This window comes from Schistocerca americana, chromosome 4 (assembly GCF_021461395.2).
Source record: "Schistocerca americana isolate TAMUIC-IGC-003095 chromosome 4, iqSchAmer2.1, whole genome shotgun sequence".
Lineage (NCBI taxonomy): Eukaryota > Metazoa > Arthropoda > Insecta > Orthoptera > Acrididae > Schistocerca > Schistocerca americana.
In genome coordinates this window covers 595,311,857-595,383,945 of record NC_060122.1, presented here as the reverse complement: position 1 = coordinate 595,383,945, position 72,089 = coordinate 595,311,857, and the positions used below count along the sequence as shown (strand labels likewise).

The following is a 72,089-nucleotide window of genomic DNA, read 5'->3' as shown; positions in this document are numbered from 1 at the left end:
TTGGTGCATGTGATGAGGCATGACCCCCCCCCCCCCCCTTAGAATTAAGTTGTAGTCTAGGTGTCAGGTCAATGAACTAATTTTGTAATGGATTTGTATTTCTATGTAAAGTCTATGGAATCATAATTTAACTGTCGAGTTTTAACCCTCATGTAAGTCATTTTGTTTTCTCTTTAAATTTTTGTCATTTTGTAATGTTCTCATTCACCCACTTGGGCAATTACGATTGAAATCCTAGATTTAAGAACTCAAAGTAATATTACGGGGAAAAACCCCCTTGTGACTGTTAGGCCTGGGAGCACTCTCTCACCCCCACGAGGGTGGAGTGTTTCAGTGTGCTGTGCTCCGGTGCCCCTCATCATCACCTGGGTACCCACCACCACTGATACCGCCGACACATACTCACAGCATGGTGCCGCCCCCACTGCCGTCGCACCAACTTCACAAGTTTGTTATTCAAGAGCCTTCCTTCAGGCCCTTCAGGCCACTTTGTAACTTTTGCACATATTGATATCACTATGTTATTTCTGAGACCCTTCATAATGATCATATATTTTTTAAATGGAATAATCAATTAGAATAAGCTCATTCATTTTCATCCAGAGAGCCTTCTTTGGAAGGGGAAAGGATGTGCAGGGAGGAGACCCCCCAAGAGGGATCATTGCCGACAAAATTTTATTAAATTAAATTTTTCCACGCATAATGTTCGGCCGTAGCCGGCTTGGGCATACTGTGGTGGAAGGTCCTGGCCAGAAGACCATGGTCAGCACATTCCTGCCACGTGCTCCTCGGTCAGACTCAAGTCCCACGGGTTGGTTGCGCTGACGGGGGTACGCTACTAGCAAGGCGCATTGGCGGAATCAATCCTCCAATCAGAGACTAATCGTGTGATCACGTGGGGACGCGGCCGGGAGCGGCAAGGGCGGCTTGGAAACAGCTCCGCGCTCTCTTAGCTTCTGACCTCGGCCCCGAGTAGTCGCTCCTCTAGCCTCTGCCTCTCTGATGAGCAGACGGCAACCCCTCTTGGGGCTGCTCGGCCCTACGTAGGCACCACTGTACCATCATTACAAGAATAAACTGGGTCCATTCCACTCAATTTTCTTTTTACAACGCCCTCCGCTCCTGACTTCTATCCTGACGAACAAAAGGGAAGCAGTGGTTGGGAAGGGAGTGAGACAGGGTCGTAACCTCTCCCTGATGTTAGTCAATCTGTATATTGAGCAAGCAGTAAAGGTAAAAAAAGAAAAGTTCGGAGTAGGTATTAAAATCCAGGGAGAAGAAATAAGAACTTTGATGTTCGCCGATGACATTGTAATTCTGTCAGTGACAGCAAAGGACTTGGAAGAGTTGTTGAACAGAATGGACAGTGTCTTGAAAGGAGGATATAAGATGAACATCAACAAAAGCAAAACGAGGATAATGGAATGTAGTCGAATTAAGTCGGGTGATGCTAAGGGAATTAGATTAGGAAATCAGACACTTAAAGTAGTAAAGTAGTTTTGCTATTTGGGGAGCAAAATAACTGATGATGGTCGAAGTAGAGAGGATATCAAATGTAGACTGGCAATGGCAAGGAAAGCGTTTCTGAAGAAGAGAAATTTTTTATCATCGAGTATTGATTTAAGTGTCAGGAAGTCGTTTCTGAATGTATTTGTATGGAGTGTAGCCATGTATGGAAGTGAAACATGGACGATAAATAGTTTGGACAAGAAGAGAATAGAAGCTTTCGAAATGTGGTGCTACAGAAGAATGCTGAAGATTAGATGGGTAGATCACATAACTAGTGAGGAGGTATTGAATAGAATTGGGGAGGAGTTCGTGGCACAACTTGACTAGAAGAAGGGATCGGTTGGTAGGACATGTTCTGAGGCATCAAGGGATCACCAATTTAGTACTGGAGGGCAGCATGGAGGGTAAAAATCGTAGAGGGAGACCAAGACATCAATACACTAAGCAGATTCAGAAGGATGTAGGCTGCAGTAGGTACTGGGAGATGAAGAAGCTTGCACAGGATAGATTAGCATGGAGAGCTGCATCAAACCAGTCTCAGGACTGAAGACCACCACAACAACAACAACAACAACAACAACAACATATAAAACTTACAGTATTGTATTACAATACTACACAGGGAATGCCAAAAGATGGATTGCTACCATTTTCCTACATCAGAATGACACCAGGATGTTTCCTAATGTAGTTACTTGTCACGACAGCTGTCCATCTAAATTTTGATACAGGCTGTCAATATTGTATATGTGCAACAATTAGTTATTGCTTTGCCTATGTTATTTTACTGAGACACAGTTAAATTCTAGCAGTTTCTTATTCCACTCACATTTTATTTATTTATTTATTTCGTGTTCCAGTGGTCCATGTGGTGGCAATACTGCAGGATACTTGTTAGAAATCTATGGTAGCCCATAAAAACAAACAAAATGATTTCATAATACAATAACCAGTAACTTAGGTTCTACTACAGAAAATCAGTTTTGAGAGATAAATACATATTATAAAAAAATAGTGTTACAGAAAATAAATATTGTGAAGCATGTGTTTACAATAAAGAATAGTCAAGATTGCAAATGTAGAGTTGGGCATATATTTTCAGTTAACAATACAAAAAATGCTAAACAGTGTAGTTCAGGTACTCTCCTATTGTATAAAATCATCCTTGTAGTAGGAACTGCCTTAAGGTTGTTTTTTTTTAACAAGACCTCATCTTCTATCAAACTGTTAATTCTTGAAGGAAGGGTGTTAAAAATCTTATATCCAGTGAAATGTACTCCTTTCTGTACCATACTTAGATTTGCCTGTTCATAATGGATATCATGATTTCTTCTCATCTTATTACTTTGATACTATTCAGCTTAAAAATGGATTTTTTTCCCTTCTCTTTGGAAAATATATATTACACAGTGGATGTAAGGATTCCAAGTTTCTTAAAAAGATTCCTGCATGTGGCTCTAGCATGGACTTCGCACATGCTCCTTATGGCTCTTTCTTGAGCGCACACTACTTTTTCAGCCAGTGACTGATTTCCCCAAAATATAATTCCATATGCCATAATGGCATGAAAAAAACAATAGTACGCTGACTTCATGATTTCGATACCTCTATAAGGAGAAACAGTGCATAATACGTACGTTGTTGAACTCAGTCTTTCGCATAGGTCCAGGATGTGGTTTGAACAGTTCATTTTGCTGTCAATATGCTCACGTATTTTTACTGCTGTAAATGTTGTGAGAACTGAAAATAGTTTTTTTAGGGTAATTTAAAGACAGGCCATTAATGTTATACTAGTTCACTGTTTCACTTAAAACTGTATTTGCTGTTTCTTCGAGTTTATCTACTGAATTATCAATAAGTAGTGTAGTGTCGTCAGCAAACATGGTGAATCTACATTATTCTGTACAGAGAGGCAGATCATTTATAAAGAGAATAAAAAATAGGAGGCGCAGAACTGAGCCTTGAGGCACTCCACATGTGGTGGTACCCCTTTCAGAAGATAATGGGACCCCATTTTGACTATTCACTAGAACTTTTTTCCTGTTTCACAGGTACAAGTCAAGCCATTTCCCTGATGAAACACTTATACCGAGATGTACAGCTTTTTGTAAAAGAACCTGGTGACTGACGCGAACACTTTTGTTGGCTCACAAAAAGTCACAACCACCTTCAGCTTTTTATTGATAGATTCCAAGATTTTGTAAGCAAATACAAATACTGCATCTTCTGCTGACAAACCTTTCTGAAATCCAAACTGACTTTCACTGGGGATATTTTGATCCATGAGATACTTAATGCAGTAGCCACCAGAAAAATCACGGGAGGCACAACATTGGCACGGCATGGCGTGTCACGGACAGTAGTTGCCGCAAGTAAAGTCTCGTCCACCAGAGAGCATGCGAGAATTTGGCCGCGCCCTCTGCCGGCGGAACAACAACAACAACTCAGGCAGCACGGGCCGTGCCCAGTCAGTTTTACATCGGGCATGCCTAGCAGACAGTTCCCGGTCTACACTATGTGAAGTGCGACGGACAACGTGAATTGTGTTAATACACAATTGGCGACGAGTAGGATCGTTCTTTCGCATGTTGCGTCGTCGCTCCGGTTTAGCAGCTTATTCACGGCGTGGAGGATTTAGTGCGGGTTTTGGTTGAGCAGCAGACGGAGCTCATGGCAACAATGAAACAAACGCTTCTGGAGTTCCTCTCCACGCGGTCTGCTCCAGCGCCATTCCCTCCTCCCTTTCCCCTGTATGACAAGACAGCGGAGGGTTGGGATGCATATGAACATAGCCTTCGGCTGGGATGCATACGAACATAGCCTTCGGCAGCATTTCCAGGCTTTTCATGCTGCCGATGCGGAGGTATGTCGTGCTCTTTTCTTGTCTTGGATATCTCCCTCGCTGTATCAAGTTTTGCGGCAGCTAGCGCTGTTGTAGGAACCCTCGTTCTTGTCTTTTGACGCATTGTGTTCATCGCTGTCTTCATATTATCGCTGCCGCACGCATGTTGTGGCGGCTAGGGTGGAGTTCAATCAATGGAAGAAACAGCCCCATCAGTCTTACCGGGCAAGGGCCGCTACCCTGCGTGGTCTTTAGTCGCAAGTGTCATTTTGTCACGGAGCAGTCACGAGAGTCGTATGCCCACGTTATGGTGCGAGACGTCATTGTTCATTCGGCCCCCGATAGGGAGGTCCAGACCCTTCCCTTGAGGAAGTCCTGTCCATTGCTCAATCGTATGAAGTCTCTCACGCCGCAGGTCAACAGTTGGAAGCGTCGTGCGATGTCGCAGCGGTTCAGGATAGTGCGGCCGCAACCACTGCGTCCGGGGTGGACAATGTGCGAGCGGTACAATCCGGCCATTACGGCCGCTCCCGCACGGCGTGTAAACAGAGTTCCGGCTGCCGGTCCCCGTTACCGTCCTGTGCCTCAGCATTGGGCCGTTTGCCGCAAATGTAATAATAAAGGACACATTGCTAAAGTTTGCCACTCAGCCTCAAAAGAATCGAAGGAAGCAGGTACAGAGGACGTGAACATTGACATTCAAGAAGATTAATCGGGCCAGGCTCCCGATGCATCAGCACATAAACTCTTTATCAAGGTGTTGGTTCGGTCATGCTGATTACAACTGCAAGTAGATATGGGTGCAGCAGTTTCCTTGGTGAATGCACAAACTTACTCCGACCTTCGCTCGCCCCCGTTGGACCCGTTTACTGGTGTCTCCGCGGTTATCGTACACAGTTCATTCCCCTACTGGGTCAATTCACTACCAACGTTACTTACAAATCAGTCACTCGGCCTCTTACTTTTATCGTTGTCAGTGATGCGAGCTCCGCTAACCTTTTGGGATTGGATGCCTTTCAAGCTTTCGGTTTTTCTACCGCAGACACCATAGAGTTGGTCTCCGAAGACGTTCCCTATCAATCATCGGAATCTTTGAGCCCTGACTCTAAGGATATCTTTGAGGAGGGCCTGTGGCGTGTTTCAGACATTGAAGCTCACTTAACGTTGAAGGCGTCGGCTTGCCCGCGTTTTCTACGCACAAGGCAGATCCCCTTGGCTCTCCGCCCTCAGGTAAAAGCAGAGCTAGACTGGCTGACAGCCCTCACGGTCGTTCTTCCCATTTCTTCTAGTGAGTGGGCTTCACCCCTCGTTATTGTCAAGAAACCCTCAGGAAAATTACGTCTTTGTGGCGATTTCAAGGCTACCATTAATTCCCAATTGGTGGTGGACACCTATCCCTCGCCTCGTTCTGATGAATTGTTCTCCGATGTGGCGGGAGGCCAATATTTTTCGAAAATCGATCTTTCGGAGGCTTATCATCAGATACCACTTGATTACGACTCCAAACGGCTGGCGGTTGTCAACACCCCGTTTGGCCTTTACCAATACCAGCGGTTGGCCTTCGGAATATCCAGTGCCCCGGCGATATTTCAGCATTATCTTGAGCATGTCACGTCGACAATCCCTCATTGTATTAATTACCTGGACGACGTAATTGTCACAGGCCACAGTACGGAGGAACACTTGCACAACCTTCAAACCCTCTTTCTCAAATTCAGGTCTGTGGGCCTCTGTAAGTCAAACTTCTTCCAACCGTCCATTGAGTATGTGGGCTCACCATCTCTCGGCACGGCGTCCAGCCACTAGGAAGTTTGGTCCAAGGTATCGTCGACCTTCCGCGGCCCGCTTCACTGAAGGAGTTACAAGCTTTTTTAGGTAAGATTGCCTATTACCACCAGTTCATTCCCAGGGCTTCCGCCATAGCCCGCCCCCTGTACTGCCTTCTGCGCAAGGGTGTTCCTTTTGATTGGTCGCCTGCATGTGAGCGAGCGTTCACCTCGTTGAAGGGCCTCCTCACGTCAGCGCCTTGTTTGGCTACTTTTGACCCCAATAAGCCGTTGGTCCTGGCTACAGATGCTTCACAGTATGGAGTGGTGGTGGTCCTGGCCCATCGCAACGCGGATGGCTCCGAGCAGCCACTGGCATTTGCGTCTAAAACTCTTAGTCCTGCGCACACCCATTACTCCCAGGTGGAAAAAGAGGCTTTGCCCATTGTCTACGCTGTTACCAAGTTTCGCCCTTTCGTGTACGGCACGAAGTTTCAGTTAATCACTGACCATAAGCCATTAATATCGTTATTTGGCCCCGCCTCTCAGATTCCGGATAGGGTGGCCCACAGACTGCAGCACTGAGCCTTGTTCCTCTCCAAGTACCATTATGACATTCATTTTCACCCTACCGGACAGCATGCCAACGCCGACGCTCTTTACTGTCTTCCGGTGGGCCCAGATCCTAAGTTCGATCGGGAGGAGATTATGTGTTTTCATTTGGATGTGGCGTCCTGCCAAGCGGTTGATGGCTTCCCGATCACTAGTTCTAGAGTCGCCAGGGAAACGGCAGCTGACCCGGTTCTCCGGCAAGTAGTTCGCCTCGTTCAGCAGGGATGGTTGTCCCGACCTCCAGGCCGGGCCTCGGACCCTCTTCGTAATTATTTTGTTCTACGAGACGGCCTCTCAGTCTTGGAAGGAGTTCTCCTTCTGGCTACCGATAATACAGCTCCTCGCGTGGTTGTTCCTGCAAGTTTGCGAAGGGAGGCCCTCACGTTATTACATGGGGGGCACTGGGGTGTTTCCCGTACTAAAACTTTGGCTTGCAGACATGTGTACTGGCCCGGTATTGACAGAGAAATTGAGCACTTGGTGGCTGCTTTTTCCCAGTGTGCGAGCCAACAGGCGTCTCCCAGGTCAGCGTTCTCTTCATGGCCGCCTGCAACCGAGGCATGGGAACGTGCCCTCACAGGCCCGGTTTCTCAGGAGGCTGGTTCACCTGTGGTCGTGCCTTCCCCATCGTCCCCGCCACTGGGTCTTGCCCCTCCCGAGGTGGAACGGTGTCCGGAGTTCGATAGCTTGTCGCCCGTTCTGTCCCGGGCTCCGGTGTGGGACGACGGGGGCCTCTTTGTGTGGGTCACTTCTAACCGTATTCGAAGGTTCCGGCTCGAGGGTTGGCAGATGCCCCCCCGACTCCAGCATTCCAATGGACATGGAGGCAATCGCTACTGCACGACGTTCCACCTTCCGACGCAGTGGCTCACAGTGGCAAAGGACTTTACTTACATGACTGCAGCAGTATTTTAATAATTTGTTAGAAATATTGTCAATTCCAGTACAGTTTTTACTTTTCAGGGATTTAATAACTGAATTTCTTGAATGGTCATTGTTGTTACCTTCATGTGCTACACTGAGCTAGGTACTCTGGCTTTCAAAAGATTGATGGCTTGGTTCATGGAACCTTGTAAACCAATTTTTTCTGTTACTGTTAAATGTTTAATGTGTCTGCAAACTATTTGTGGATTGCTACCAAGATGGCTCTCACTTTTTATTTGGTTATTTTCACTACAAACTGCATCTTTCCTTGTTTCCTTTTCTATAAAATTCCAAATAGTTTTTACTTTAGTGCTCAAGTAATCAATTTCTGCCTTCAAGCAAATGTTCTTTGCTGCTTGTATGGTCTTATTCAGAATTTTATTGTTGAGTTTATAGTGCTTACTCCTACTGGGATCATTTGATATCTTCACTGCTGCATATAGGTCTCTTGTTTTACAGGAAATTTTAACGTCTGTAGTAATCCAGGGCTTGTTTCCAGATTTTAACAGGTTTTCCCTCATTGAGGTTTTTGGAATGCTTTCTTCGAAAAGACTTGTAACTTCATTGATAAATATATTAAATTTTGAATTAACATCACTTGCAGCATACACAGGAGACCAGTCCACTAGCTGTAATTGCTAGGACTAAAGCTGTCAATGGTGTATTTGTTTATAATACTAAAGTTTTTCCAAATGAAATTTTGTTTCCTTTGTAGATTTATTTGGTTTTGAGTGAGGAATTGCCCTTCATGATCAAAGAGACCATTTATAATATTTTCCACGGTTAAATTATTGTAAATATACTTATCTACAAATACATTATCTATGCTACCTGTGCTGTTACTGTAAAGTCCACATTGAAGTCACCCATAACAATGGTTGATTTAGTTTTCCTACATAGGTGGTACAGAAGTGATTCTGTTTGTCTCAGAGAAACATTCAGATTTCCAACAGATGCCCTGTAAACAGCCAGTACAGCAACTGTTGCATTGTCTGTTGTTAACTCAATGCCACACACCTCAAAATGTGCCCATCACAGTATTTGCTTAAATCAAGAGATTTATACACTAAGTTTTTTTTTATTTTTTTATTTTGTTTTTTTTTATATAAATATTGCAACTCCATCTTTTCTCATAGTAGATCTACAGTAATGTGCAGCTAAACTAAAGTTCTCAATTTGTAGCATGTGGATTCCACCCATAACGTGATGTTCAGAGAAACACAGTACATCAGGCTCACTTTCACACTCGTTTCTATTTTTATTAGCAACTGGTCTATTTTATTCTTGAGACTACATATATTTTGGTGGAATAATGACTAAGTTTGATTTTTTCTCACCCCTGCATTTGCATGGTTCGTACACTGCCCAAAAGGTGGGAGGAAGTAGTGGCCAGCAATGGAAAATACTTTGAATGCTACATGTGTAACCAATTTGTTTCATTAAAGCCTCAAATGTTGGGGAAGAAACGGCAGAAGCAAAGTTGTACACCTTGTAATATGTTTTCCATTAAAGCCAAATAAATACTTTAAGAATCCTAGCAGTTCTTCTTCCATATGTTTGTAATTAGTACACAATTTATATTTGTTTATAAGTCAACAATAGAATCTAAGTCACGAAACAATTACTGATTTCACCCTATAACAAGGGTATTAACCAGAAATAGTCAAAATAAATTACAAAATTAATTACATACACAAAACTAAGAACAAAATTAGACCTGGTGCTATGTTCCTTAAGACTGAGGATCAACCTTTATTTTATGGAAATACAGATTATACTCATGCATGTTAATGGTAATTAGGCAAAAATGAATAATTTTAATTTAAGGAGGCAGATGGCAAAAGAAGATCGGAAGTAAAGAGATCCCAGCTTGCTTCGTCACTAAGTGTTAAGTCCAGAAGGGCAGGTAAAATGTGATGTGGAGGTATAACAAGGTTTTGGTGACAGGTGAATCTTTTTGTAATTGGATTACTGAAGTGTTTGGTCCTTCAGTGAAAAAATATTTGCTTAAAATGAATCTGCCACTTCATGTCTTAATTATTATGAACAGTGCTCCTGTCCATTCTCCAGGCCTATAAAACCACCTCCTTGAAGAATTTCAGTTCATCAAGATCCAATTTATGCCTCCCAACACCACTCTGCCACTCCAGCCTATGGATTAGCAGGTTATTTCTAACTTTAAAAAGTTCTACACTAAAGCACTCTTTGAGCATTGCTTTCTTTGAGTTGATTGAAGCTACCAATCTCATACTCCTAGCGTTTTGGAAATACCACTTCAACATCATTGCCTGCATGAAGATGATCGAAAAGGCATGGGAGAGGGTTACTAAGACAACTCTCACTTCTGCTTGAGTGCGTTGTCGAACGCGACTGAGGCATTTGAGTCCGTACTTCTGGAGAGGGTAGTCAACAAGACTGTGTCTTGGGCAAGAGAAAGGGACTTGAAGTGGATAACAGTGATATTGATGAGCTTATGGAAGATCACAGCCATGAAACTACCACCGAAGAGCTTATTGAGTTGCAGTGTGTTTTACTGAAGTTGTGGAGAGTAGTTTCTTGGAGGAAGAGGCAGCGACGGTAACAGCATAGTAGCAATCCTCTGCTGCAGTAACGCAAATGCTGGAAGCATGGGAATCAGCCGCATCCTGTATTGAAAATAATCACCCCAAATGAAGCAGTGGCTATGCATGCTACAAATTTGACAATGCAGTGTCGCATTTTCGCAAAGTGTTGAAGGATCGGCAGAAACAAATTACTACAGATAGCTTCTTAACAAAACAGAATTAGTTATGTATCATGTATAATAAAGTACATAACACTGTATAATTTTCTTTGAATAAATGGCCTGAAGAGGATACAACTTTCAGTACTCTTCCTGCATGGAACGCTTCATCATATTTTACATTACTTTATATGGGATAAATGGTTTCAATTAACTAGTGTTTTGCACTCTGAATAAGATTCTGGAATCAATTATGTTGTTATCTGAGGTTCCACTGAATTTATGTCACAGCAAACTAAAAGTGGGAAAATAAACCAAAGAACTACAACTACGGTACGAGCACTGCTTTTGGCCAATAGCTGGTCAAAATAACTTACTTTCACTCAATTCCTGGTCTGCGTATAAAAATCTTAATCTTCAGAGCAAACTATTCCTTCTGATAAGTGTGTAACATTGAAATTCAAATGGGTTCAAATGGCTTTGAGCACTATGGGACTTAACTTCTAAGGTCATTAGTCCCTAGAACTTGGAATTACTTAAACCTAACTAACCTAAGGACAGCATACACATCCATGCCCGAGGCAGGATTCGAACCTGCGACAGTATCGGTCGCGCGGTTCCAGACGGTAGTGCCTTGAACCATTGGCCACCCTGGCCGGCTAATGTTTAAATTCATACCACCTGGAACCACTGGACAAATTCATCCTCTGCACGTTTTTTTTCTGTGTCTATAGATATATTGTTGCACTATTTGCAGCTACGCCTTAAAGGATAGCCGGTACCACGATAAGCTCCACAACAGACTCACATTAGGTTGCATGCCATCACATTCCAGCAGTTCTTGTCACGATGTTACTCCAATATGATTCTACACGCTTTCTTTAAGAGTGGATACCTAGCTGAACATCCTGCACAGTTTGTAACTCTCAAGGTCTTCACCTTCGATCTTGACAGTGTAGACCTTTGTGATCACTGGAGGACCATTTTTCATTCAGTGTTCATGGCGCAAGTTAATGGTTTGTTCTGAACATTTCTTGAATGTCAACGGTAGTGGTTTTGTGAAATAAATAGCTTCTGTTTTTCTGAAGGTCTCTCCAGTTTCCTTATGGGCTGCATCTATCTTTCTCCTAGTCATGCATGCTATTACAGCATTGCAATTTTTCTCTGACCATTCCTGCTTAACATTTTGCACTCTCCATCAATCCCCATTCGAGATCTGTATTCCCTTTTGCCTACTTCATTTGCTTTATTTTAGTTTTTCCAATTCAGAATCTTCAGTACTATCAAAGGATATTTTTAGGAGTACGTGAAAAGGTAGGCCAGAATCAGAAACCTGTATTTCACTGAAGAAAAAAATGGCCAACATGATATACAGATGTACTGAAGGCAACTCTGCATGATGGCCAAAAACTTTCTTTGGGTTTGATACTGTGATATACACTTGCAGAGTACAGATTTCGGTGAAAATTCTATCTTCCAAAACGACAGTGGTACTAATCATAACTGCTAAGAAAACAATGCGATTCTTGCATAGCACTTTAAATAGCTGAAACTATCCTCATCCCCTGATTTATATCTGTTGAAAATTTGTGAAACATCCTCGAATCCTATACTAAAAGCAGTGATGTTGCAAACAAAAGCACTATCATCAAGCCACTTCTGTAAGCATAGCAGAAAAATAGAGGCAATGGAGAAATCAAAACTGACAGAATCAAGTAATATAGGCTTCTAAAATATTCTTATGCAAATGAAACAATTTTATGCTCATACTTCAGATGCAGTGTATGCTGTGTGTTTCTGTTTTCTGTCCCAGCCTTGTAAAGATAAATCACAGTTTTGAATTTTTACTCTTCCCTATAAATTGATACTTTAGAGTTATCACTACTTTTTTGAGCATTAAAACAGTGAAATAAGCCATAAGCAGCCAGGGGGCACCAAGGCACTGGCCTGCATTTGCAGTAAGAGGGCTGTTTATGCATTTCAAGGTGGGACAAGCCAAGCACTGCAGTCCTACCAATGCAGCAGGAGACAGGCCTCTCGCAAGATGGACCAAGCAGTTTCTACACCATCAAGTCACAGATTACTTATTTGTACATGGGTGGAAGCATCACATCAAAAATAACAGAGCTTCAAACCAGTATAAATTATTGTTATGTCTAGACAAGACAGCCTAGACACAATGAGAGGAAGCCGAAAGGCACGCGCTAAGCTAAAGCCGGATGGCGTGAGGTCTGAAACAGGATACGTAATGAATGCTATAAAGAAAAGTACGTAGCTTCTGGAATACTTAACTTTAATCCACCCTTTTGGTACATCTGGAGATTGTGGCGATACAAGTGAGACTCTTTAGATACATGCAATGTTACTAATGGCGCCTTGCTAGGTCGTAGCCATTGACTTAGCTGAAGGCTAGTCTAACTATCTGCTCTGCAAATGAGCGAGGCTTCGTCAGTGTGCATCGCTAGCTACGTCGTCCGTGCAACTGGGGCGAGTGCTAGTCCGTATCTCGAGACCTGCCTTGTGGTGGCGCTCGGTCTGCGATCACACAGTGGCGACACTCGGGTCCGACATGTACTAATGGACCGCGGCCGATTTAAAACTACCACCTAGCAAGTGTGGTGTCTGGCGGTGACACCACAATTATCACCAATTCTAGCAGAGGTATTCACAGTACAGCAACACCTATCACAGCAAAGGACTCAGACTGGTGCCAGAACACTATAGGTCAGCAAGCAGGCACAGGCACCACAAGACTGGGCCTCTGCCATCAGCATACCACCTTTTAGCACAGAGTTGTCTTCCCTGGACTTGGCATTTCTACTGGCAGGATGGCTTGAGACTCACTTCAGCAGAAGTAGTGTAATGTCTTCTCAGTCTCCTGCCTTGAGGCAGCAGACTGTAAATGGGGCGGTACAGCTGCCACCCTCCTGGCTGGTGTGTGTGTGGGCGTGTGTGGGCGTGTGTGGGCGTGTGTGGGCGTGTGTGGGCGTGTGTGGGCGTGTGTGGGCGTGTGTGGGCGTGTGTGGGCGTGTGTGGGCGTGTGTGGGCGTGTGTGGGCGTGTGTGGGCGTGTGTGGGCGTGTGTGGGCGTGTGTGGGCGTGTGTGGGCGTGTGTGGGCGTGTGTGGGCGTGTGTGGGCGTGTGTGGGCGTGTGTGGGCGTGTGTGGGCGTGTGTGGGCGTGTGTGGGCGTGTGTGGGCGTGTGTGGGCGTGTGTGGGCGTGTGTGGGCGTGTGTGGGCGTGTGTGGGCGTGTGTGGGCGTGTGTGGGCGTGTGTGGGCGTGTGTGGGCGTGTGTGGGCGTGTGTGGGCGTGTGTGGGCGTGTGTGGGCGTGTGTGGGCGTGTGTGGGCGTGTGTGGGCGTGTGTGGGCGTGTGTGGGCGTGTGTGGGCGTGTGTGGGCGTGTGTGGGCGTGTGTGGGCGTGTGTGGGCGTGTGTGGGCGTGTGTGGGCGTGTGTGGGCGTGTGTGGGCGTGTGTGGGCGTGTGTGTGGAGGGGGTGACCTGGTGCCTTGCATCTGTCACAGGGACGAGTTCCACTCCCGAAGGCTGTCATCTCCTAACAGAGTTCCGAAATCTGCTGCAATGAGCTAGCTATATACGAAGGGCATCCACAAAGTAAGTTCCATTTCTATTTCTATCTGTGGCAGCACTACGATCGAAGTTCCAAGCATGCGCTGCACTTACTCTGACTCAAGGAGAAGACGTGTACGCCATTTTCAGATCTCTGCTGGTGATGTGTGCTTTGTAGTGCTTCTTTTTAATATCAGCTGTAATTTAAAATGCCACTGCGTGTGAAATAAGATTTGTGATTAGTTTTCTAAATGCTAAGAAAGTTAAAACAAAGGAAATTCATCGGCAAATCTGTGAGGTTTACGGACAAAATGCTATGAATGATTCAATGGTTAGAGGATGGGTCAGACTGTTCAATGAAGAACGTGATCAAGTGCATGATTAAGAACGAAGTGGACGCCCATCTGTGGGTAATTTCACTGGGACGCATTTGATCATCCTCCGTATAGCCTGGACCTCGCTGCTAGTGACTCATCTCTTATTACACCTAAAATCTGTCTTTGGTGGTCAACACTTCCACGATGACGATGAGCTGAAAGAACATTTTACCACATGGTCGAATACACAGGTGGCAACCTTCTATGAAGAAGGCATACCAAAACTTGTGCCACACTGTGACAAGTGCCTCCAAAATTTCAGAAGCTATGTAGAAAAGTAGTTTAACAGTTTTAGATTTTTGTACAATAAATATTTTTCTGTATCTGTACAAGTTTGTTTTATATAAACAAACGGAATTTACTTTGTTGACATACGTCTTATATTAAACAACATGTGGAGAGTACCATGGTGGCAAGACTAGTGAGAGGTGGAAGATGCTAGCCATCTTGCACTGTATTTTATGAGGAACAGTTAATTGGTAGTGGAAGTTTTCACATGTTGGTTGTAAGTTAAGGTTTCAGGGAAGTTATTGAGTAAATGTGAACAATGAACCAGAGGGCTAATGCTGCAGGACAAATTTATAGTGTTTAAACCTTGTAGTTCAAGCCCATAGCACTGAGGAAGGAAACTAAATATAGTACATTGTTGTACAAGTATGGCGAGTTTTGTTCATGTCCAGGGAGCCATGTCTCCTGGAGGAGGGAAATATTTACCACTACACCACTACTTTTTTGTAATTACTGTGGAAAATGCCAGCTCAGCCACAGCAGTTAAGGCCTTGAGAAGCTAGCAGGCACCAAGGCATCAGTATGGCAGTTGCAGCAACAGGAGTGTTTATGCATTCTGAGGTGAGCCAACCTGAGTACCACACTTGTCCATGCAGCAGAAAGATGGGGCTCTTGCAGCATGAGCCACAGATTTGTTACTCTGTATATAGCTGGAACCAGTAAACTAGTACAACTAATGAGGTAATAACCAGCAATAATAACCATCACTTCTAGCAAATGTATTTTCTGTCCCACAGCATGTACTAAGAAGAGAGGACTACAATGGATGCCAGAATGCTATGAGTCAGCGAGTAACTGCCATGGAGTTGGGAATTCACCACCACTGTGCCATCTTCTAGTACCAAGTCATCCTCCCTGTATTTGGTGCCTTTTAACTGGAGGGCCACCTTCAGGTCTACTTCAGCAGCAGCCATACTTCTGCCCAGGGAAGCACCAGATTGTGACCCGGGTGGTACAGCTACCGCCCTCCTATGCTGGTGGGAGTGTCCAGGCCCTCACACCTTCACTCATGGTACAAGTTCCACTCCTAGGGGCTTTCATCCCCTAAAGGAGTTCTGGCAGGCTTCCGTAGCACTAGTGCCACACCACACCCAACTGGAATATGTGCTGCTAAGTGGCCCTCCTGGGTGTCAGCATTCCCAGACAATGTGATGGCAGACTTCTTGACAAAGCTGGTCACAGCCGTGCACCCCAAGTCAACTGTGCCATGTGCTACAGGGGATGTGGCACAGCACTACAAGTGTAGTAGTAGTAGTAGTAGTAGTAGTAGTAGTAATCTCAATAAAACTAACTTTCTGATATTTTTCTGAGATACCAATGTCTTCCACACTCTACGATTCACTGCTGCAAACCACCCTTGCACCGAAGTGGCTCGTTACCCCAGGCCACTTCCATTGTATCGCAATATAATTTATCCTCATACGACCTTCAACATCAAATTACATTTGTGGCTGAATACTAAGTTTCACACACAGCCAACAGACTGTAGAATCAGAATTTGTGTATCTAAAATAGCTGACCGTTTAAAGTTTCTAATCACCCAAACAAGTTCAGGTTTGTATCATTTCATTAAATCATATTAGGAAATAACATGTTTGTTCCTTAGGAAGGACCATATCTGATCTCATCCACTGTCCAATCTGAGCTTTTACTCTAATGACATCAATAGGAAGTTTAACCTCAATGTTGTTTTCCTTCTTAGAAATGTACCTGGAATACAAATATTATTTTGGCATCCTTCGGCACGTATATACTGGATTATGGAAGGTTATTGGAAAGCATTTTTCTTCCAGTTTCGTGATCCAGTAGCAATGCTTTTGCTACTGTTACCTCAAATCTTTCATTTAAAGACTGGTCCACTAATTTTATTTGTAGTACTTGCAGGTTTTACTTCTGAAGCAAACCATGTTCCTATGCCTATATTTTTAGGCCACTGACTTAAAATGTGGGAAGCCTGATCCACCAATGCAACATCCATTTGTTAAGTACATTTGGATAAACATCTACATTAAATCTCAGAATTTTTCTTGGTGTTATTAATTGATGGTATATTAACAGTACTCAGAATTCTCACAGTTAATATTTCACTGGACCTGGTTACAATCATCAGGTTGAAACAGCACAAGCTAGAAACTTTCCATCTGCACTTTTTGCACTAATATCTATTTTTTCCACCTAAATTTAGTTACCCATGTCCTGTATGTCTAGTATGTTGTGTCCAAAAATTATTCAGATCATAATACCACGCAAATTTAGTATTCATAGGAAAACTTTCAACGTGTCTATTACAAGAAAGAATTTAGTTTTACTGTAAACCTTGTTAATTGAAAGTAGTGAGTAACAACCTTTTATAATGACATTAAATGATAGATTTTGAGTGAGCTAATGAGTAGTTTTGGCTGTACTGACACTACTATTAGAAAGCCAAGACTTCAGAATTTACAATAACACGTTTTAATTTTTTGGACACTAAATTAAAAGGTAATTGGTATTTATGTCTGGATTGTCAGCTTTTATGCTCTATACTTTTGTTGCCTGAATTTTTCTGGTCAAATGAACTACTTTGGTTCTTGCAAATAGTAACTGTTTACTCCATCTACAAGTAGTGGATGTGGACTGAGAAGCAGTGCCACACAAAATGTTTGTGACAACTTTAATAATGAATTGTGGGCAACTGCGTTTTTATAAAGTGTGATTTATGAGATGAGGAGATTCATAAGAAGTATTGCCACTGAAGCTGACTGGGTGGTGTAGCCTGGTTGTTATGACATGTGAATAGAAGTGTTAGACTTAATCATCCAACAAGTGAATTATTTATAATTCAGCATTAAAAATAACATTTAGCATATACTGCTCACAGAAATTCTTCTTCAACAAAAAATATTGTAAAATCTTTTGGAAATCCTCAAGCAATACAAGGATGATTACACGTAACCCATACCTATTATGCAACAGTAGAACTGCTGTCTGAAAAGAAAACACACCCATTTCCTGAATAAATGCACCAGATCCACAAAAAATTTGATGAATGTTGAAAGTCTCAATATATTTATTTTTAAATAAATTTTTAAAAAGTGTTACTACAAATGGAGAAAATTAATGAACACATGTAACAAATAAATAGCCTTAAAAACACAAGAAAGAATAATACCTACATAATAATATGTATATTCCTTACAAGCTAAATTTAGATCTATATTCACATACTAAGGTATTTCGGAACACATGTGATAAAGTGTTTGTATAATTAACAATTCCTTTAGTAGATTTACTTCGTTGAGCAAAGAAATGCTTACTTTTAAGAAAAATATTATCAAAAATATCAACATACAAAATAAGTTGCATAATTCCATTTTTTCACAATTAAATCCTTTTCATTAAGAACATGAGAGTTACTATTCCAACAACGCATGTTGTTAAAGTAATAATGTAGGACGATTTTTTCGGAGAAACCGCAACCTGCAAAAAAAATAAATAAATAAATAAAAATAAAAAAAATAAATAAAGATGGTTGTAAATTTGAGGGAAGAAAACCATCACTGCCAGCACTTTTACACAGATCTGCTCATGGGTCACAAGAAACCCAGTTCTCATTTGCCATTTCTAAATAATACTACACTAAATGCTGAGCCCAATGACAAAATTAGGATCTATAATTTAGGTGAGAGATTCATTCTAGATAGCACAGAGTTTAATTGAATCTTAAATGGATTAACACACACTTCCACCACCACAAAGCCAGTGAATGACCCAACAGCTCATTAAACAAAGCTCTGAAAATACAACAGTTCAAAAAACTTATCAACTGATCAATAAATTAATGCAGTGATGTCAGGTCAACAGGGGCTGTGGCACAGTTTTTGGTGTACTTACAAAAATGTAACATATTAAATGGTTTAGCATTTCCATACACACAGACAAAACATGACAACCTTGAGAATCTTTTTTCAGAACTGAAATAAAATAACATCCAAGCAGTGCAGTGCAGCAACTACCTTTCGCCCCGTGCAGCGCAGCAACTACCTTTCGCCCCGTGCAGCGCAGCAACTACCTTTCGCCCCGTGCAGCGCAGCAACTACCTTTCGCCCCGTGCAGCGCAGCAACTACCTTTCGCCCCGTGCAGCGCAGCAACTACCTTTCGCCCCGTGCAGCGCAGCAACTACCTTTCGCCCCGTGCAGCGCAGCAACTACCTTTCGCCCCGTGCAGCGCAGCAACTACCTTTCGCCCCGTGCAGCGCAGCAACTACCTTTCGCCCCGTGCAGCGCAGCAACTACCTTTCGCCCCGTGCAGCGCAGCAACTACCTTTCGCCCCGTGCAGCGCAGCAACTACCTTTCGCCCCGTGCAGCGCAGCAACTACCTTTCGCCACGTGCAGTGCAGCAACTACCTTTCGCCACGTGCAGTGCAGCAACTACCTTTCGCCACGTGCAGTGCAGCAATTATGTGGCATGGATTCATTAAGTTCCTGCGATTCCCCTGCAGAAATACTTATGCAGGATTTGTGCACAAACTGAACTTTCAATTATGTTCCCTATATGTTTGATGAGATTCGTGTCAGACAATCTGAGTGGCCAAATTATTTCCTACTATCGTCCACAATGTTTCTCAATGTAACTGAACAATTGTGGCCCGAGACATAGTGCACTGTTATCCATAAAAATTTCATTGTTTGGGAATGTGAAGCCCATGACTGGCTGCAAAGAGTCTCCAAGTAACTGAACATAACCATTTCCAGTCAAAAATCTGCTTCACTTGGAGCAGAGGACCCTGTCCACTCCAGGTAAACACAGCCCATGACAGCACCACCACCTTGCACATTGCCTTGAGAACTTGGATCCATGGCTTCGTGGGGGGCTGTGCCCAACACTTCCTCTACCATCTGCTCTTACCAACTGAAATCTGGACTCATCTGACCAGGCCACAGTCGTCTACAATCCAACCAATATAGTCAATGACACAGAACAGGCGCTGCAGGTGACACTGTACGTTACCAAAGGCAGTGGCAGTGGTAATCTGCTGCCATAGCGTATTATGCCAAATTTTGCCACACGGTCCTGATAAGATACGTTCATTGTTCATCCTACATTGATTTCTGTTATTTCATGCAGTATTGCTGGTCTGTTAGAACTGAACTCTACACATTAGCCACTGCTCTTGGTCGTGAAGTGAAGTCCAAAGGCCACTGTTGTCCATGGTGAAAGGTACTGCCTGAAATTTGATTTTCTCAGCACACTCGTGACAATGTGGATCCCTGAACACAATTCCATAATTATTTCTGAAATGGAACTGCCATGCATTTAACTCCAACTAGCACTCCACACTGAAAGTCTTAATTCCTGTCGTGTGGCCACAATCACGTCTGAATCCTTTCCACATGAATCACTTTAGCTCAAATGACAGCTCCACAACTGCACTGACCTTTTATACCTTGTGTACACAATACTACCACTATCTTTGTATGTGCACATCACTATCCCATGAATTTATTACCTCAGTGTATTTAAAATGTAACTGGCATAACAGTTAATACACTTACCACTGTGAGAAATACCTACATGGATAAATGTTATCAAGTTATCCATTAAACCACGACCGTACCTAGGAATGCGCCTCTGCCTGAAGAAGACAGGAGAAATCATGACTGCATGGAGAATTTGTAAGGGCTCCCCATCAAAACTTTTGCAGCATAGCTGAAAACCTAGGCAACATGTGGGGCCACCCATTGTTTCGAGTAGATAGCAGAAATTTTACTGGGAAGCCCTTGCACATCTTTCATACGGTAATGTCTCTCACCATGTGATTTCCATATTTTTGGAGCCCTGAAGAAAAACATCTGTGGCTGTCGATTTGCTCTGGAAGAAGTGCACACTATGTCACTATCTTCATGCAAAATTGTTTATAGTTGCTTACAGAACCATCTTGTCTAACAAGGATATCAGTGTATTAACATTTATGGGTTTCCTTTTGAAATATATGGTTTCATTTTCTTCTTCTCATTTGACTGCCCCTTATAGCTATCTTAACTAAGAATCTGAGTTACTTCCATAACCCTTCACACAGTCCATAAGTACCCTTCACTAAGCCGCAACTGAAACATCTGTTTTGTTTGTCAGGTCTGATGCTAATGGTGAGAGGCATGCAGTTTTACAGGCAATGTCTGATTTATCAGTGGAATTGTGGAAAGGAGTAGCAGAACTCCAAGTATATTTTAGATCAAAGTTATTCCACCTTTTCTCTCAGTTGCTCGTCACAAAGAGTGAATTTACTCCAATGCTTCACAAACCTTGTTTTTCTCTAACCTTTACCACAACACAAGTTCCACAGTGTCAGCAGAAGAACGCAACATTTTTTATTGTATTGGACATTTGAGTCATTGTGTGTTAGTGAAATTTTGGTGCAGCTTGAAAGATGAATATCCTCTATTGCTGCAAAATGTCTATTTGGTACTTTCACCATTTTCAAGTACATAATATATATGTACAACAGATTTCCCAGCATGTGTGTCAACAGCAGTAAGTACTACAACCTGAAGAACTTGTCATGAGAATTCAATATTCATCTTTAAACCTAGTATTGAGTACATCTGCGAAAGTAAGAACCAGTGCCACTCTAATTAAACTTTCAATCCCCGTTTGTGCTATTTTATATACAAATTTTAACAACTTACAAGTTAATTTTGAAATTACTTTTTGAAACTCATATGTATAAATTATTTGTGTTGCAAATAATCTATTTACAGAAAGTTGCATTTGTAACACTACCGAAACGAACTAGAGGTTCCAAAACGAAATGAGCTTTAAAAACGGTTCCTCATATAAAAAAGAAGTAACTCTGCCCTACAGTGATCTCTAGTATAACCAAAGAATCGAGCTATAATTTTCTTGGAAGAGCTTTGCAAATGAACCAGTTTTAGTGGTTTTGGCTCCTCTTTGAATACCCACACAGTGTAGTGCTGCCGGGTTTGTAGCTCGTACAAATATGCCTAATAGTTAAGTTTCATCTCTTAATATGGTAGATATACAATTTGCATTTTCTCAGACAAATTTTTTTTAGCATTTTCTTGCGCCAACTAACATGAGCATGCTTTTGAGTTTCAGTGAAATTGGGCAGAATCCACTGGAAAAATACTATATTCATAGCTAAATGTTCAAGGAAAATCAAATGTACTGCAATCAACAATATGGCTATCTCGCCCACAAGGCAGAAACCTATCACTTCAGTCAAGTTGTGCAAAGAATCAGTATTATTTGGAACAACAACCTACTTTGGAGCTACACAAAACTTGTCACTGACAGTTGCTCAACCATGACTGAATTCGGCAAACCAGATGTAAACAACTTGCAGTTCTCTCACGATATCCTATTCCTAGATTTCTGAAAAAGCATTTGACACAGTGCCCCACTGTGTACATAATGAAAGTGAGCATATGGGATAGGTTCCCACATATGTGAGTGGCACACAGACTTCTTAAGTAAGAGATCCCTTTATGTTGTCTTCCACGTTGATTGTTCAATGGAGACAAAGGTGCTATCAGTAGTGGTCCAGGGAAGTGTGATAGTGCCACTATTATTTTCTATATACAGAACATAAATTATGTAGCAGATACAGTGAGCAGCACTCTTCAGTCGTTTACTGATGATGCTGTTGTGTACGGCAATGTGTCATTGTAGTCACTGCAGGAGGATACATGATGACTGACAAAATTTCTTGTTTGTCACGAATGGCACCTGGCTCTAAAAGCAGAAAAAGGTAAGCTAATGCAAATGAGTATATAAAATAATCCTGTAGTCCAATAATATTCAAATACAGCATTAGTAGGGTGCTAGCCAACACAGTCACATTGATTAAATATCTAGGCTTGACGCAGGGTGGTCCATTGATAGTGACCCGACCAAATACCTCGCGAAATAAGCATCAAACGAAGAAACTACAACGAACGAAACTCTTCTAGCTTGAAGGGGGAAACCAGATGGCGCTATGGTTGGCCTGCTACATGGCACTGCCATACGTCAAACGGATATCAACTGCATTTTTTAAAATAGGAACCCCCATTTTTTAATACATATTCGTGTAGTACGTAAAAAAATATGAATGTTTTAGTTGGACCACTTTTTCGCTTTGTGATAGATGGCACTGTAATAGAAAGTATAAGTACGTGGTATCACCTAACATTCCACCAATGCGGACGGTATTTGCTTCGTGATACATTACCCGTGTTAAAATGGACCATTTACCAATTGCAGAAAGGGTCGATACCGTGTTGATGTATGGCTATTGTGATCAAAATTTTCAACGGGCCTGTGCTATGTATGCTGCTCAGTGTTCTCGACGATACCATTCAAATGTCCGGACCATTCGCCGGATAGTTACTTTATTTAAGGAAACAGGAAGTGTTCAGCCACATGTGAAACGTCAACCACGACCTGCAACTAATGATGATGCCGAAGTAGGTGTTCTAGCTGCTGTCGCGGCTAATCCGCACAGCAGCAGCAGACAAAATGCGCGAGAATCGGGAATCTCAGAAACGTCCGTGTTGAGAATGATACATCAACATCGACTGCACCTGTACCATATTTCTATGCACCAGGAATTGCATGGCGACGACTTTGAATGTCGTCTACAGTCCTGCCACTGGGCAGAAGGGAAATTATGGGACGATGACAGACTTTTACACGCATTCTATTTAGCGACGAAGCATCATTCACCAACAGCGGCATAATATGCACATTTGGGCAATGGAAAGTCCACAATGGCTGCAACAAGTGGAACATCAGCGACCTTAGTGGCAATCTAAATGGTGCAATGTATGCCGATTTCCTACGTAATGTTCTACCAACAAGATATTTCACTGCATGACAGAATAGCGATGTACTTCCAACATGATGGATGTCTGGCACATAGCTCACGTGTGGTTGAAGCGGTACTGAATAGCGTATTTCATGACAGGTTGGTTGGTTGGTTGGTTGTCTAAGCAACCTACCGTGGCCCACACGTTCACCGTATCTGACGTCCCTGAATTTCTTTCTGTGGGGAAAGTTGAAGGATATATGCTATCGTGATCCACCGATAATGCCAGACAACATGCATCAGCACATTGTCAATGCATGTGCGAACATTATGGAAGGTGAACTACTCACTGTTGAGAGGAATGTCGTTACACGTATTGACAAACGTATTGAGGTTGGTGGACAACATTTTGAGAATTTATTGCATTAATGTGGCATTTCCAGGTGATCACACTGTAACAACATGCGTTCTCAGAAATGATAAGTTCACAAAGGTACATGTATCACATTGGAACAACCGAAATAAAATGTTCAAAATGTTCAAACATACCTACGCTCTGTATTTTAATTTAAAAATCCTATCTGTTACCAACTGTTAGTCTAAAATTGTGAGCCATATGTTTGTCACTATTACAGCACTATCACAAAGCGAAAAAAGTGGTCCAATTAAAACATATTTCTTTATGTACTACTCTAATATGTAATAAAACATAGATTGGCACCTGACCGTTTTACAGTTGCAAAAGCAGAACTTGAGGAAATGATACATACATGTATAACGTGCAGATCCGACAGCCTCCGACCATCACCATTATATCTAGTGAGAAAGAAGGATTGCACGTAGAGGCCGTGCAGATAATATTGTGCTTCATATATCATCCCCAATTGCTACCCACTCCCTGGTATAAGGGATTTCGCAAAATTGTTAGCCAGAGCTACAATTTTAGCGCACCTGACCGACAGTAATAAAGCTTATACCAGATTCCTAAAGCAAAAGGATTTTCCCCATGACCGTAGTGGTAACACCTTTTGGTCTTTTAGAGTATCTATGGATGATATTTGGGATAAAAAATCCTGTCCAGCCATGGTACATTTTGTAAATGAAGTGCTATGGAGATTCAATTCCTATGATTTGAGTGAACCAGGTCCTGCAACTGCTAGAATTCTTTACTGGAGAATACGACCTGTTTCGCAAATTAAATTTGCATCTTCAGGTGCTTCATGTCAAAAAATTAAAGGCTGTATTTGAACCGTATAAAGCCATTGCCTATTCCAGGTTTTTAAATCTGACTCACGAATGTGCAAGCATCTCTGATAAAATGTATCGGGGGCTAGGACCAACCCCAACCTCTTGTAGACAGCCTGAGGAGAAAGCGTTGCTGTTGCCACCATAAAGTAGTGTGACAATTTGTTTTATCTCTTTACAATATTTTTGTATTTCCTCAAACAGTAGTATTACATGGCAAACATATCAGTGTGGTGTTCAACAGGATGTGGAAATAGTGTGATAGTAAATTAAATAGAATGTGTTCTGTGCAAGAAACAAGTAACAATCCCCAGCCACACAGTTTCTGCAGCTAATACTTGTCCATTCAAAGAATAGATAGAGGTTCTTAAAAACATCCTGCACTGAAAGGATTTACGCAGCTAAGAAGATTCCTAGGAATTGTTAACATCAACCACCAACACCTGCCAGGAGCAGCAGATAAACACACGCCACTGATAGCGGCACTGGCAAGTTAACACCACCATGGACCGATGCCCCTTGCATGGATGGTAAGAGATTCAACACCTGTGAAAAGGTGAGCAGTTCTCTTTTCTCACCTGCTCTGTAATGTGCCATTAGCATTAGTGGTAGATGTTAGTGTTCATGCTATCACCACAGCTCTCCATTAATACATGGAGAAGTGTTGGAAACTAAGATTTTTTTTCTGCCCAGAAATTGACAGGAGCACAAACCAATTGAGTGCATACAACCACAAGCTGCTGGCCATCTATGAAGCAGTACGGGATGTACTCCCTCATGCTAGACTATTTGTAATCTGTACGGACCACAAACCAATCACGTACACTTTCAAGAAACTCAAAGAGGGGTGGTTCTCCCCAACAATTTCACTAACTACAGTTCATTAGTCAATTTACAATGTACATAAAACATTTGCTGACTTTTCTTCTAGTTGCCGATTTTTCTGCAGGCTTGGTGTCCCATCTTGTATGACAAATTAGTCAGCTCAGTGCAGCACAAGCCACAGACAGACATCTAGAGGAGTAGTTACCAAGCAATTGAACTGTTCTCTAGTTCAAACAAACACCAATACATGATTTGTCTCTAATCACCATTTGTGCCTGAAATGCTATGTAAAACTATTTGACCGTATTCAAAACCTCTTCCACCCCAGCACAAAAGCCACCATTAAGCTGATGACACAAACTTGTGTGGCCCAGCATTAAAAAAGATTGTCATTTGAGAACGAGTTGCATGTCAGAAGTGCAATGTGATGCTGAGGACAGATGCAGTGTACCCACAGTTACAACCAGGAAACCATCATCATCTGCTTCTTTCCAAATACTCTAACACAATAAACGTATGGTGAAAATAATGGAACAGCAAACCACTACTAGAATCACTGGAACTGGTCAAACCATCATATTTGCTGACACCAAATGCCCCTTTCCACAAGCAGGAAACTTGGGACTTAACATCAGCTACTTCAAACCAACCAAGCAGTTGGCATAATCACAACCTCAGGGTTACCCTCACCTATGTAAACAAGTCCACAGAAATAACTCTACACACCAGTAGTTTCCACTATAGTAGGCTAAGGGATGCATAACAAATACCCACACATTCCTGGAGTTGCACTCTACCATGGTGCGCAGCAGCGGCTGTGTGGAAAGCGACGTCTGGACAATGATTAAAAGTGTAAACACTGTTCTTTGGGCTAGCAACTAAACTTTGCCAACATTATGTTCTCTCTGTTTTCCTTTTTGATGGTTGGTTTGTTTTCTGTTGCCAAGGTGTATTTTTGTAATCATCTGACTAAAATAATTTTACTTTATTACATGCATATTACAGGATTATTGCCCCTTGTATTATGGAAGGCTCCTGTAAGATCACCAGTACAATTAACTCTATTCTCTCAGTCATATCAAGAGTCCATGCAGAGGAGAAAAACTGATCTATGTACACAATGAACACTGGGTGACATTCAGCTTGATGTTGCAATTGCATTAGGTACTATGCTGTGCCCTATCAGCCAAAATCAGATGAAGTCCAAGGAAGTCAACCTGCTGATTTTTAATAAGATTTAGATGTAATATCACAGTCAAGGCCCGTGTAAGAGTAGCAATTATGTTTCGAACCCATAAGCCAGTGAAGGCTTAACTGAGCAGAGAACCGATCTTAAATGTTCAAGTTCACCACAAAAATGGTAGGTATCCTAGAATCTATAAATGTTGTTAGTAGTTTCTGATGTGCGTTTAGAATTATGATGTACTCCCACAGCAAGAGCGCATACTTCAATCATTCATACATCATTAACCTGAGATTTATTAGCTCTCTAGAGAGCATATTATATTACTTTAAGATAAAACAGTACTAATAATTGACAATATTATTGTTTTAACTTTTTACTTTCCCATACTGTCAACACAGTTATAGTGAGGAATACACTTGCAGATACCTCTAACCCAGAGAATGATATTGGTGTTTACAAAATTACTTTGTTCAGAGTTCAACAGCTTATTTTACACAGTGAGGTATCCTTGACAATGCAACTATCATTGGGGTCAGAAATGTGGATTTACTTCAGCTTACCGTCTCCAGTTTAAACAACTGTGAAATAAAGTAATGTGACTTCACTTCCTTCCCTCTTTCACAGTTAAGGTTACTTCCACTACAATCGAAACCTCTCTGTTGTTTGTAATGACAACAGTCACATACAACTTGGGTTGTATGTAACAGGACTGTGTACAAAGTTCATTTCATTGCTAATAGAAACCATTCTTGTTTTATTACACCCACTAATCTACTGTAATTACTGAATGTTGTAATTTTTAAGTCTTTTTCTAATGCTAACGCAAATCTTTTTTACTATGCAACTACGTTCAGTATTTCTAGGTTTTCAGTTCTACAGTACTTTTCAATGAGGAGGAACAACAGATAGCGGATCTGAAGTTTGGAAGTAGCAGAAGTTTTGGAATAATCTGATGATAAAAGTAACATAGCAGAACTTGATGCATCAGAATACAAACACTATCTTGTTCATCTAAAGCTGCAGCAAGTGTAGAAATGTGTTTCCTATATAGGAACCAACCAGCCATTGACTTTTGCCACTTTACAGTTGCCATATTTACCTGATTATAAGACAAGATTTTATCCCAAATTTGCAATTAAAAAAAATTGCAGGGTCATCATATTCACATATGAAACTATTGTTGCTGAGGTCAACATTTTTACATTGTTTAGTTGAATATATCAGTCTAACATTTATAGCAGTTATCTTACATTTAGAGATGAAGCTTTGGTTGTTGTGGCTATTAGAAGAATTCAGAACGGCAGGGCTCAGCAAACAATATTCGCATTCCAACAGGCTCGAGATTTCCTGATACAAAGAAGTGCTGATACAATATCTAAGTTACTCGAATTCTCATGTGCCAAAACACTAGCACAAGAGATACACGAGGAACTATAAACGAGCCACTACAACAATGTATTATAATTTGACAACTTCGTGAAACACAGGAGGAAATAGCTTTCAAAAACAGAAATGTGTTGCCAGCATTTAATCAGCTTTAGAACATAACAGTGACATTCAGTTGAAACAAGAACGAAAAAAATCCAGAATGAAATGTTTAACAGAGGAAGTAAATCGTATTAAAGTAACTTTTATCATGAGAATACGTTAAAGCAGCAAGACCCGTCATGGAGATAGTACCAAGAGATGTCACTAGATCACAGAACAAGGAACATGTAGATACTGGGACTGAATTTGGAATTGTGAGCTTTCACTTGTTGGTGTTGTTACAAATGACCTGCACACTAGAAGATATTGTGATCCGTTTTTCAGTTGCTCAAGCTCAGCACTACAAAAGGATTGGAAGGGGAACAGTGACACCAGCTTGGCTGAGAGCCATGGAGATTGCAGGGAGGGGATCGGTAATCAAGCAGTAAATTTCATTGTGTTACCAACCATGAGAATCTATACCACATATCTTTGCCTTTTTATGAATTTCTACCACCTTTTAACTGCAGTTTGTCTGAATCTTTTTGTAGTCAGAATCAAACTGAAATGAAAATTTAGCTAATACTATGGTTGAGTATTCATTTCTGCAGGAGATGGTCCATGTCCAGATAGGGTCCAGTGGCATACATGTGTGTCTTCTGCTACAATCTTGTCAACACTCACCAAGATTTATGATGAGAATGGAAGGGCTTGGGCCAGCTGGTTCTACACAGCCAATGAGAGACAGGCAGGTGGACGATACGATCGGGATCAATGTAGATTGTAATATTCTCATATCAGTACAGAAGTAAAATCAGATATGTATTTAAAAGAAACATGTGTGCTCTCAGGTCCCACCACAACAACCTCAGAAATTCCAACATATTTGGAAGGAACAGCCAAATATTTATTACAAAGACAAATATCACATTTGTTCTAGCAGGATGATAATGATTAAGAACAGTGATACCACTGGCAACACTGCTATTAAGCAAAAATGGCAGAAAAGAAAACGGTCCAAAACTTAATGTAAACCATTTCTTTTGTTTATTTTATTTCTTAGTATTATCAAAAGGTAGACAATTAAACCATAAGTTTGTTAACTATTTAGCAGATACTTTTTGTCAGTGAAACAGTTTATAATTTTCATTAGTCACAACATGGTAAAAAATTTTGCTCGTGGGACCTCTTAAAAAAAAAAAGGGTAATTTTATATTCAGGGTTGTCTTACATTTGTGTAGATACAATAATTATAGTAAGTCTGACACTAATTACATTACAGTCTCTCTTCAAAACTTTAGTATTAATAGATCGTTTTATAAAATATATAAGCCAAAGAGTGTAATACCTGCACAAAGTAGCAAAACTTATGGTAAATAATCTGTAAATGAGTAAAAATGCTAAAAATGAGAGTTTTAAAAAATTAAATGCTTGCCATACTAATAACAAATTCTTCAGTAAGGTTGTGAAGTTTCCATCTATTGCAGACAAAATATTGCCAAGCACATATCACCCCCATCTAAAAATTCAGTCCCTATTCTTTGACATGATACCACGAACTGACCTTTACAATTAGCTGAATAAACCTTGAAGGTTAAGTAGAATTGTTCAGAACACTTCACAGCTGGAAGCCTAAAGAATATGTAGAGTAAACAATAAATATAACAAATTGACTATAATAATGGTGATGTCAATGGCAGCAGCTGTAGCAGCACCACAAATGAAGGATAAAAAATGCACAAAACTGTATGGTTGCTTGCCTGCATTAAAAATAACTTACCAGAGAATCACTCCTTCGCAAATAAAATACAGTCCACGAGACTATTTCATGAAAGAGAGCAACATTGCCCTCACAAAGAGCTCTTATTGCCAAATCAGCACAAAAAAAGAACAATGTGACTATTCTTTCGAGGCCTGGAGTTCCCTGTAAATAAGTTCAATATGTCACCTAAAATCTTTTACGTGATGTTCACATTGAGAAAATCAAAATTTCAGTCAACTAGAAGTAAAAAGTAGTAACAGGTATTTAAAATTTAACAATTTACTGATATCTATCTGTGCATTTTTAAGCAAAATAAAGCCAGGGAAACCTTCTCTTACATATCACTTATTGCCAAAAAAAATTTACAAATGTTGTGACAGTATCATTTGCAATTAAAGGACTATTAGACAATGATTATTAATATTAGGGTATTAACAACTTTGAAAATATGAATGTAACAGCAGGAACTCACGAAATGGTGATAAAGTGGTAGCAAAAGGAAAAGGGTAGTGTCAAAGATTTGCAGATGCTTTATTTTAATAGCAATAATAACAAGAAAGTTTAGTTTATCTAAATGGGAGTTTGCTAATGGATATTAATTGCATTCTGGATAGTAAAGCAGTGCCCAAAATGCTACCAAGGAAATATTTGTCTACAATGCAATTGCGTGTGACAGTACTCACATCCAGGAAAACTGTGACTGCACACAACAACACTGTTCAACACAAAATGTTATGGAAATTAAATGAGCTCAAGTTCTTTTTTTTTTTGCGCAGTTTAAATCAAAACTGATGTTGACATTCTCACACACACATTACCTCCATATGAATTTTAACCGTTAAGTGACTGACTGACTGGTTGAGGTGGAGTATGGGACTAAATGGTGAGGTCATCAGCCGCCAGATTCAAAAATTACTTGCATAAGACAGTGGTATCTGATGAAAGTGGGCAAATCCTGTCTGAGGGATCATACCATAAAGAGAGGAAGCTAAAGAATACACAGTAGAGGGCATAACAGGGTAGGCCAAATCTAAAAACTAGAAAAACAGAGGGCTAAAAGCAGTCTTTGCAAGGGGAGTGGTCATGGGTCCTAGACACAGGAAACTAAGAGACCCCAACCACAACCACCCTGCTGCTCCAAGACAAACAAAATCTCTTAACTGAAAATAAAATCCACTTTCACATAGGAAACTCAGGACCAGGGCAACCATCTGTGAACCGTCTGTCAATATTAAAGGCAAGGAATCTGGAAGGCTATACTTAGTATGAAGGACAAAAAGACTGGGGGTGTTCTACCAATATGTGGGATACTGTCAGTCTGTCTCCACAGCCACACTGTGGGGGTGGCTTGTTACACAAGAGAAAACAGTGTATGAGCCTAGTACGACCATTATGCAGCGGTATAAGACAGTGGACTTCTTCCCAAAAGAGTGGAAGGAAGAGTTTATTACTGAGAGCAGTAGAGCACCAGAGGTCATTCCACTATTGAGCAAAGAGAAGTTTGATGTGTATCCATATATTTGCACCTGGAATCATGAAAGGAAACAGCAGGTAAGTGTCTGCCTCTCTAACCAAATTGTCAGTCAGTCCATTCCCTGGGATGCCCACATGACTCAAGACCCAGAAAAAGACAACTGAGCAGGCAGTGTAGAGAGAAGTTCATGGATAGCAGAGATCAAAGTGAGGAGAGTAGCATCAATCTATAACCTACAGGCTTGCTCCCTGAGTCTATACACATTAAAACACTGGAGGGAGGCCTGAGTAACAAAATGGAGGATCCTGCTAATGGCTAGCAGCTCTACAGTGAACACACTACATGATCCCAGCAGGAAATTGCGTACCATGCCAGTAGGAGACAAAATAATATCCCATTTTATCCATCATTTTAGAACCATCTGTGTAAAAAATGGTAGCATCCCAGAACTCTTCAAGGATGGAGCATAGCAGATGCTGGAATACTGTAGGAGCGACAGAAACCTTAGGATCCTGGGATAGGTCGGTCCTAATCAATGGAGCATACACCACCTGAGGAGAAGAGAGGTAGGGGTGTGTGTGTGTGTGTGTGTGTGTGTGTGTGTGTGTGTGTGTGTGTGTGTGTGTGTGTGTGTTTGGGAGGGGGGGGGGGGGGGGAGGGAGTGAGACGTATTCCAAGCGGCAATCCCACCCTAGGATGGTATCAGCAGAGACACCCATCATTTGCAATAAGGACGGGGTACAGGGTATCATCGCACGGCAATTGCATAAGAAACCAGGAGTGGGCTCCACCATATTTGTAGAAAAACTGTCGATATGTAATGCCAGGGTACCCAGAGGCCCATTGATGGTGACGAGGAACAGTATTACACCTAACAGAACCATGTGGGATACCGTTCTCCTGGACTCGAGAGGTGCTGAGAGAAGTGCCAACTCTTTTGGGTTAGAGCTGGTGGGGTAAAAAATCATGGATAAAAACCTGAAGAGGGCAGCAAAAGACAGTCACGGGAGGGGGGGCTGTAACTAAAATGTGACGGTACCAAGCCGTGTCGTATGCCTTGGTCAAAGAAGAGTTGAGTAACCAACATAATTTGAAGCTAACCATCCTCTCAAGCAGTTTATAAAGTAAGTTGGTCAGGCTAATCGGTTGGTAGCTGTCTAGAGACATTGGGTTCTTCTCGGGCTTAAGTATGGGGATAACTATGCTGTCTCACCATTGCAAGTGGAAGACACCTATGAGCCAAATGTGGCTGAAAACCCTGAGTCAATGTTTTGTTTTGTTTTGTTATGTTATGTTATGCTTTAAGGCAAAAAAGCAACTGGGGTCATACATGCCCAAGTCAAAACTATAGAACACAAAGACAGAGAGGAGTTTAAAGATGACTATACATCAGTCTCAACTGATGTAATAGAAAACAGCTAAAAACAGACTTGTGGAAAAAAGGCTAAGAAAGACACCATACAGAAATCGAGGTCCAAAAATAAAAATTAAATGGCCATCACCATATTGCTTTGGCAGATAAAAAGTAAAATGCGGTCAATAGCCTGTGCTTTATTTGCTAAAACAGGCGATAACTCTGAAGGCAAACCCAAACAGGAATGTAAGAGGTTAAAAAATGGATGTTCCATCAGGAAGTGGCAGACAGTTAAAACTTGGGTGCAATGTGTACAAAGTGGTGGGGCAGCTCCACTTAGCAAATGACAATGGCTAAAAAGGCACTGCCCAATACATACAGTTAAAATAACCACCTGCCAGGAGGGCCGAGAGGAGGTCGTCCAAGCTACTGGGAGAGGCTTGATAAGCTGGAGCTTATTCTGGTGAAGGGAGGACCATTGGTGATGCCAAAAGGACACCACCACCTGACAGACGGGACACAGATCATCTGAGTGAACATAGGTACTTGTGGGCTGAGGTACTAGTACTGCAGCTTTGGAAGCAGCATCAGCAGCCTCATTTCCTGGCAGACCAACATGACCAGGAACCCACACAAACATCACACTGGCTCAACCAAAAGTGAGCAATTGACAGTTTTCCTAGACCTACTCCACTAAGGGATGGGCCGTGTACAGCACCCACACTTTGAAGGGCACTCAGGGAGTCGGAGAAGAGGACAATTGAAATGGCTATGTCACAGGATGTACTCCGTGGCCTGATACAAGGGAAGAGCTCGGCTGTGAATACTAAGGAGTGTGCCGGAAGCCGGTATCTAAAGACACGGGCGCCAATGAAAGGCACACCTGACCACACAGTCAGTCCGAGAGTCATCAGTGTATACAAAGATACTATCGTGAAGTACCATGCGAAGATCATGAAACTGCAGGTGATAGACCAAGGCTGGGAGTAGGGTCCTTAGGAAGTGAATGAAGGCCAAGGTTAACATGGGCCACTTTATGATGCCAAGGTGGTGAAGGGCTCACACCCACAGAGGGAGTTCCAGGTAGCGTGAAGTTAAATCACCATAGTAAGCGCTGAAAGCGAACTCCAGGAGGTAACAGAACAAGGCCAACCCCCATACTGATGATCAAAGGGATCATCGAAGGAGGAGGCATAGGATGGGTGGCCACACATGGCAAATGGCATGCATGCCTGTTGAGGAGAAAAGCACAGCAGTAGGACAAGGGTAGTTCAGCAGCTTCAGCATGCAGACACTCAACCAGGCTGGTGTAAAATGCACACACGGCCAAATGAATGGCCAATGGTAGATAGTGTTGAGATGGCATAAGAGGGAAGGGCACGCAGATGCATAAACAAAGCATCCATAGCTGAGTTTCAAACAGACATGGTACTGGTACAAACTGAGGAGGGTGGTTCGATCGGCACCCCAGGAAGTGCAATAGAGGACACATAGGACACTGAGGAACCACATACAGCGGGCTGCCAGTTAAGATACATGGGAGGACTAAGGGAGTTTCCTATTGAGCATGAGCCAAGAAATTTTGTAGTTTCAACAAACGAAAGAGCAGCAGGCCCAAGATTTAAAGATTGTGGGAGAAACCACTTGTGTCACCAGAAATTCATACAGATGCTTTTGTCAGTGGAAAAGCAAAAGCCATTGCTGATGCTCCAGGGGTAAAGACACCACTGAAGAAGCAACTCACTGAGACAGGTCCGTGGAGAACTGCAGTAGATGGCAAACTTTTCAACAAAAAGGGAGCTGGAGACGCCCAGTGGGAGACAAGCCATTATAGGGTTAATGGCAATAGCAAAGAGGACGACACTCAGGACAGAACCCTGCGGCATACGGTTTTCCTGGATAAAGGGGTCCAACAAGGCAGAACCCACATGCACCCTGAAAACTATCTTTTAAAAATGCCTGAAAGAAACAGGGCAGGAGACCACAGAAGCCCCACACGTAAAGAGTACGGAGGATACCAGTTCTCCAGCATGTGTCGTAGGCTTTCTCCAAATTTAAAAAACAGTGCTACAGTCTGGGATTTCAACAGAAAACCGTTCATAACATGGGTGGACAAAGTAACGAGATGGTCAACTGAAGAACTCCGCACACTCAATCCACAAGGGACGATTTCACAACCTCAGATCTGCATGTAGGTAGCCTGTCTGCATGGCCATGTCCTTCACGGAGCGAGGGGTAACAAGAACAGAACTATAGGTACCAGACAGGAGAACACAGGGTATGCGACTAGCCAGTAACTTGCAAGTGACTGGGTAAGGCGCCTTTTCCTTTACCCAGATCTCTTTAACAGTCTGCTCATCAACATACATGGGACAACCCCAAGAGGAGGTGGCATAGCTGCCATTGCAATTGATACAGCAGTGAGGAAGTGGACACACACTCGTGTGCATCCCTACCACAGGTGACATTTGGCTGGGTGTCGACAAGACGTCTTAGTGTGGTTGAAATGATGACACTGTTGGCAGCGCATCAGGTTTGGACTGTACAGCCAGACAATGATTATTTCATAGCCTGCTTTGAGCTTGAAGGGAAGCACCAACATCAAAGGTGAGGAAAAGAGTGCGGGTGAGCACAACGTAGGAATCAACCTTTTTCATTACACGATGGATGCCAATGACACCCTGATCAGAGAGGTAAGATCAGATTTCGGCCTCAGACCGTCTAGCAGCCTGGTGTAAATTACACCACAGAAAGAATTCCAAGTTCTATGGGCCTCGACACAAGCGGGTAGCCATGGAGAAGCGAGGCAGCAAGCAATTGTGCTTAAGAATCAGAAGTGGTCTCCAAAAGAAAAAGTGCCATTTCATAAACAAGAGCACGATTTCACAGGGCCAGCAATTGCTTCAACACCTTTCTGAATAATAAACAAATTTACTGTGTGGAAGGACTGACCATCTTCAGTATGTGAGACCATGAGGAACCGTGGTGCAGTGGGGTCTGTGACTCATCAGCCTCATTACATTACGTTTAGTAGCTGTTGAGTGGGAAGATGATTGACTCACCGTGAGGAAATCCCCATGATTGCCAGCGTCTCCAATGGTGCGCTCCTTCCATCTGGATGCCCCTTTCACAAGAGTGCACACCCGCCTTACGTGATTGTTCACACCTCAGGTCACACCCCCCGAACACCTGACAGGGACCAATCGGCAATTTGGGAAGGTTGCAGCTCAGGCAGTCATCCTCCTTGGGCCTGGCCTGTACCAGGGGGTATGTGCGAACCCTACCTGTCGACGCAGGGCTGGGAATTACGCATTAGCCAGTCACCCGTTACGCGTCACACACATGGGCCGGCCTTCAGGAGCACACTGGGAGGAAGAAGAAAAAAAAGAGGATCCTCAAATGCCGAAGCAGAGGAACGAGAGAAGAGAAACAAAGAAAGGAAAAGGGAGTGAAAAACCAAAGGTGAGATTGTTCACACATAAGTGAAAGAACGCAGAACATTCCTAATAATACCCCTGACATGTTCCCCAAGGGAGAGGGAAAAGAATAGCAAGAGGATAGACATTCAGCATGCAAGGGAAAAATGCTGCAAAGTCTTGGCGGTGGTAGCCAAGCACAAACCCACCAACGAGTGGCATGCCCCATGGGGGGCTGAGTAGATGTCTCTGGGTAATGTCCAAAGTGTGGATTGTCTGGTTGCAGATGTAAATAGGGTCTGGGGCCAAGACACGTGAGAGGTAAGAGCCTCCAAGAATTCCTGTTCACTTAAGTGTTCATTATAGGCTTCATCTTGGCAGGGGTTTAAACAGAGGGTGGTTTCTTCAACTCATTGTTGGTTGGTTTAGAAGAGGGAGAGGGGGGAGGGGGGAACAAACTGTGTGGTCATCTGTCCCTTGTACCAATAAAATAATTACATAAGGGGGTGGGGAGAGAAAAGAAGAGACACAGCAAAACATGAGAAAGGGAGAACCAGAAGAATAACGGAATGACAACCAACACTACTATGGACAAAACGGGGAAAGAAAACCACACAGAGAAGCAAGAAACAAGTAGAAGAGGTAAAAACAAGAGCGCAGATGACTGTGGCTGGCCGACCACGAGAATAAAAGGCAAAGCCAGCAATTCTGCAACAACACATTAAAAACATCCAAAAAGCATTAAGAGTGGAGAACACAAAGGGACAGAGGACATGCGCTACAACTTACATAGAATGATAAAACCCACCGTCACATATAAAACGTAAAACTAAATTAGCTGATGAGGTGGTGTCAGCTAAAATAAATGGCAACAAGTCCAGTAACTGAAGAGTGTCTCAGGGCAGCCAAAGGAGGGCAGATCACCAAGATACGGGCCACTGTCAGCCGGGCACCGCACCGACACTGAAGCAGGTCATTCGAGCACAGGAGGTAGCCTAAGTCACAAAAAGCAGAGAACCCACAGATTCCAGGCGAGAGGTCTGCATGGAGGTCTTCCACACATTCGTTGTCTCCTTACTGGCATGCAGTCTGTTGTGTGTACTGAGATTATGCCATTCCGTCTCCCAAAACCACAAAACCTTGCAGTGTAGTACTGAAGACAGGTCAGTTGCAAACAAGCCAATCTCCATAAGCGGTTTCCGCGTAGCCTGTTGCTAAGTTTGTTGCCTGGGGTTCCAACATAACCTAGGGTCCAGACAACCACCACTGAACGACTGGACTGTTTGAGAATACAGGATGACTCCTGGATGGTTGTTACCAAAGAATGACAAGGGTAGCACTGGTTGATAGCTTGTAGGCTGCTCAAGGAGTCAGTACACAGAAGAAATGACGCCCCAGGGCATGAACAGATGTGCTGAAGAGCACGAGTGTAACCCCCAGCTCAGCAGTGAAAGCACTGCAGCCAATGGGCAAGGAATGCTGTTCAATATGTCCTCCACGGACATACATGAAGCCGAAGTGATCATCAGCCATTGAGCTGTCTGTGTAAACTACTTCGTGGCCTCGGTACACGTCAAGAATCTAGAGAAAGTGGCAGCAGAGAGCTGCGGGGTTAACAGACCTTAGGTTCACGTGACAGGTCCAGGCGAAGCCATGGCCTAAGTGCACACTATTGAGGTGTATGTGAATGGACCTCAAGTATAGGTGATAAAGGCAAGGACTCCAGTTAGGAAAGAAGGGATCGGACACAAACTGCAATTGGAAGCCCACACCTGGGCCACCGATGCAGGAGATGAACTGCCGTGGGTGGGAACAGAAGACTGATTCGGATATGCAGAACTACATACATGTGCAACATAACTCGCCAGCAGTTGTGCACTTCTAACCTGCAATAGAGGGACTCCAGCCTCCACAAGGACACTGGTCACCGGACTCATCCTAGAAGCTCCTGTCGCTAGGCGAATGCCACAGTGGTGCACTGGGTCGAATAAACACAATGCAGAGGGCACCTTTGAACCATAAACCAGACTTCCATAGTAAAGGTGGGATTGAACAAGATCTCTGTAGAGTTGCAACAGATAGAGAGATCTGCACCCCAGTTGGTGTTGCTCCGGCAGTGGAGGGCATTGAGGTGCTGCCAGCACTTCCGCTTCTGATGAAGGTGAGGTAGCCATGTCAACCGGGCACTGAAATCCAGTTCTAAGAATCAATATGTCTCCACTACAAGGAGTGGATGGTAATGAAGGCAAAGTACTGGTTCCGGATTAACAGTACAATGCCGACAGAAGTGTGTAACACACGACTTTGCAGCCGAAAACTGGAATCCGTGGGCTACAGCCAATGACTGCACCATGTGGATGGCTTCCTGTAGGCGGTGCTCAGCAACACCAGTACTGGTGAAGCAGTACGAGAAGCTGAAGTCATCTGCATACAGGGATGCTGCTAGACCATTAATGGTCACTAGAAATAGAGAGAGACTCAATACAGAGCCCTGCGGGACCCCATTCTCCTGGATATGGGGGAACTATGGGAGGCACCAACTTTGACACAAAGTATGAGAGACGAAATTTTGGATAAAAATCAGGAGCGGGCCTCTGAGACTCCACTCCTATAATGTGACAAGGACATTATGTCGCAAGGTGGTGTCACATGCTTTTCGTAAATCAAAAAGACAGTAACCATGCGGTGGCATCTGGAAAATGCTGTTCAGATGGCAGACTCGAGGGACTAAATTGATCCCCAGCCACACAGTTTCTGCAGCTAATACTTGTCCATTCAAAAAGATAGAGGTTCTTAAAAACAAAATTAGCAGTGGTACAGCAACCCTGGCAGAAGTGGCCGTGACATGGAGCCAGTAGGCCACCTGACTCCAGGACCCAGCCCAACTGCCAACACACCATACGTTCCAGCAGCTTACAAAGAACATTGGTGACGCTGAGGGGCCAATAACTATCCACATCAAGCAGGTTTTGACTAGGTTTGAGCACCGAAATGATGATACTCTCCCACCATTGCGATGGAAAGAAGCCATCCCACTAGATCCGGTTGAAGATGACAAGGTGTTGCTTGTAGTCAGATGAGAGATGTTTAATCATCTGACTGTGGATCCGATCTGGCCCAGGAGCTGTATTGGGGCAATGTGCAAGGGCACTGAGGAGCTCCCACTCTGTAAATGGGGCTTTATAGGATTCAGTGTGGAGTCTAGTGAATGAGAGGACATTCCAAGGCCAAGATGAAGGCACCGGTGGCAACCTGATTATCCCTCATATCCTGATGGACATGCCGGATAAAATTAACACCTCGCCACTCTAAATTGGCACGCAGCTCATCGTCAGACTGCAAAAGAAGATCCCTGTGGAATACAATACCCTGTACCATATTTAATCTCTTCTGGGACATGATGGTAACAGAAAAATCCCCCAACTTGTCACAAGTGAGTAATGTCTGACTGGGCAGAGGATGCTGTCTTTATCAAGACCGATCCAGAGCACATTTTGGACAAGCCCTCCAGCTCCCCAAACTTGTCCTCCAAACGCTCCGCAAAAAACTGAGGTTTCGTGGACATTAAAGATTCTCCATCAACTCTCGTACATACGAGGTACCAGGGCGAGTAAGCTTCACTGCCATCCTTAGCCTGACATTCCTCCCATGGTGTGGCCAGAGGGGGAACAAATTGGGGTCATTTTTTGGCATTGAAGTTAGACTTTGCCCATTTAGAGACTGCTGGCAGTGGACCATCAGCAAGAGATGATGTACTACGCTTCATGGTCTGTCATCCACCCTGATGCCACCCACTACGACCAGGAGCCCTTCCCACAGACACCACCCAGCTTCAGCAAGGGCCACCTGGCAGGATGGCCATTGCCCAGGGCGATGGGCATCTACTCCATGGCATATATGGGGAGTTAACAGTGGAGACATCAGCAGAGTGATCCCTGTGTTGTCAGGGGGCTACAACCAACAGGGTACATGGTGGCACCACCACAACGGACTGGCTACCGTTTGGGTATAAGGTGCTAAGAACTCCATGGTCATCGTTGGTGCAGAAAGTAATAGTGCATGGTGGCAAACACACCCAGGAAGATGTCCTCGCCCAACAGATGGAGAATTAGCAGGACTGCAATGCAACGACGACAAAGTGGACTAAAGATCTCAATGCACAATGGACACGATGCACCATGTAAGGCACCCTTACCCAATTGGCCCTCTCTCTGCGAAAATTTAGAAAGATGGAAGTCAAACCCAACACAGGACCATCACAAAGGCCGAAACGTGTGTAACTCCTTTTAGTTGCCTCTTATTACAGACAGGAATACCTTAGGCCTATTCTAACTCCAGACCTGCAGGGGGACAACTCCATGTTTCTGCCAGAGAAATGATGTAGGATAGGAAGAGGACACCGACTGTCACAAAGCATGTTGCGAGGCTTTGTTGCAAAGACCAATGGATTAGTACGCAGAGCACCCTGTAGGCTAATATCCTGAACAGTTGATTGTTGCTGGTGGCCCGGAAGGCTACAGAGCTTTGACAAAACCTGCAATGAGATGGCATACATCCCCCAGGGAGTAAACATAGTGCCCCAGCATTCATTTTTACTCTACTTAGCAAGGTTGCAACCCTTAGCATGGAGACAAGCGGTAAGGTTAGTCCGTGAAGGCTGTCTTTTACATCGTTGCAACACTCATCAGTGGTCCTGGATAGCAACTGCTATGTCCTTGGTCCATCACAGCACCAGTCAATGGTGAGTGGGACCTGTGAATAGTAGCATAGCAGTGCCAGTAGCATTAAGAATAGTGTGACATCTCAGAAGACCACATCAATGCAATCCAAGAGAGATGTTGAGGTACACAGCAGACCTATATAATAGCCAACTGGTTCTGCAGAATACCCAATGTGAGAGCCTATCTGCCTGGCGGTGGCAGGCAAATGATACAATCACCGGAAAGTGGTCACTGTCACAAAGACCATCATGGGGTGACCAGTGTAGTGGATTCATGAGAGCAGGGGAGAAGATCATGAGATTGATGGCAGAGAATGTGCCATGAGCGGCATTGAAGTGTGTAGGAGAACCGTCATTGAACGGACACAAAACATATGTAGTAAGTTGGAAGCCCCCTACCTGACTAAGTGGCACTCCCCTCACCAACAGAGGGTGGTGTGCATTGCAGTCCCCAAAGGGAAGGTACAGGGCAAGAGTTTCCATTTTAGGTTGGCAGTTCAGTATAAGATGAACATCAACAAAAGCTAAACGAAGATAATGGAATGTAGTCGAATTAAGTCGGGTGATGTTGAGGGAATTAGATTAGGAAATGAGAGACTTAAAGCAGTAAAGGAGTTTTGCTATTTGGGGAGCAAAATAACTGATGATGGTCGAAGTAGAGAGGATATAAAATGTAGACTGGCAATGGCAAGGAAAGCGTTTCTCAAGAAGAGAAATTTGTTAACATCGAGTATAGATTTAAGTGTCAGGAAGTCGTTTCTGAAAGTATTTGCATGGAGTGTAGCCACGTATGGAAGTGAAACATGGACAATAAATAGTTTGGACAAGAAGAGAATAGCAGCTTTCGAAATGTGGTGCTACAGAAGAATGTTGAAGATTAGATGGATAGATCACATAACTAATGAGGAGGTATTGAATAGAATTGGGAAGAAGAGGAGCTTGTGGCACAACTTGACTAGGAGAAGCGATCGGTTGGTATGACATGTTCTGAGGCATCATGGAATCACCAATTTAGTATTGGGGGGCAGCATGGAGGGTAAAAATCATAGAGGGAGACCAAGAGATGAATACACTAAGCAGATTCAGAAGGATGTAGGCTGCAGTAGGTACTGGGAGATGATGAAGCTTGCACAGGATAGAGTAGCATGGAGAGCTGCATCAAACCAGTCTCAGGACTGAAGACCACAACAACAACAACAACAACAACAACAACACCACAGTTCAAAATAAGGATGTGGCCTACCTGGATGGAGGTAGACATAGCAAATGGTTATGGCTGGGGTCATTCACACTCTTACTGCTGTTGCTTACTGGTTGGAATAAAGAGGGATCCTGTCACTAACGGCGTCAGTGCGAATCAAAGCGCAGACCCCTCCAGATGCTATCTCTGGGCAGGCACAATTCTGACAGACACCCAATAACCACAAAACATTAGGGAGTGGTCATCACAGAAGTGAGTTTCTTGATGAGAAAGTCAAAATGCAGAACAAGAGAAAACAAGTTTATTTCCACTGCAATTCCACTGGATTATCATGTGATGAGAGTCCAGGATGGACATGAAGCAGCCACGAGGTGGTCATATCATCAGGTCAGTAGTCGTCGTCAATAAGGATGGGGCGATTTATGAGATAGGTCATGTTTGTGACGTGACTGGAGTAGGTGTTGCTGGTAGGATGTATGTGACATGTCTTCCATCTACGTCTATTACAGGGGTATGAGCCATGAGGTAAGGGGTTGGGAGCAGGGTTGTGTCGAGATGGACGAGTATATTGTGTAGGTTCAGTGGATTTGTCATGCTGAGTTACGAGGGGAATGCTACTCTGGCTGGACGGTGGTACTTTTGGGGTTGGTTGATGACTGAAGGTAAGGCACTAGAGATTTGTTTTTGTACAAGGTTGGGAGGATAATTACCGTCTGTGAAGGCTTTCGTGAGATCCTCTGTATATTACAAGGAGGACCACTCATCACTGCAGATGTGACAACCACAGGTGGATAGGCTGTATGGAAGGAACTTCTTGGTACAGAATGGGTGGCAGCTGTCACAGTGGAGGTATTGCTGGTGGTTACTATATGTTTGATATGGACAGAGGTGGTGATGTAGGCATCTTTGAGGTGGAGGTCAACATATAGAATGGCGGCTCGTTGGGCTGAATAGGACCAGGTCAAGCAAATGGGGGGAGAAGTAGTTGAGGTTCTGGAGGGATGTGGATAGGGTATCCTCACCATTGATCCACAGATCCACATTGTGAGTAAGTCATCAGTGAATCTGAACCACCAGGTAAGGGGTTTAGCATTCTGGGTGTATAAGAAGGCCTCTAGATGGCCCATGAATAGGTTGGCATAGGATGGTGCCATGAAAGTGCCAACAGCTATACCTCTGATTTGTTTGTGGGTAATGTCTTCAAAGGAGAAGTACGCAGTGTGTACGCGTACAAGGAAAAAAATTCTGATTTCCCAAGTGAAAATACATTTTTTTGGTGTTAAGTGACTGTATACTTTCCCTTGGGACTGGGAAACTTATCAATCCTTTGAATGGTTAGGGTTTTATACAGCAATGTAAAACTCTTAACATTTTACAAAATGAAAAATGGCAAAAAAAATAAAGTTTTGAAAGATGTTTATGTGCAGCAACATGTACCCTGCATATTTTCGTATTATGAACATATAAACTCAATTCCACCAAAAACAGCATGTTAGTTTCCGAAGCATTGAAACCAAGATTGCGATGTGCTTTTGTAAGTCCACCACAGCTGATGTCACGTCATTTCGCCAGGCGATGACAGCAGATATTCAGAGCATACAACATGACGTAGTAAGCCAGTAGCAACACCACTGTTTAGTAGTGGAAATGCAAAAATAGGAAAAGTTAATGATTTAAATTAATAAACATAGTGTCGCTACAAGCAAAGTTATTCTTTCACATTTTTTTTTTTTTTTTTTTGCATCTGTTACACTTAAAGATAGATCACACAAAAGTGGCAGTAAAATTTAAATAAGGACATAAATGTATGGTCTTCTGGGCTCAGAATTCTTTTAAGTAGCTGGTTCTGTAAGTACTAAATTGTAAATGAAAATCAAATGCTCTGATTTAAGAAATTCATCACTCATGCTCACACATAACTTAATTCATCTTGCATGAAAGGAAGTTTACCTTCAAAATAATGCTTTTCAAACCACCATTCACAAAATTTTCCTGCAACATGTCAGAAATAATTTTGTTTCAACCGTTGCCAGTGCATGCCAGGAAACGAGCGTTACTGCGCGTGCACAGCTACAATCACATAGGAAACACTTATGTTTGAATATATAAAGCATTAAAATTGTACATTATGCCATAAAAGAAACAGGACGTTAGAGGATACTGCAGGAGCATCGCAATTTTGTGATGCATACTTAAATGCATAATTCAGCTTAAAGTGTACATTCATATGTTAAGATTCACAATCAAGTAGGACCCAACATGATAAGCTTTTCAGTGTGGTTTTCGGGACTTACATTTTCTTGGAGTCCAGTACTGTATTAGCTCATGTTTGGTTCTTTATCTTGGCATAATGCCATACATGCCAGAATATCAAAACATGTATTTGAAATTCAGCAAACAGTTGAAACTAGCCAATACTGTGCAATGAAACACTTTCAAATAAATTTGACTGCCTCAACAAGAGAGATTAGTAAAAGCCAATTTTCTTTAGCAAACCAACAAAGTAACTTCCATGTCCTGCAAGGCAATTCATGCTCTACTGCCAAAAACATGGAAATAACAAAATCAGAAAACTGATTAACATATTTTAGCCTTCCCTAATTATGTGAATATTTTAATTCACGTGATAGTTCCCGGCCTTAGAAATCTGTTTTGTTTTCATTTTATGTTAGAGCTGTAAACAAAGCGGGCAACAAAATCACAAACATGGATCACATGGAGACTACCCCCCCTCCCTTCCTCTCCCCACTACAACACAGATGGCTCTGCCTAAGCGTGAATATGATAGCTAGAGCATGCCAGGAAAAATTTTCCTGAGTATCATCTGGCTTGCATGAGCCCACTGGCAAATGCTAGTGTGAAGTTGTGACATCACACTCATCGCAAACAGCTGGTTGTTATGAAGTATTGCATAGTCTTTGTCCTAAAGCCTTTGACATATTTTATGTTGGCAGACGTTTGTGTGTGCACTGTGTTTTGTTGTTGTAAATGGCACATTTCCTTCGCAATTTAAGTTTTTTTCTCTTGTTTTACTGCTGCAGTATCACTCTGCAGTAGCAGGATACAGTTACATTCTTTCTTGCAGTATCAGTTCTTACCAGTCAAAATTACAAAAATTTATATGAAAACTAAAACAATGAAAAATTATAGGAATTTAATAAATTCCCAGGTTTTTCCCAGATTTCCCAGGGCGTATACACCCTGAAGTAATTGTGGGTGAAATAGTTGGTCATAACGACTAAGAAGGAGGTGGTTGGTTTGGAATCCGTTGGGCATTAGGAAGGCTAGTGTTCAGTATCAGCAATGCCATGGGCATTAAGGACATTAGTGTAAAGGGAGATGGCATCAACAGCAACAAGCAAGGCACTGTGTGGTAAAGGGACAGGAACTGTGGGGAGTCAGTGGAGGAAATGGTTGTTGCCCTTTATATAGGAGGGTAGGATCTGGGTAGTAGCTTGAAGCTGTTTGTCTAAGAATGCAGAGATTTTCTCGGTGGGGGCACAGTAATGCCACAATGGGGTATCTTGCATGATGGGTTTATGGAATTTAGGAAGCATGTAGAAGGTAGGAGTGTGGGAAGTGGTAGGGGTGAGCAGAGACTGACTCTGGGGAGAGGCGAGGATTTGAGAGTGAGCGGAGATCCTGCCGGATTTCTGGAATGGGGTCACTGTGCCAAGGTTTGCAGGTGGATGTTTGACAGCTGGTGGAGTTGTCCTACCAGGTAATCCTTGTGGTTCAAAAGAACAGTGGTGGAGCCTTTGTCTGCAGGTAGGATTACAAGGTTGGGATCAGTTTTTAGATGGTGGACTGCGTTTTTCTCTGGATGGAAGGTTAGTTTGCATGTTGAAGGATTTGGAGAATGATGGTGACAAGGTTTCAGGCTAAGAAATTCTGGGAAGTTAATGGAGTGATTCGTAGGCAGTGGGGGTGGATCACGGTTGGATGCAGGAGCGAATTGAGTTAGACATGGTTCAACATTGGTCTTTGGTTGTCTGACTGGTAGGACTGGTGGTGAAAAAAATTGTCCATTGTAGGGACTTGGAGGAGGATAGAAGGTTTCTAACAAAATCCTGCATGATTGAATTTGGGAGTGGGATAGAAGGTGAGGTCTTTGAGAAAGACTGATATTTCTGTGGGGCTAAGGCTACTGGAAGAAAGGTACACGACTGTGTATCAGGTTTGTTTAGGTTCTGGATTCTGGGTGGTGGTGGGGAAGTTTTGGTGGGTTGGATAAATGTAGTAGGTCTGAGAGACAGGGTTTGTCAGCTACGTGGGGACAAGGTGGACAGTGGTACTTCAAGGTGAGAGTAGGAAGTGAGCAGGGTAAAGAGCTTTTTGAGGTGGCATTGTGAATGTTGCTCTAGTTCTTGGAGAGCAAGAAATGCAATGTATGTTATGGGTTCCAGGAATTTGGGATTGCATAGCAAGGGAATTTTGGGGATGGAGAGAAGCTACTGCAGCAGCTGGCACCCATTGCCACATTTTCGGTCAAGGGTTACCTATTGGCTAATAATAATAATAATAATAATAATAATAATAATAACAACAAGACAAAACAAGACAAAAGCTATAAATACCTATGCCATACCAATATTGACCTACTCATTTGGAGTAGTGAAATGGAGTAACACAGACCTAGAAGCACTCAATACACTAACACGATCACAATGCCACAAATATAGAATACATCACATACATTCAGCAACAGAAAGATTCACATTAAGCAGAAAGGAAGGAGGAAGGGGATTTATCGACATAAAAAACCTACATTATGGACAGGTAGACAATTTAAGAAAATTCTTTCTAGAACGAGCAGAAACTAGCAAAATACATAAGGCAATCACTCATATAAATACATCGGCTACACCACTGCAATTTCATAACCACTTCTACAACCCTTTAGATCACATAACATCAACAGACATGAAGAAAGTAAATTGGAAAATGAAAACACTACATGGCAAGCACCCGTATCATCTAACACAGCCACACATCGATCAAGACGCATCCAACACATGGCTAAGAAAAGCCAATATATATACAGTGAGACGGAAGTATTCATGATTGCAATACGGGATCAAACAATAAACACCAGATATTGCAGCAAACATATTATTAAAGATCCCAATACCACAACAGATAAATGCAGACTCTGCAAACAACAAATAGAAACAGTAGATCACATCACAAGCGGATGTACAATATTAGCAAATACAGAATACCCCAGAAGACATGACAATGTCGCAAAAATAATACATCAACAGCTTGCCTTACAACAAACTTTTAAAACAACACATTCCTACATACAAGTATACACCACAAAATGTACTGGAGAATGATGAATACAAATTATACTGGAACAGAACCATTATAACAGATAAAACAACGCCACATAACAAACCTGACATCATACTCACCAATAAAAAGAAGAAATTAACACAACTAATCGAAATATCCATACCCAATACAACAAATATACAAAAGAAAGCAGGAGAAAAAATTGAAAAATACATCCAACTGGCTGAGGAAGTCAAAGACATGTGGCATCAGGATAAAGTTGACATCATACCAATTATACTATCAACTACAGGAGTCATACCACACAATATCCACCAGTACATCAATGCAATACAGCTACATCCAAACATATATATACAGCTACAGAAATCCGTAATTATTGATACATGTTCAATTACCCGAAAGTTCCTAAATGCAATATAACACATACCGTACAGTTAAAAGTAAGTGACGCTTGATCAAGGTCCGCGTCACTCCATTTTTAACCGGACTTAATGTCTGAGAAAGTGAAGATATTATTATTATTATTATTATTATTCCCGTGGAGGCCCGGGAAAAGAATAGGCCTCCTGTAAGTTCTGCCAGTCGTAAAAGGCGACGAAAAGAACAAACCACTAATAGTGCTAACCCCCCTTTTAGTGTGATTAGTTGGTTCAGGACAGAACCAAAGAAGCCTCGGACAAGCGCCGTCATGATCGGGGACGATGCTTTAACCCTATGCCCGCCCACAAAGGTAATGACACTGCTAGCCAACTGGAAAATGATTTAAATTCAAATAGAGGTGTTTTGCAGGATATGCTTCCTGCAACCACCCTAGAAGGAAAACAAAGACAGAGGATGAGATGGTCAGATGAAGTTAATCGACACCTCATGTTCTGTTATTACCAAGCAACAAACCTAGGAACCAACACAACTGGATACAGATCACAAGTATACACAACATTTATTACCAGATACCCAGAATTAAAATTTTTAACAGAACAACGACTAGCTGATCAGATCCGTGTAATAATCAAAAATAACAGGATACCCCAGTCAGAATTAGAAAACATCGAACAACAAGTACAACAAATACTGGAACAAAATAATGTGCAATTAGAAGAAGAAGAAAATACAGTAATGGACTCAAACATCCCAGAGCAAACAAACAAACAACGAACAACACGCATCAATTAAACAATCAGAGGAAAACGAAATCTTAAGACAGCCACCAGAACAAGCACAAATAGAACACGGAGTGACACACACGTTAGATATAGAAGAAAAATTTCAGCTGACATATATAGAATACAAAGACACAAATACAGACATTAGACCATTCTTGCATAGACCGCCAAATAACCCACAAGTCGAAACAACAATAAAAACTATCAACACAATCATACACAACAAAATAAATGAAAACACAACTATGGAAGAGTTACAACTACTGGTTTATATAGGAGCACTCACTACACTAAATATACACACTAGGCAGAACCAACCAACACACAGAAGAAACCCACAAAACCAGCATGGCAACACAGGCTACAGATCAGAATAGAAAAACTGAGAAACGACATCGGACAGCTAACACAATTTATAAGAAATGAAATGTCAGAAAAAAAAAACGAAAAAGGTTAGGTAAAATCTCACAACAAGAAGTGAGAGCAATTAGATGAAAAGAAGCAGAAATTACAAGCATTGGACAAACGACTTAGAAGATACAAAAAGAGTGAAAATAGAAGGAAACAAAACCAAACATTCAACAGAAACCAAAAGAGATTTTACCAAACAAAAGATAACACACACATTAAAATAGACAATCCACCAAACATAACAGACATGGAACACTTCTGTAGCAACATATGGTCAAACCCGGTACAACATAACAGGCATGCACGGTGGATACAAGCAGAAACAGACATATACAAGATGATACCACAAATGCCTGAAGTGATAATTTTGCTACATGAAGTCACCCAAGCAATTAATTCTACTCACAATTGGAAAGCTCCTGGAAAAGAAAATAGCAAATTTCTGGCTAAAGAAATTCACCTCAACACATTCACATCTAACTAAATTATTTAACAGTTACATTGCAGACCCATACACATTCCCTGATACACTTACACATGGAATAACTTATCTGAAACCTAAAGATAAAGCAGACACAGCAAACCCAGTTAAATATCACCCCATAACATGCCTACAAACAATATACCAAATATTAACTTCAGTCATTACACAGAAATTAATGACACATACAACACAGAACAAAATTATAAATGAAGAACAAAAAGGCTTTGCAAAGGAGCACGAGGATGTAAAGAGCAACTGATAATAGATGCAGAGGTGATATATCAAGCTAAAACTAAACAAAGGTCACTGCACTATGCATACATTGATTACCAAAAAGCTTTTGATAGTGTACTCCACTCATGGTTACTACAAATATTAGAAATATACAAAGTAGAGCCTAAATTGATACAGTTCCTAAACATAGTAATGAAAAATTGGAAAATCACACTTAATATCCAAACAAGTTCAAATAATATCACATCACAGCCAATACAGATTAAGCGTGGAATATACCAAGGAGACCCATTAAGTCCTTTGTGGTTCTGCCTTGCTCTGAACCCACTATCCAACATGCTAAATAATACAAATTATGGATACAATATTACTGGAACATACCCACACAAAATCACACATCTGCTATACATGGATGATCTAAAACTACTGGCAGCAACAAATCAACAACTCAACCAATTGCTAAAGATAACAGAAGTATTCAGCAATGATATAAATATGGCTTTTGGAACACACAAATGTAAGAAAAATAGCATAGTCAATGGGAAACACACAAAACAAGAAGATTATTTATTGGATAACCACAGCGACTGCATAGAAGTGCTGGAAATAACAGATGCCTATAAATATCTAGGATACAGACAAAAAAGAGGAATAGATAATACAAATATTAAAGAACTAAAAGAAAAATATAGACAAAGACTAACAAAAATACTGAAAACAGAATTGACAGCAAGAAACAAGACAAAAGCTATAAATACTTATGCTATACCAATATTGACCTACTCATTCGGAGTAGTGAAATGGAGTAACACAGACCTAGAAGCACTCAATACACTTACACGATCACAATGCCACAAATATAGAATACATCACATACATTCAGCAACTGAAAGATTCACATTAAGCAGAAAGGCAGGAGGAAGGGGATTTATCGACATAAAAAACCTACATTATGGACAGGTAGACAATTTAAGAAAATTCTTTATAGAACGAGCAGAAACTAGCAAAATACACAAAGCAATCACTCATATAAATACATCGGCTACACCACCACAATTTCATAACCACTTCTACAACCCTTTGGATCACATAACATCAACGGCTACGAAGAAAATAAATTGGAAGGGGAAGGCACTACATGGCAAGCACCCATATCATCTAACACAGCCACACATCGATCAAGACGCATCCAACACATGGCTAAGAAAAGCCAATATATACAGTGAGACAGAAGGATTCATGATTGCAATACAGGATCAAACAATAAACACCAGATATTACAGCAAGCATATTATTAAAGATCCCAATACCACAACAGATAAATGCAGTCTTTGCAAACAACAAATAGAAACAGTAGATCACATCACAAGTGGATGTACAATACAAGCAAATACAGAATACCCCAGAAGACATGACAATGTAGCAAAAATAATACATCAACAGCTTGCGTTACAACAAACTTATAAAACAACACGTTCCCACATACAAGTATGCACCACAAAGTGTACTGGAGAATGATGAATTCACATTATACTGGAACAGAACCATTATAACAGATAAAACAACACCACATAACAAACCTGGCATCATACTCACCAATAAAAGAAGAAATTAACACAACTAATTGAAATATCCATACCCAATACAACAAATATACAGAAGAAAACAGGAGAAAAAATTGAAACATACATCCAACTGGCTGAGGAAGTCAAGGACATGTGGCATCAGGATAAAGTTGACATTATACCAATTATACCATCAACTACAGAAGTCATACCACACAATATCCACCAGTACATCAATGCAATACAGCTACATCCAAACTTATATATACAACTACAGAAATCTGTAATTGACACTTGTTCAATTACTCGAAAGTTCCTAAATGCAATGTAACATATACCGTACAGTTAAAAGGAAGTCACGCTTGATCAAGGTCCGCGTCACCTTCCATTTTTAACCTGACATAACGTCTGAGACAAGAAAGAAATAATAATAATAATAATAATAAACCAACAACAACAGCAACAACAGCAACAACAACCTCCTATGAAGTCGATATTTTACATTTCATTAACAAACCTAGCATTTTACGTTAATGCATCATCATCATCATCATCATCATCATCATCATCATCATCGAACTGGAAAACAGAGGCCCTTAAATTTACAAAGTATCAGACAATAATTAGGGATTGTATCGAAAGGTTTATTCCCTTGAGAAAACTAAAATTACGAAGACGCAATGTGGTTGACATGTACTTACTTATAGGCGTTGGAAAGTTTCCCCTCACCCTTAAAGTAAGTTGGTTCCACACATCCTGGAGTCTGAATAACCTGACCCTCCTTTCTGACCTTCCCAACTGACCCTTCTTTCCTCCCTGGAGAAGAAAATAAGATTTCTTCTTTATTTTTAGGGTTTCATATCTCTCTCAGTAAAAACTGAACACTTATAGGGTCATTTTGTTGCTCATCTGTATGTGTTTCCCATACAGATTTCGGGGAAAGGCAAAAACCATAAAGATTCTCGATTCCCAGAATGGATGAACTATCTATAAACACAATTAAATTTGAAATAAATGTTGTAGCCCCGTCTTAAGTTCTACTGAAAAGAATCCTTTTTTCACAGTGGTGCCTAGTTTCGGAAACCTGTGTGTATTTTTAAACCATCCATATTGTAAGTGTAATAAATACAGGTGACAGTCTACAATCGAAAACTGTCCCATAGTGCCACTTTCATCATTACTGCAGGGGCAGTTTTTGTACATAGGCAGTCTCCTATTATCGCATGTACAATACAGATGGTTTGAAAATGAACACATGTCCAAAAGTAGTCGCCATCAGAAACTAAAAAAGTGCACTTTTCAGTGCAACTTATGACAGAGCTACAGCCATGTATTTCAATTATAAGATAAGTTGCAGACATTTTTCCACCTGCAGCACACAATAAGTTAATAATATGAATGGTGAAGTCCATATCAATTCAGGCAGGTTAGGAGAAAACCTTACCTTCATAGTCTCGTATGTTACTGAATGTAGCATATGTTAAAATGAAGGACTAAGTAAGGAACATGTATTTTAAAAAAAATTGTGCTCCGAGATACAGCTCTCCAAAGATGACACTGCGCATACAATTTTGAAGATGCGAATTTTGGAAAAATTTTAAAATGCTGTATCTCTGGAACAGTGTTAGATATTTTGTTCGGATTTTTTTTTTATTTGCAAGATAATTGCTTTATGATTACAAAGACATCCTCCATTTGGATTTATCTGTCAAAATTCTTTTACTATAGTGTTCTGAACTTCGATTTGTACTATTGATTAGTCCCTACAGGTCCACATTCCCTAAAAACTAGAGCTTCCACTTTTAGGTTGAACAGGTTTTATAAACAATTGACATTTTTGCATACATAAAACCTGTTTTATTACTACATTATCACATAACAGGCTCATAAAAATCAAACCCTAGCCCTATTTAACATAATTTTATGTTTTGAAAGACAGGAGACTCATTTTTGACGTATTTTAAATGGTTACAAAATGAATGTGAAAGGTCCAAAGACTTTAAGGTTTCAATTTACACAACTTCTGTGCACACTGTTTTGTACTGAAATTAGCCAGTCAATGAACTAAAAATGTGTTACACTGCTTCAGTTTCTTCCTTTGACATAGATTGATGCCTTTGTGTTGAACCAATACGCACTGGAGCACTTACAATTTTCAGAACATTATGATCAGGAAGTGAGCACTGATGGCATTGTTGCTGTCCTTCAGCTGGAAACCTATACCCACCAGCTGCTCCATGTAGTAGCATAAAGTTCATTAGAATTGTGTAACTCTTAACTGGTGTCACTTCAGCAGGCCTCCTGCACCATCACGAGGTCCCTTCCCGTGACCAGTAGCACTGTACATCCAGTCAACTGGTGCAAGCGACTTAATTCAAACAGCTGCTAATGATTTTTAAAATGATTAGGAGCACCATCTGAAATATTGATCTACTCTGTCCCTGTTTGCAGTTGAATTTTGCGCACTGTTAGCAAATCATGTGCCAAGTCATGTCCTGTGTCATCATTTATAACTGCAACACTTGTGGTCTTATTTTGAAAATATGTCACTCCTGTAAAAACAAACCTGGTCATTACTCCAATAATAACCTTGTATCTCTTGTGGGAGAATTACAGACCAGTTCTCAATAAAATCACAGTGCAGACCCAAATAGTTCTTCAGCCTGTACACACCCTTTCACTTCTGAAATGTGGCGGTGTTGCAATTTCTTCAGAGGCTGGTGTGTTACTGCTTTCACTGACCACTTCCGAAGTCCATCAATGGAACTGTCAAAGGCAACAGTTTTCTTTATCAGTTTATTTGCCTCCCTTGTCGCATATGTAATTTCTGCAGTTATCTGCTTCATCTTCCAGGCCAAGACAGTCCTCACTTTCCAGGGCAGTCACCACATTCTTAAAACAAACAAGTCTCACTTTACATAACAGACTACTAATGACTCCACACACCCAACAAAGGTGCCATGTGTCACATGCTCCAGTAAGTTCTTCAGAGTTACCATACAAAGTCAAAATTCGCACAGTACACACAGACATCTCTAGGTGGGTGTGGAACTACCCACTTAGGTCGTAGTGCATAAAATTTTGAGCTTCCAATATTTAAAGTTGTATAGTTGCTCTTATTAATGCAACAGTTTCTTTAATACTGCGAGCTATGTGCCTCTTCACTTTCACAACTTTTTGACCTTAAATTGTTACAGTTATAGTGTATTTTTTGTTGGCACTCTGGTGGCAACAGTCCCACTTATCTTCCAGATAAAATGACTGCTCTATTTGAACTTTAGCTGCTTCTACAGGATGACCATAAGAGGGCTCTGGTCTACCAAAGACTCCATTTACAGACCTCACATTTCTTGATTTGTCTACCATGTACTTCAATACTGGAGAGAATGTGGTTCAAAATTGTTTTCTTTGAAAATGTCTCTGGAATAATAGTTAAAACTTGCACCTTTTCACTGTAGGATGCACAATATTCAACAGCTGAATTGATATTTCTGATAAATTTCTGTCAAGAGGCGCTTTAGTTCATTTTCTTCTGAAGGTGGAATTTCTACATTCAAGAGTGTGGTCAGTTTTGCTGTAGTGTATTTATCCATAGCTTTAGTAATTTCTCTGCACTTTCTTGATGCATAGAGCTTATAACTCTACTTCACTGACCACAGTTTCTTAACAGGACTAACACCTACCTCTGTAGGTGACTGATTCAGGGTATTTAATTCTTCCTCTATCGATGCAAAATCTGCACTATTGAAGGCTTCACCTTGTCCAGATACTATCTGTTGTTATTCTGTCAAAACATTTAGAACACAAAACGTCATCACTGGAAACATCTCAACTTTGAAACAGTCTTCAAATGAGATCACTTATTCCCAACTGAACAAGTCTTTTGTTTGTCTTATATATCACTGTTATGGATTTGCAAATAGTCAGCCACTTCACACTTCTTTGGCCTCAGTCAGAAGACATTTCAAACAATCCTTTTCACAAAACACACTGCAACTGTGTAATTAGCAAATTCCTCAAGAACACAGAACTCACTGGAAGGTCTCAGATTTCATAGAAGTCTCTTCAGTAAACAAATTAGCACTGAACAACTACAATACAGAAACCTGCAATCAACCACAACAAAGAAACTGACAAGAAACAACAAAGTTTATAAAATATCTGCAATAATGAAAGTGGAAAGAAAACTGCAACAAAGAGAATAGAAATAAACACTGTAACAAAGGAATTAGAAAGAAACAGCTTCATTTAAGACATACATTACCCCTGAAAGTTAAAAAATAATTTAAAATAAAACCTGTCGAACTTCAAAGTGGAAGCTCTCCTTAACAGAGGATATAGTACATGGTACTAATCAACAGATAAAGTCTTAACGTTTCTGGATTGGCATCTTTGAAAAAAAAAAAAAAAAAAAAAAAATCAGTAAATTATAAAAAATTTACAAGGCAGCAGTAAAAGAAGTGACATGTCCAAACAGAGAATAGCATTCTAATCATAAAGCAATTATCTTTCAAATCACAAAACTAGCAAAATATCTACAACTTTTACAGAAATACAGCATTTTAAAAAACTTTCCGTAATTCCGATCTTCAAAATGGTGTTCGCAGTGTCATGTTTGGAGGCCTGTATCTCTAGGCACGAATTTTTTTGGAGAGAAAAAAAAAAAATAGATGTCTCTTCCTTACTCCTGGATTTTAACATATGCTAAATTCAATAACATCTGATACGAAGAAGGTTACCCCCCTGCCCAAAGTTATACAGACTATGCTGAATGAAGTGTGCACGAGACCCTTGATGTGCAGCTCCCACTTGCACTTATCTGGATTTTAAATGCACATGACAGTATTGGAATTTTACCTCCTGAAGATACGTACTATCCACACATTATGTCTCTGAAAATAAGAAACCAATTAGAATAGTCTGTTTATCAAGTCTATTTCTTTCTTACTGGCAATCTGGACGTCTAATTTCTTCTCCCTTTATTTTTGACTAAACAGAGGTTCCTTACATCTGTCTGCATTTTATTTCCTTCACCTTTTATCTTTTTTATGTTTCCTCTTTGTTCTGCCTCTTGCCTTTATCTCCCATTCTAATTTGAATCACATGATTTTGTATCATATTTTGTTGGTATCACTGAAGTATAATGCAAGTTAGGAAAGCTAAAAATTCAATGTGTTTTCCATTGAAAACTGTGCAGTTCATTTGAATTATGTTCCAGGTGTCCTGTTATCTAATTTGTTAAAAGGTAATCTTTCTATTTAGTCACTAGAACTTATAATTATGAAGAATTTTCATAGAAAATCAAATATAGACATAATGGACACAATATGAAATAAAAGTTACGGATCTAGACTAGCATACAAAGATCACAAAATGCTGCCCTCTAACTGCTGCTCTGATGAAGGCTACAGTTCAATACCAATGTGAGACACACATTGGTAACGTGTGTAACCCGATTTTGGTGACTAACTTTTTACTATAATTGAAGTTCTGAAACTTACTTTATTCCATCCATCAACAATTGCGAAAAAAGACCTCCAATCAAGTGGAAACTGAACCCTCAGCACTAGATACGAAATCATGTCTCGTTCCAGCGATGATGAAAACCGTTCAATTAAGTATATGAGTGATGGCGGCATGTCACCACTTTGGTCTATGTCCCTGTACCTGTGAAGTATAAAAATGGATCATTAATGCATATATTCTGCGTAATTGCTATGTTAACTGATCATGATAGGTGGGAATTTGTATGAAGTAAAAGGAGGAAGGAGGCGGAGCTGAATTTATTGTATTCTGAAATTCACGCGAATATATGTGCATTGTGTATTTTTTTATTTATCATCTGCTTCACAAAAAAACTTATCACAGAATGCCTCACATAGTACAATGTCGCCAATAAAGTTCACAATATTGAATGTATCAATTTTTCAGTTAGCATTTATTTTATGGAATGGGTTCTTTACAAAAAAAATTAATTTTCTTTCATATGCAATTTTCCTACCTCAAATACCTTTTTTTCTTAAATAAATGAAGACATAGGAGCACACTTGATTAACATTTGTGAAACTGGTATAATATGCACCTGTCTACAACAACATCTATAATGAACAGACATCATGCAGGGCCTGTTACCTTTGGTAAACACATGTAGAGATTTCCTTATCCAACAAGACTTGCATAAAACTGTGACAATGTGTACAGCTGGTTTGTTACACTCTCAGTCACTAAACATTTTACAACAGCCAACAGTAGTCTACGGTATTCTTTACCTGGATAACAAACGACTGGTGGCTACTGTTTTGGAGTACAGATGCTACTTTGATTAATGAAATGCACCTGAAGGGTACAGGAAAAACTTCAGGAAGGCACTAATCAGGAAAAATTGCAAAACAAAAGTACTATAGAATGTTTGAGGTTGGAGGTTAGAGGTTCAGCGATAATGTATGTTTATTCCTAAATTAAGCCACTCAAGAAGCTATGACAAAGTCATTAATTCATGTTGTGCTAAACAGTAAAGTAGGCATGAATAAATGAGAAATGGAAAGCTTGGCCAAAGGAGTTGATACAACACAACCTGATGCATCAAGGAACTGTCACTTTGGAAATGAAGGGAAGCCCGAGAGGTAAAACGTGTAGAGACGGTCCAAGTTCTGACTATTGGAAGCAGATTCAATTGGGTGTACTCTGCCAACAGTAATGCATAGCTGAAGAGGTTTGTTTGTTGGTTTAAAAGAGCGAGTGTGTGTGTGTGTGTGTGTGTGTGTGTGTGGAGGGAGGGGGAAATGCGAGGTCATCGGTCCCTTGTTCCCGGTAACATTACACAAGAGAAAGAAGGAAAGAAAGGACATGTACAGCACAACAGAGGAAAGGAAGAACCAGAAGAATGACAGAAGGGCAACCAACACCACTATAGACAAAACAGGAAAAGAGAACCACAGGGAGAAGCAAGAAACAGGTAGTAGGGATAAAAACAAAAGAGCAGATGACCATGGCTGGCTGACCACAAGAATAAAAGGAAAAGCCAGCCACTCTGCAACACATTAAATCATCCACCCTAAAAGCATTAAGAGTGGAGAACACAAAGGGACAAACGACACATGCTAAAACTGATATAGAATGATAAAACCCACTCTCAAGTACAAAACATAAAACTAAATTAACCGATAAGGTGTTGTCAGCTAAAATAAATGGCAACAAGTCCACTAACTGAGAAGTACATCCCTGGACAGCCAAAGAAGTACAGATCACCAAGATACGAGCCATTGTCAGCCGGGCACTGCACCAACACTGAGGAGAGTCATCCGAGCACAGGAGGTAGCTCTGTGTCACCCAAACATGGCCAATGCGAAGCCGACACAGAACCCACAGATTCCTGGCGAGGCACCTGCATGGAGGTCTTCCATACATTCGTTGTCTCCTTAATGACATGCAGTTTGTTGTGTGTACTGAGATTATGCCATTTCGTCTCCCAAAACCACAAAACCTTGCAGCGTAGTACTGAACACTGGTCAGTTGCAGAGAAGCCAATCTCCATCAGCAGTTTCCGTGTAGCCTGTTGGCAAGTTCATTTCCTGGGATGCCAACATGACCTGGGTCTCACAAACACCACTCAACAACTGGACTGTTCCAGGGCATAGATGGACTCCTGGATGGTCGCTACTAAAGGATGACAAGATTAGCACTGGCCAATAGCCTGCAGGCTGCTCAAGGAGTCCGTCCACAGAAGAAACGACTCCCCAGTGCATGAACAGATGTGCCCAAGAGCACGGGATTTAGCCACCAGCCAACTTGGACACGGGAAGTACGAAGCAACAAGAAATGTTGGACAAAAATCTGGAGTGGGCCTTGGAGACCCCACTCGTATAATGTGGCAAGGATATGATGTCACCAGGTCTTGTCATACGCTTTTAGTGAATCAAAGAAGACGGCAACCAGATGTTAGCATCTGGAAATTGCTGTTTGGATGGCAGACTCCATGGACATAAGATTATCAGTGGCAGAGCAACCATGGCGGAAGCCACACCGACTTGGAACCAATGGGCCATGTCATTCCAGAACCCAACCCAATCGCAGACACACTATGTTCCAGCAGCTTACAAAGAAAGTTCGTGAGGCTGATGGGCCAGTAGCTGTCCACATCAAGCGGGTTGTGAGCGAGTTTGAGCACTGGAATGATGGCGCCCTCCCACCATTACGATGGAAAGACGCCATCACACCAGACCCAGTTGAAGATGGCGATGAGATGACGCTTTTAGTCAGATGAGAGGTGTTTAATCATCTGATTATGGATCTGATCTGGCCCAGGAGCTGTGTCGGGGCAACGTGCTAGGGCACTGAGGAAGTCCCACTCTGTAAATGGGGCATTATAGGATTCACTGTGGTGTATAGTGAATGATAGCTGAAGAGGCTTGTACAAGACAGTGTCAGAGCTGCACAAAATTAGTCCTCATGCTGAAAATAATTACACAGATTCAAATCACAAATTTTTGACTGTCCTTAATGGATAACATTTACTGATAACTATATGGACTACTAAGAGAACATAGATATCCAATAGGTGTACATGAGTATGGGACGAGTGATTTCATCCTTGTTCACAGATTGTGGTAATAGGATCATGTCTTTCCAAAAAATGTTCCATTTTAAATGGATCGCACATTTAGATTGGGTAGTTTGGGGGAGGAGACCACACAGAGGTCATCCGTCTCATCGGATTAGGGGAGGACAGGGAAGAAAATCGACCGTGCCCTTTCAAAGGAACCATCCCGGCATTTGCCTGGAGCGATTTAGGGAAATCATGGAAAATCTAAATCAGGATGGCCAGACATGGGTTTGAACCATCATCCTCCCGAATGAGAGTCCAGTGTGCTAACCACTGCGCCACCTCTCGGTCATACATTTAGACTTCTATATTGCAATCTGCAGACTGCAGTCATGATACAATTGCACCACAGGTTCACAACATTAGCAGGAAGTCTGGTTTTTCAGAAAGCCAATAAATAATTTTTCTGCCTATTCAAGAAAAAGATAAAAAGTACTTTGTACAACCTATGTTACCAATATCTGACATTTCGGTATGTCCTCCACAAAAATAAAAATACTTAAGTTAGGTGCCATAAAACATTTTGGACATTTCACAGAAATAAAAGGGTTCATATTATTTGTTAGGTAGTGCAGTATGCATTAAGTTTCATGCACAAATAGTACTCAGCTTTCCAGTTATCAAAAATCAACTGTCTCTTAATATATCAAATGAGCAACTTACATGTCATCAGGAAATTGCAGGCCTTGGCGATCGATCTCAGATGCCAAAAATCTCATGAAAAATTCAGGTCCCGCAGCAGATACAGCTTGTTGCAAGTACCTATCTGCCCGGAAATTTTCATTCCAAAACAGAAACAAATGGCTAAAACTTAAGGACGTTGGACGAGCATTGGTGTAACCAAATGTGCCGCTCTCTGGGTTATGATAGTCACGAATATAGTTCTGAGGAAACGAATTTCTTCTGTTTATATTCAAATTTTGGAGTGAAAGGCGTCTATTAAGATGGAAGCAACAACTATGCCTCACATTAGGATTAATGTGACAGCATGGCACAGAATGCCTTTGAGCAATGTTGTTATTGTTAATTCCAGATGATTGTTGAGCGTTACTTGGATTACAGTCACTTATTGAATGCCTACGACCATTCCTTATCCTGTTGATATATGGATTTGAAATCCTTAGGTCCCTCATATCAACCTGGCTTAGTCTTCTTTCATTTGAGGGCACAAAGCCTACAGCGCCTCGTGCATAATTTTGTAAGCCATATGGTAGTTCATTTAAGTGACCTGTGCTGCTAGTCACATTTCCATCTAGAGACTCTGGTGAGTCGGTTTCTGCACCTGACTCAACAGGCCATGCCATTTTTCTGTAGATTAAGAATTTCCTTTCACCTGAAAACAAAAAAGGAAAAGTTCAGAAAGAATCTTTTATAATGTTAGCAATGGGAAACATGTTTCTACATTACACACAATATATTTCACAACTCTTCACTGAACTTTCTATCTTTAATCACTCTTATTTCTAATTTATCTAGAAACTGTCATACATAGATAAATATTAGTGATGAAGGTGTTAATGCAGTTTTGTAAGGAACGTTCCTTGTTGGCGTCCCTCATGCTGCTGTGGGTGGTAACTCCCTAGACAAACCTTTACTGACAACAAGAACTCTGACAGGCAGATAATCTAGTACCATGCCATATAGTCTGCTAATGATATGCTTCCCCCAGCAAGACTGAACTCATTATCAGTCCACTTAGAACAGTTCGCTGGTACAACTATTTTGTTATGTCTTATGTATCCTTAATTCTTATTTGTTTATCCTCTTACATATTTTATATTACAGCCCTTTATTCAAGAAACTTTTACACAAACTGTCAGCCACACTTTATGGCCTACTGAAATCTGTTGAGCTAAACATTTTAAACTAATGCTTTAACTTTATCTACATATTTAGTCTCAAAGGTGTGACGAAATCTGGAACGAAACACCAAATTACAGAAACAAAAATCTGGAAACTGCTTCTCCAGGAGTCATGCACGATGTCTGCACTAAATCCAAAGTACTTTCGTATCTAACATAACATTCAACTATTTGAAAACTGTTTTGTGAACCAACACATTATCTATGACAGGATCTTTCATCGCTCCTACAATGTAACTTGGTTAACCACCATCCACAAGGACAGTAGCTAGCTTTCCATCAGGACTGGTAAACCAAAATTTAGTTCGTACGTACATTCTGAAGGATGCAATCCCTCTACATCTGGGGAACCAGTTTGAGATTGTTGTGCGATCTGTCAAAATAGGTTCGATGCCATCTGGATAACTTCCTGCAGGGATGAATACAAAGACACCTTGAAGGTAACACAGACACCAGTCTCCTCTGCATGTAATGTGCTACCAAGTGTTATTTAACTATTTATTTATTTATTTATTTTACTCACACCCATTCACAACTAACTGGAAACTTTGCCAATTTAATAACCGGCATTCCACATAATGTGCCCTACCATATGAGAACTCCAGTACATTATTCAGTGTAAACAGAAAAATCTTATTTCATTGCAACAAATTATTAATCACCTCAACGTTCACTCAAAAGGATCAATTATAAAATTCTACAAATTATTTCCTTTATTCACTAGCATATATGTTCCTGTGCGAAACTACCTTTGAATGCGATTTCAAGAGGGGAATGTGGTATCAAAAGTAGGTATCTTACTATTTGAATAACGTATTTTGGTGCTTAGTGAAGAGTGTCACTGGGGAGTGACTTACTGTAAGCTTTTTTTTTAATCAAAGTTTTGTAGAGTACAAAATTATTAGGAGTCTCAATAACATTTTATCATGTCTCTTAGAGCTTATCCATGTCTCGTGTTCATAAGCACTTTACACTATGAATCACATATTTCTGAATCTTTCAAATTCTTACAACGAACAGTCTATTACAAACGTTATGTCATGAAAAGAAGCTAAGCCGAAAAACTCGTTTACTAGTCAGTCCAATCAGAGACCTATTGGTGACAGCAAAACTCTCGAAAGGTGAATTCTGGCTTGGGCACAGTCTAGTCAAATGTTTTTAGGTAAAATTAGCATATATCGGACGTACTCACTAGCAAGGGCCTACGGTAACAAATACTAAGTGGATCTTTTAGAGAACTGTTTACATAGGAACCACGCAGATACACGGGCCATCCAGACATTAGGCCAAAGAAAACTAATTTTGCAGGATTTTGGAATCCACGTAAATGTAGCGACGGGTGGTCTTAGAACAGTCACACTATTTAAGTATATTAGAAGCACACAGCGGTGGCGAAATGATTTCTCCGTTACTGACGCCAATTCGTAACCTTACCAAACCAACAGCTTAGATTCGACGACCATGTCAAATACGGATTCGCCTAACAAATAAGGTCAGTTCATTTTACAACTAACGTCATCGTAAAATTGATAATTACAGCAAAATATGAAAAGTTTTATACACAGCTTAAAGGGAGTTTGAAGTTCACGACTAACAACAGATAATATGTCTTTAACGACACCCGTGCCAGCACACGAATGCAACGTCTGGGTAAAACAGTCACCTCCCCCTTTTGGCAAACAACTCCAAACTTTCATCACAAAAATATTCGAAATGTTGTACCGTAATAATTTACAATACTGTACCCCTATCCACTTACTGTTTTCAAGTGATGTTGCTCTCCACACACGAGAGATTTCGTATACTATTTCTATAAACCTGTTGCGCGCTGTGACATACGACCAAACACACTACACAGACAACTGCGTCCCACCGAACTAAATGTATCATTCCTAATGATTCTTGTCACAACCCGCCAATCCAAAATCCGCACTTTGGATGTTCGAAGATTTACCAAATATCGATGTTGGGAATCTAAATATCGATGTTTCATTTATCGATACCGAAGTATGAAACATCGTAAAGCCGCCTACCCCACCCCCCCTTCCCACCTCCGCCCCCAGGAAACGAATATTTTTGTCAAATATTTGACCGTGTGCGGCTTTGTTTGACACATTTGTCCAGCATACAGTATATTAGACACTTTTTACAGAAGTTTTGATTGACGGCAGACTTGATAAAATAGCGGATGTTGTCCCATCCTTGACATAAAGTATGAAAATGCCTGTATGTATGAATTACATTATTTTGTTGTTATTAAAAGAATAATACCTAGACATGCATAGCATCCATGCAAAAATGATGTTCCGCTGAATAAAGCTACTATAGTGCATTTAAAATTAGTTGCTACAGCAGACGTTTGGTTCACCGGCGGAGAGCGATGCCGTTGCCGAGGTAACATCAATGGCGAACTGGCTTTTCCTACTGCGCCGCTAGCTGTTCGGTTGGTAAAGCACTACTATTGCCACTCCGTGGATAAACAGTACAACGTGGTGTCACCCAACAGATGCGTCGACTTTCAGCTCTCGTTGTAAAATAGTATTTTCTGGTGTTGATGTAAGCTGCTGTTATCAGGTATTGTGAACAAATATTTTGTGTTGGCGCTGCATTAACCCTAGGATGCAGATACAGGGCCTCCGAGGCCCTTGTATGTCTTTATTTTTAAAAACATTTTGTAATTTTTTTTATTTCAAACTGCTTTCCAGTACTCTTTCACTAACACTGTGACATTCCTCCTATCAAGTCTGATCGAGATACCTTTTTAAGTTTTTTGTATAATTCAATACGCTTACCCGTACACCGTGAATGCATAAGCAGGGCTTCAGAAGCCCTCACACATTTATAAATGTTCTGTAGCCTATATTGTCTTCAACATTTGTTTGGGAGCACTTATTAATTCAACTATAACTGTAGTGGTATTTCCAGCAACAGGAGTGCCAACAGCAGCAGTAGCTGTAGTAGTAATAGTATAACTAAAAAATAATACACACTACTTTCGGTGTATTATTGATGTTTTTGCTATCAAATGTTTTATTATTGCATAGTATTGTTATCCTGTGCTGCTCTTGTCAGCCTCATTGTTAGTGTAGTTTGTTTGTTGCTGCAAGGCCCATATTGTTACGAGTATGACTCGTTTAGTGCTGCACAAGCTGCTGTTCGAGAGACACGCCTTTTGCTATGGCTTCGAGACGCAAATCAGTACGCGCAAATGCAGCTAATTTTGAAAGTTTTGTGCCTCAGTGGTTTGAAGAAGATGATTCTTGCGAGGAAGGAAATATTTTTGAAGATGCAAGTAGTGAAGAATCAGCCAATGAACCCGCAGATGTGAATATTGAGGCAGATGACAGTCTTTGCGATAATATTACTTCATCAGAGTCTGAAAATGAAGAACTACCACAAAAAGGTATAGAAGACCACATATACATTAATCGGAATGGAACGATTTGGAAATTAGATCCTCCTGCAACTTTTCGTTCTCCTGTCCATAATATCGTAAAGAAGGCACCTGGTCCAGCCCATGGTTTGAAAACCTGTAAACCTAAGGATGCCTGCGACTATTTCATCTCCAAGGAAATACTAGAGGAAATCATCAACTGCACAAATATTGAAGGCAGAAGCGTGGCTGCTTTACGTGGTAAAACGTGGAAAAACGTTTCACTTGCTGAAATGGAGGGTTTCCTTGGTCTTTACTGCTTTCTGGTGTTGAGAAGAGTTGGGATGTCCCAATTAGAGGATTATTCTTGGATGAAAAGGCAAATCCTACATATAAGCCACCATGTCAGTAAATAGATTCGAGGATATAAGGAGAATGATTAGATTTTATGACAGGCGTACCCGTGAGGCTCGATCTGCAGATGACAAACTTGCAGCTCTTCACTATGTATGGGAACTATTTATTGACAAGTGTAGAAACAGAATGATTCCCTCACAGTTGACGAACAGCTAGTCCCATTCCGTGGAAGATGCAGCTTCACCCAGTATATGCCCTGTAAACCAGCCAAGTAGGGCATAAAAATATTTTGGTTATGTGATGCTACATCTGCACATGCTTTAGACGGAATTTTTTACACGGGAAGGAAGCCCCATGAACCTATTCAGAAAAATCTTGGATTGAATGTTGTGAAAGATCTTGCTAAAAGCATTGAGGGATCATCAAAAAATATTACTGTTGACAACTTCTTTACTAGTGTGCAGCTGGCAGAAGAGATGCTTCAGAAGCAAATTACAGTGGTGGGAACAATCAAACAAAATAAACCAGAAATTCCTAATGAGATGAAACCATCTGCCTCAAGAGCTATTCATTCCTCTTTGTTTGCATTTGGAGGTGACATTACAATGGTGAGTTATGTTCCCAAAAAGAAAAAGGCTGTAGTTCTCATTAGCACAATGCATCACAACAAACATTGATGAAACTCATGCAAAAAAGAAACCAGATATAATAAAGTTCTATAACTCCATGAAGGGTGGAGTAGATGAAATGGGCCAGAAAATACGTTATTACACCTGCAAGAGACAAACAAGAAGATGGCCGTTTGCATTATGGATGAATATGATAGACGTCGCAGCAATGCACAGTGAAATTCTATTTTCCACCCAACATCTAACATACCATAGTTGAAGAAGTGATAAAAGGCGTTTGTTCCTAAGAGATTTAGCGGAGGAAATGGTAAGACCACTAATGGAACTTTGTATTCAGATCCCTAATCTTCCAAAGAAAATCGTTGATGGCATGCAAAGATGTGGTGTTCAAAAAGATGTCATATTGCCAAACCAACTACCTGTTCCAGGAAAAAGAAGAAGATGCTATTATTGTCCATATAATAAACACAGGGAAAGTGCTATGACATCCATTAAGTGTAAAACCAACATTTGTAAGGAACATAGTGGCGTTCTTTGTGCTTTTTGTTTGTCACATGTTAAAAACTAAGAAAAATGCAATTTTATGTGAACAATGAATAATAATTTTTTGTCAAAATATTGCCTATATACATAATACTGTGAATAATAAGTATGTTTTAATTGAAGAAATTGGTTGTAATAAATGTTATAAAATGTAAACTGCAACTTATAAGTGAATTAATAAAATTATTTGTATACGTTGTATGTAAATGGGTGTAACTAATAAAAATTCACTCTTAGAGTTTTTCTAAAAAAAAAATCATAAAATGTTAATCAGGCCCACCAGATCCTCTTACTGTATCTTAGGAATCTTTCAATATGACAATAAATTTGACAGATATAAATTTAACTCCAAAGAATGATTAAATGAGAGGAGGAAAATTTTAAATTAGGGCAGGGCCTTGGAGGCCCTGCATATGCATTCATCTGTGTTTTCGGCACCATGCATCCTAGGGTCAATAACAACAGTGCAGCACACCTGTACACGAGATTCGAATATTTTTTTTTATGGCTGCAAGGAGATGTTCCACTGAATAATGTTCAACCTAGTACAGCGATGTTAATCGAACTTGTAGTGCTCTACAACCCAAAAACTCCAAGCTAAGAGGTCGACAAACTGTCTGACGCTAAAGAGCATAATTTTAAATCAGGATTCCTCCATACAACACTCATTTAAATCCGACTGAAGTATAAGGGGCCTAGGCGAAAACTAATGTGGCAAAAACTAGTAGTAGTTTTCGCTCAGTGAGGTTGAAATGCTGACAATAGAAAATTTGCAAGTGTTACACCATAAGTCAGGTCTCGAGATGTCAACCATACCAAGAAGGTAGCTGAGGAGACGTGGATTCAAGGACTGTGGCGAGTTTTGAGTAATATGTAACTTCTCTTGTAGGTATGTTAAAGGTTACAATTTTGGTAAACATTTTTGGAAAACAGTGATCAATTAATTATTATATTTTGACTAAAGTTCAGTCTTGATCACACCATTTATGTTTTAATGATATAGGTAACCGGTTTCGGTTCTTTTTACAAAACCATCATCTGATGATGGTTTTGTAAAAAGAACCGAAACCGGTTACCTATATCATTAAAACATAAATGGTGTGATCAAAACTGAACTTTAGTCAAAATATAATGTTAAAGGTTGTTTCTTTCGCCAAAATACAGCATGCTTTACAATCATCTCACTAATATTCTAATGCAATTCAAATGCAGTATAGTATTACTAGGTCGACAACGATGCTTCCGCTGTTTTTCCTCGGAGTTCGAGACTTTATTGTGAAAAACTAGCAAAAAATTTAAGATTCAAAGTATTGGCCATCGTTAACCACTGCTTTCTTCTAGCTTCAGGGCAGCATATGAATGCCATAGTGTATAAACTGGGCATCTTTTGAGGAGAGCCATGAATCGGTTCAATTTTGCCCTTGTTCTTACGACTGCAAGCGCTAGTCAGCAGATCGTGTGTCACAGATCGAGGAAAGTGGTTGTTAGAGGGAGGAATATCTGGAGAACACAGCAGGTGCGGAAGGAATTACCATTTCAACGTTTCCAAGTATGTTTTGACGGGATTTTCGACATGGGGTCGTACACGGTCATGCTGCAAAATCATTTTTTACCTCTGTCGCTGTAGTGTGGCCGTTTATCTTTCGGTGCTTGGCTCACACACATCAATTGCTTTCGATAACGATCTCCTGCGATTGTTCCCGTCTGTTGCAGTATCATCGAAGGCTTTCTCTCTTTCACAATCATGCCAGACTTCAACGTCAAAATCACCATTCTTGAAGCATGGAAACCATTTTCTGCGAAGTTCTGTCACTAACAGGCGTCTCACCATTGGTCTTACCCAGCTTTTTATGAGCCTCAGCCGCAGATTTCTTCATATCAAAGCAGAAAATGAAAACATCCCGCAGATGACAAGAATTGGGCTCATAAGTTGACGTATTCAGTCGGGAATTCCTTTGATTCAATCAAAAATCGACTGATATTTTGATGGTGTTATGTTCTCAAATGCCTAAGCATACTGTATGACACGACAAACGACTTGCCTCACTGCTTTCCACTACTGCCGTTCATTGCAAAACGGCGGAAGCAAAGTTTTAGACCTAATGTATTAGCAACTGAGGCCAAAAAGCTCAACAGTTTGTGAAAAACTCCATTCTCAGAATAAAAATAAACATGCAACTTCGGTTATGTTGTTGCAAAACCCACAGCATTTATCGTTTCACCAGCTATCGATGGTCCTTGAAAATTACATTATTTCTCTGAAAAGAATATTTAGTTGCCTGACTATTGCAGTAGATATGGAAGTTTCGCTTATTAATCATATGGCAAAACAGCTTCCCTTTGTGTGCTGTCATTTGGCAAAATTTTGTTTAAATATCTCAAACCATTTGTGAGATATGAGGGATTTGTGAATATTTCATTCTGGCTGTTTTCGCTGGCGCATCAGTTTGTGGTGGAACAGTTCACATACTTTCTGAAGTGAGACAGCGATATCGTTCCAAGTTTAGTCATTTAATATGTTGCGTACATTTTACACACAGCAACATATGACCTAACATGCACCAAACGTTATTCATAGCGACTCCTATTTTTTACTGCAAACTTTAAGAATATATTGCAGTAGTTTGCCGAATACCGAAGTATTACAATAACTATGAGCGTTAATGAAATGATGGGCAGTTCATCAGTAATCTAATGAATTAAGCTATAATACGTTCAAGAATCACTGTTTATTAGTAATTTCTTTAAAATCGTTTGAAAATGATTGGAGATCGGCCAGCTTGCGCAACTTGCATTACACAGCCAAGATAGCCTGACAGATGGGCCTGGTACTATCTTCTGCTGACACGCTCAGCACGCACTGGCAACTACGCTTCCTTCCACTCACTCCATACTGAACCGCCAAAAGTGGCAACTAATTTTAAACGCACTATAACACCAACACTTCAGTTGATATCGGAGAAGCTACCATACTTTAAATCACGTTCTTATGCTGAACATGTTTAGCAGAAAATAGCTGCATTACAATTTATCTTACTGTATCGCGAGTTTGCACAGGTGGAGCTTCGATGTTAGTAAATAATACAGACTACTTGTAGTTATGGACAATAATTCTTTCGGTATATCAATGAATCCTCCCTCTAAAATATCTCATAAGATTCGTTTGAGCATTTGTCAGCAGGCTCACATGCATATTCAGAGCTTAAGTCATGCATGAGCAGTGCTTTCTCCTGCATCAGACAGCTTTAATTGTGAGCTGTAACAGCAAGCAGACAGATGTCTGGGGCGTCCCAGGTGCTATATTTACACATACGCAGAGTATGACGTCCTATGGCCCACATTAGGCAAACTATTAATCCTTTACTTTTTCACGATATTAAGCAATTACATTTGTCATATGCAAAAAAAACTATACTGAAAATCAAGGAATAATGCTATTGCAAAGAAAAACTATTATCTGTAATACAAGTATTATTATTATCTTTGTTCTTATTGGTAACGACGTGAAACAAAAAACTCCACTCACTCTTCCTTGTTCTTGTTCGTCTAGGACGCCATTGTGTGCAAGCTTAATAAGGTGTGTACATGTTTTATTTGAGCAGTGATCTCCAATACACGTATAAAATATCTCCGTTGTAAATTTTAACTGTAACCTGCGCCACATATCCTGTTTGCTTGTGCCATCATTTCTAAAAGAATTTCGGACGCTGCGCTGGCAGCAAGCTGAACATCGCTGGACTGCGACAATTGACCGCCATTAAGCGGCAATTTCAAATTATCGTAATTATTAGCCAGTTCTTTCCACAGGCGACGCTAGAGATCGGCGATTTTATTTATTTCATTCATCATATATAGGAAACTGACATTTTCAAAGTACTTATCGAATAAGTCAGACGATTTATGTTACGTGCAATAGGATACAGATTTGGCCTGCACTAAGACGTAATTAAATCACATGTAGGTCCTTACATAAGTGGCAATTTCAAATTATCATAATTATTAGCCAGTTCTTTCCACAGTCGACGCTGGAGATCGGTGATTTTACTTATTTCATTCCTCATATATAGGAAACTGACATTTTCAAAGTACTTATCGAATAAGTGAGACGATTTATGTTATGTGCAATAGGATACAGATTTGGCCTGCACTAAGACGTAATTAAATCACATGTAGGTCCTTATGTATTGAAAATGATGAAATACTTTTTTGTATGTGTATATAGCTAATAATGATGAACTGTTTTTGAGCATGGATTCGTCTAAGTAATTTCAGTAATTATACGGCATCCCAAGCTACATTTTTGTCAGTAAAATCTAAAAACGATTCTTGCCTTGCATATCTTTGCAGTGGAACCATCATCATCATCATCATTTAAGACTGATTATGCCTTTCAGCGTTCAGTCTGGAGCATAGTCCCCCTTATAAAATTCCTCCATGATCCCCTATTCAGTGCTAACATTGGTGCCTCTTCTGATGTTAAGCCTATTATTTCAAAATCATTCTTAACCGAATCCAGGTACCTTCTGCTTGGTCTGCCCCGACTCCTCCTACCCTCTGCTGCTGAACCCATGAGTCTCTTGGGTAACCTTGCTTCTCCCATGCGTGTAACATGACCCCACCATCTAAGCCTGTTCGCCCTGACTACTACATCTTTGCCGGCCAAAGTGGCCGTGCGGTTAAAGGCGCTGCAATCTGGAACCGTGAGACCGCTACGGTCGCAGGTTCGAATCCTGCCTCGGGCATGGATGTTTGTGATGTCCTTAGGTTAGTTAGGTTTAACTAGTTCTAAGTTCTAGGGGACTAATGACCTCAGCAGTTGAGTCCCATAGTGCTCAGAGCCATTTGAACCATTTTGAACTACATCTTTAGAGTTCATTCCCAGTTTTTCTTTGATTTCCTCATTGTGGACACCCTCCTGCCATTGTTCCCATCTACTAGTACCTGCAATCATCCTAGCTACTTTCATATCCGTAACCTCAACCTTGTTGATAAGGTAACCTGAATCCACCCAGCTTTCGCTCCCATACAACAAAGTTGGTCGAAAGATTGAACGGTGCACAGATAACTTAGTTTTGGTACTGACTTCCTTCTTGCAGAAGAGAGTAGATCGTAGCTGAGCACTCACTGCATTAGCTTTGCTACACCTCGCTTCCAGTTCTTTCACTATGTTGCCATCCTGTGAGAATATGCATCCTATGTATTTGAAACCGTCCACCTGTTCTAACTTTGTTCCTCACATTTGGCACTCAATCTGTTTATATCTCTTTCCCACTGACATTACTTTTGTTTTTAAGATGCTAATCTTCATGCCATAGTCCTTACATTTCTGATCTAGCTCTGAAATATTACTTTGCAAACTTTCAATCTAATCTGCCATCACAATTAAGTCATCCGCATATGCAAGACTGCTTATTTTGTGTACACATATCTTAATCTCACCCAGCCAGTCTATTGTTTTCAACATATGATCCATAAATAATATGAACAACAGTGGAGACAGGTTGCAGCCTTGTCTTACCCC

At 41.1% G+C, this 72,089-nt stretch overlaps 1 protein-coding gene across 2 annotated transcripts; it reads right to left on the bottom strand.

The window, feature by feature from the left end:
• Positions 1-17,703: 17,703 nt before the first annotated feature.
• LOC124613975 lies at positions 17,704-63,606 on the bottom strand. Of its 2 annotated transcripts, XM_047142763.1 has the most exons (5): positions 63,426-63,606; positions 60,468-61,137; positions 56,704-56,869; positions 29,898-30,041; positions 17,715-18,066 (listed from the first exon to the last, which is right to left on the bottom strand). In XM_047142763.1, the coding sequence occupies exons 2-5, from the start codon at positions 61,106-61,108 to the stop codon at positions 17,971-17,973; spliced, it is 1,047 nt and encodes a 348-aa protein (XP_046998719.1). In that variant the 5' UTR covers positions 61,109-61,137; positions 63,426-63,606; the 3' UTR covers positions 17,715-17,970. The 2 variants fall into 2 exon arrangements, with proteins under 2 accessions (XP_046998720.1, XP_046998719.1); XM_047142764.1 differs by lacking the exon at positions 29,898-30,041 and having other exon boundaries at positions 17,704-18,066.
• Positions 63,607-72,089: the final 8,483 nt, after the last annotated feature.

Excerpts from the sequence above, each read along its gene's own strand:
- LOC124613975 (XM_047142763.1), bottom strand. The coding sequence starts at position 61,108 with ATGGCATGGCCTGTTGAGTCAGGTGCAGAAACCGACTCACCAGAGTCT. Across the intron at positions 56,870-60,467 it reads CTGCAATTTCCTGATGACAT|GTACAGGGACATAGACCAAA; the intron begins GTAAGTTGCTCA and ends TATACTTCACAG. Across the intron at positions 18,067-29,897 it reads TGCGAAGGAGTGATTCTCTG|GTTGCGGTTTCTCCGAAAAA; the intron begins GTAAGTTATTTT and ends TTTTTTTTGCAG.